Below are 72,089 nucleotides of genomic sequence, written 5' to 3'. Positions count from 1 at the left end.
TTGGGGTAGATTAAAACATTATAGTTAATTTCGTAACATTTAAAAGTGTGAAATTATGCTTAGTCCAATGGTATGGACTGCTGACTCGAAATATGAAGGTTGCAGGTTCAAATCCAGGGTGGGAATTTTAGATTTTAAAATTGTATTAATTTTTGGGTAAATTGAAGCATTATGGTTATTTCGTAACCTTTAAAAAGTGTGAAATTATGCTTAGTCCAATGGTATGAACTGCTGACTCGAAATCTGAAGGTTGCGGGTTCAAATCCAGGGTGAAAATTTTAGATTTTAAAATGTTATGTCTTTTGGGGTAAATTTAAACTTGATAGTTAATTTCGTAACCACTAAAAAGTGTGAAATTATTCTTAATCCAATGGTATGTACTGCTGACTCTAAATCTGAAGGTTGTGGGGTCAAATCCAGGGTGGGAGTTTTAGATTTTAAAATTTTATTAATTTTTGGGTAAATTAAAACATTATAGTTAATTTCGTAACCACTAAATAGTGTGAAATTATGCTTAGTCCAATAGTACGGACGGCCGACTCGAAATCTGAAGGTTGCGGGTTCAAATCCAGGGTGAGAATTTTAGATTTTAAAATTTTATTTCTTTTTGGGTAAATTAAAACATTATAGTTAATTTCGTAACATTTAATATGTGAAATTATGCTTAGTCCAATGGTATGGACTGCTGACTCGAAATATGAAGGTTGGGGGTTCAAATTCAGGGTGGGAATTTTAGATTTTAAAATTTTATTAATTTTTGGGTAAATTGAAGCATTATAGTTTATTTCGTAACCTTTAAAAAGTGTGAAATTATGCTTAGTCCAATTGTACGGACAGCTGACTTGAAATCTGAAGGTTGTGGGTTTAAATCCAGGCTGGGAATTTTAGATTTTTAAATTTTATTTCTTTTGGGGTAAATTTAAACTTGATAGTTAATTTCGTAACGTTTAAAAAGTGTGAAATTATGCTTAGTCCAATGGTATGGACTGCTCACTTGAAATCTGAAGGTTGTGGGTTCAAATCCAGTATGGAAATTTTTAATTTTAAAATTTTATTTCTTTTTGGGTAATTAAAACATTATAGTTAATTTCGTAACATTTAAAAGTGTGAAATTATGCTTAGTCCAATGGTATGGACTGCTGATTCGAAATATGAAGGTTGGGGGTTCAAATTCAGGGTGGGAATTTTAGATTTTAAAATTTTATTAATTTTTGGTTCAAATCCAGTATAGAAATTTTTAATTTTAAAATTTTATTTCTTTTGGGTAAATTGAAACATTATAGTTAATTTCGTAACCTTTAAAAAGTGTGAAATTATGCTTAGTCCAATGGTATGGACTGCTGACTGGAAATCTGAAGGTTGTGGGTTCAAATCCAGTATGGAAATTTTTAATTTTAAAATTTTATTTCTTTTGGGTAAATTAAAACATTATAGTTAATTTCGTAACCACTAAAAAGTGTGAAATTATGCTTAGTCCAATGGTACGGACGGCTGACTCGAAATCTGAAGGTTTTGGGTTCAAATCCAGGGTGGGAATTTTACATTTTAAAATGTTATTTCTTTTTGGGTAATTAAAACATTATAGTTAATTTCGTAACCACTAAAAAGTGTGAAATTATGCTTAATCCAATGGTATGGACAGCTGACTCTAAATCTGAAGGTTGTGGGTTCAAATCCAGGGTGGGAATTTGAGTTTTTCAAATTTTATTCATTTTTGGGTAAATTGAAGCATTATACTTTATTTCGTAACATTTAATAAGTGTGAAATTATGCTTAGTCCAATGGTATGGACTGCTGACTTGAAATCTGAAGGTTGTGGGTTCAAGTCTAGGGTGGGAATTTTAGATTTTAAAATTCTATTTCTTTTTGGGTAAATTAAAACATTATAGTTAATTTCGTAACCACTAAATAGTGTAAAATTATGCTTAGTCCAATGGTACGGACGGCCGACTCGAAATCTGAAGGTTGCGGGTTCAAATCCAGGGTGGGAATTTTTGATTTTAAAATTTTATTAATTTTTGGGTAAATTGAAGCATAATAGTTTATTTCGTAACCTTTAAAAGGTGTGAAATGATGCTAAGTCCAATGGTATGGACTGCTCACTTGAAATCTGAAGGTTGTGGGTTCAAGTCCAGGCTGGGAATTTTAGATTTTAAAGTTTTATGTCTTTTGGGGTAAATTTAAACTTGATAGTTAATTTTGTAACGTTTAAAAAGTGTGAAATTATGCTTAGTCCAATGGTACGGACTGCTGACTCGAAATCTGAAGGTTGTGGGTTCAAGTCTAGGGTGGGAATTTTAGATTTTAAAATTCTATTTCTTTTTGGGTAAATTAAAACTTGATAGTTAATTTCGTAACCACTAAAAAAGTGTGAAATTATGCTTAGTCCAATGGTATGGACTGCTGACTTGAAATCTGAAGGTTGTGGGTTCAAATCCAGGGTGGGAATTTCAGATTTTAAAATTTTGTTAATTTTTGGGTAAATTGAAGCTGATAGTTTATTTCGTAACCTTAAAAAGTGTGAAATTATGCTTAGTTCAATGGTATGTACTGCTGACTCTAAATCTGAAGGTTGTGGGTTCAAATCCAGGGTGGGAATTTTAGATTTTAAAATTTTATTAATTTTTGGGTAAATTAAAACATTATAGTTAATTTCGTTACCACTTAATAGTGTGAAATTATGCTTAGTCCAATGGTACGGACGGCCGACTCAAAATCTGAAGGTTGTGGGTTCAAATCCAGGGTGGGAATTTTAGATTGTAAAATTTTATTAAATTTTGGGTAAATTGAAGCATTAAAGTTTATTTCGTAACCTTTAAAAAGTGTGAAATTATGCTTAGTCCAATGGTATGGACTGCTGACTCGAAATCTGAAGGTTGCGGGCTCAAATCCAGGGTGAAAATTTTAGATTTTAAAATGTTATGTCTTTTGGGGTAAATTTAAACTTGATAGTTAATTTCGTAACCACTAAAAAGTGTGAAATTATGCTTAGTCCAATGGTATGTACTGCTGACTCTAAATCTGAAGGTTGTGGGTTCAAATCCAGGGTGGGAATTTTAGATTTTAAAGTTTTATGTCTTTTGGGGTAAATTTAAACTTGATAGTTAATTTCGTAACGTTTAAAAAGTGTGAAATTATGCTAAGTCCAATGGTATGGACTACTGACTCGAAATCTGAAGGTTGTGGGTTCAAGTCCAGGGTGGGAATTTTAGATTTTAAAATTCTATTTCTTTTTTTGTAAATTAAAACATTATAGTTAATTTCGTTACCACTAAAAAGTGTGAAATTATGCTTAATCCAATGGTATGGACTGCTTACTCTAAATCTGAAGGTTGTGGGTTCAAATCCTGGGTGGGAATTTTAGATTTTCAAATTTTATTCATTTTTGGGTAAATTGACGCTTTACAGTTAATTTCGTAACCATTAAGTGTGAAATTATGCTTAGTCCAATGGTATGGACTGCTGACTCGAAATCTGAAGGTTGCGGGTTCAAATCCAGGGTGGAAATTTTTGATTTTAAAATTTTATTAATTTTTGGGTAAATTGAAGCATAAGAGTTTATTTCGTAACCTTTAAAAGGTGTGAAATTATGCTTAGTCCAATGGTATGGACTGCTCACTTGAAATCTGAAGGTTGTGGGTTCAAGTCCAGGCTGGGAATTTTAGATTTTAAAGTTTTATGTCTTTTGGGGTAAATTTAAACTTGATAGTTAATTTCGTAACGTTTAAAAAGTGTGAAATTATGCTTAGTCCAATGGTATGTACTGCTGACTCTAAATCTGAAGGTTGTGGGTTCAAATTCAGGGTGGGAATTTTAGATTTTAAAATTTTATTAATTTTTGGGAAAATGAAGCATTATAGTTTATTTCGTCACCTTTAAAAAGTGAGAAATTATGCTTAGTCCAATGGTATGGACTGCTGACTCGAAATCTGAAGGTTGTGGGTTCAAGTCCAGGGTGAAAATTTTAGATTTTAAAATGTTATGTCTTTTTGGGTAAATTTAAACTTGATAGTTAATTTCGTAACCACTAAAAAGTGTGAAATTTTTCTTAGTCCAATGGTATGTACTGCTGACTCTAAATCTGAAGGTTGTGGGTTCAAATTCAGGGTGGGAATTTTAGATTTTAAAATTTTATTAATTTTTGGGTAAATTAAAACTTGATAGTTAATTTCGTAACCACTAAATAGTGTGAAATTATGCTTAGTCCAATGGTATGGACGGCCGACTCGAAATCTGAAGGTTGCGGGTTCAAATCCAGGGTGGGAATTTTAAATTTTAAAATTTTATTTCTTTTTGGGTAGATTAAAACATTATAGTTAATTTCGTAACATTTAAAAGTGTGAAATTATGCTTAGTCCAATGGTATGTACTGCTGACTCTAAATCTGAAGGTTGTGGGTTCAAATTCAGGGTGGGAATTTTAGATTTTAAAATTTTATTAATTTTTGGGTAAATTGAAACATTATAGTTAATTTCGTCACCTTTAAAAAGTGAGAAATTATGCTTAGTCCAATGGTATGGACTGCTGACTCGAAATCTGAAGGTTGTGGGTTCAAGTCCAGGGTGAAAATTTTAGATTTTAAAATGTTATTTCTTTTGGGGTAAATTTAAACTTGATAGTTAATTTCGTAACCACTAAATAGTGTAAAATTATGCTTAGTCCAATGGTACGGACGGCCGACTCGAAATCTGAAGGTTGTGGGTTCAAGTCCAGGCTGGGAATTTTAGATTTTAAAGTTTTATGTCTTTTGGGGTAAATTTAAACATTTTAGTTAATTTCGTAACCACTAAAAAGTGTGAAATTATGCTTAGTCCAATGTTATGGACGGCCGACTCGAAATCTGAAGGTTGTGGGTTCAAATCCAGGGTGAAAATTTTAGATTTTCAAATTGTATGTCTTTTTGGGTAAATTTAAACTTGATAGTTAATTTCGTAACCACTAAAAAGTGTGAAATTATGCTTAGTCCAATGGTATGTACTGCTGACTCTAAATCTGAAGGTTGTGGGTTCAAATCCAGGGTGGGAATTTTAGATTTTAAAATTTTATGAATTTTTGGGTAAATTGAAGCATTATAGTTTATTTCGTAACCTTTAAAAAGTGTGAAATTATGATTAGTCCAATGGTACGGACTGCTGACTCTAAATCTGAAGGTTGTGGGTTCAAATCCAGGCTGGGAATTTTAGATTTTAAAATTTTATTTCTTTTTGGGTAAATTTAAACATTTTAGTTAATTTCGTAACCACTAAAAAGTGTGAAATTATGCTTAGTCCAATGTTATGGACGGCCGACTCGAAATTTGAAGGTTGCGGGTTCAAATCCAGAGAAAATTTTAGATTTTAAAATTTTATTAATTTTTGGGTAAATTAAAACATTATAGTTAATTTCGTAACCACTAAATAGTGTGAAATTATGTTTAATCCAATGGTACGGACAGCCGACTCTAGATCTGAAGGTTGTGGGTTCAAATCCAGGGTGAAAATTTTAGATTTTAAAATTTATTTCTTTTTGGGTAAATTTAAACCTGATAGTTAATTTCGTAACGTTTAAAAAGTGTGAAATTATGCTTAGTCCAATGGTACGGACTGCTGACTCGAAATCTGAAGGTTGTGGGTTCAGATCCAGGGTGGGAATTTGAGATTTTAAAATGTTATGTCTTTTGGGGTAAATTTAAACTTGATAGTTAATTTCGTTACCACTATAAAGTGTGAAATTATGCCTAGTCCAATGGTATGTAGTGCTGACTCTAAATCTGAAGGTTGTGGGTTCAAATACAGGGTGGGAATTTTAGATTTTAAAATTTTATTTCTTTTTGGGTAAATTAAAACATTATAGTTAATTTCGTAACCACTAAATAGTGTGAAATTATGCTTAGTCTAATGGTACGGACGGCCAAATCCAAATCTGAAGGTTGCGGGTTCAAATCCAGGGTGGGAATTTTAGATTTTAAAATTTTATTAATTTTTGGGTAAATTGAAGCATTAAAGTTTATTTCGTAACCTTTAAAAAGTGTGAAATTATGCTTAGTCCAATGGTATGGACTGCTGACTCGAAATCTGAAGGTTGCGGGTTCAAATCCAGGGTGAAAATTTTAGATTTTAAAATGTTATGTCTTTTGGGGTAAATTTAAACTTGATAGTTAATTTCGTAACCACTAAAAAGTGTGAAATTATGCTTAGTCCAATGGTATGTACTGCTGACTCTAAATCTGAAGGTTGTGGGTTCAAATCCAGGGTGGGAATTTGAGATTTTAAAATGTTATGTCTTTTGGGGTAAATTTAAACTTGATAGTTAATTTCGTTACCACTATAAAGTGTGAAATTATGCCTAGTCCAATGGTATGTAGTGCTGACTCTAAATCTGAAGGTTGTGGGTTCAAATACAGGGTGGGAATTTTAGATTTTAAAATTTTATTTCTTTTTGGGTAAATTAAAACATTATAGTTAATTTCGTAACCACTAAATAGTGTGAAATTATGCTTAGTCCAATGGTACGGACGGCCAAATCGAAATCTGAAGGTTGCGGGATCAAATCCAGGGTGGGAATTTTAGATTTTAAAATTTTATTAATTTTTGGGTAAATTGAAGCATTATGGTTATTTCGTAACCTTTAAAAAGTGTGAAATTATGCTTAGTCCAATGGTATGGACTGCTGACTCGAAATCTGAAGGTTGCGGGTTCAAATCCAGGGTGAAAATTTTAGATTTTAAAATGTTATGTCTTTTGGGGTAAATTTAAACTTGATAGTTAATTTCGGAACCACTAAAAAGTGTGAAATTATGCTTAGTCCAATGGTATGTACTGCTGACTCTAAATCTGAAGGTTGCGGGTTCAAATTCAGGGTGGGAATTTTAGATTTTAAAATTTTATTAATTTTTGGGTAAATTAAAACATTATAGTTAATTTCGTAACCACTAAATAGTGTGAAATTATGCTTAGTCCAATGGTACGGACGGCCGACTCAAAATCTGAAGGTTGCGGGTTCAAATCCAGGGTAGGAATTTTAGATTTTAAAATTTTATGTCTTTTGGGGTAGATTAAAACATTATAGTTAATTTCGTAACATTTAAAAGTGTGAAATTATGCTTAGTCCAATGGTATGGACTGCTGACTCGAAATATGAAGGTTGCAGGTTCAAATCCAGGGTGGGAATTTTAGATTTTAAAATTGTATTAATTTTTGGGTAAATTGAAGCATTATGGTTATTTCGTAACCTTTAAAAAGTGTGAAATTATGCTTAGTCCAATGGTATGAACTGCTGACTCGAAATCTGAAGGTTGCGGGTTCAAATCCAGGGTGAAAATTTTAGATTTTAAAATGTTATGTCTTTTGGGGTAAATTTAAACTTGATAGTTAATTTCGTAACCACTAAAAAGTGTGAAATTATTCTTAATCCAATGGTATGTACTGCTGACTCTAAATCTGAAGGTTGTGGGGTCAAATCCAGGGTGGGAGTTTTAGATTTTAAAATTTTATTAATTTTTGGGTAAATTAAAACATTATAGTTAATTTCGTAACCACTAAATAGTGTGAAATTATGCTTAGTCCAATAGTACGGACGGCCGACTCGAAATCTGAAGGTTGCGGGTTCAAATCCAGGGTGAGAATTTTAGATTTTAAAATTTTATTTCTTTTTGGGTAAATTAAAACATTATAGTTAATTTCGTAACATTTAATATGTGAAATTATGCTTAGTCCAATGGTATGGACTGCTGACTCGAAATATGAAGGTTGGGGTTCAAATTCAGGGTGGGAATTTTAGATTTTAAAATTTTATTAATTTTTGGGTAAATTGAAGCATTATAGTTTATTTCGTAACCTTTAAAAAGTGTGAAATTATGCTTAGTCCAATTGTACGGACAGCTGACTTGAAATCTGAAGGTTGTGGGTTTAAATCCAGGCTGGGAATTTTAGATTTTTAAATTTTATTTCTTTTGGGGTAAATTTAAACTTGATAGTTAATTTCGTAACGTTTAAAAAGTGTGAAATTATGCTTAGTCCAATGGTATGGACTGCTCACTTGAAATCTGAAGGTTGTGGGTTCAAATCCAGTATGGAAATTTTTAATTTTAAAATTTTATTTCTTTTTGGGTAATTAAAACATTATAGTTAATTTCGTAACATTTAAAAGTGTGAAATTATGCTTAGTCCAATGGTATGGACTGCTGATTCGAAATATGAAGGTTGGGGGTTCAAATTCAGGGTGGGAATTTTAGATTTTAAAATTTTATTAATTTTTGGTTCAAATCCAGTATAGAAATTTTTAATTTTAAAATTTTATTTCTTTTGGGTAAATTGAAACATTATAGTTAATTTCGTAACCTTTAAAAAGTGTGAAATTATGCTTAGTCCAATGGTATGGACTGCTGACTGGAAATCTGAAGGTTGTGGGTTCAAATCCAGTATGGAAATTTTTAATTTTAAAATTTTATTTCTTTTGGGTAAATTAAAACATTATAGTTAATTTCGTAACCACTAAAAAGTGTGAAATTATGCTTAGTCCAATGGTACGGACGGCTGACTCGAAATCTGAAGGTTTTGGGTTCAAATCCAGGGTGGGAATTTTACATTTTAAAATGTTATTTCTTTTTGGGTAATTAAAACATTATAGTTAATTTCGTAACCACTAAAAAGTGTGAAATTATGCTTAATCCAATGGTATGGACAGCTGACTCTAAATCTGAAGGTTGTGGGTTCAAATCCAGGGTGGGAATTTGAGTTTTTCAAATTTTATTCATTTTTGGGTAAATTGAAGCATTATACTTTATTTCGTAACATTTAATAAGTGTGAAATTATGCTTAGTCCAATGGTATGGACTGCTGACTTGAAATCTGAAGGTTGTGGGTTCAAGTCTAGGGTGGGAATTTTAGATTTTAAAATTCTATTTCTTTTTGGGTAAATTAAAACATTATAGTTAATTTCGTAACCACTAAATAGTGTAAAATTATGCTTAGTCCAATGGTACGGACGGCCGACTCGAAATCTGAAGGTTGCGGGTTCAAATCCAGGGTGGGAATTTTTGATTTTAAAATTTTATTAATTTTTGGGTAAATTGAAGCATAATAGTTTATTTCGTAACCTTTAAAAGGTGTGAAATGATGCTAAGTCCAATGGTATGGACTGCTCACTTGAAATCTGAAGGTTGTGGGTTCAAGTCCAGGCTGGGAATTTTAGATTTTAAAGTTTTATGTCTTTTGGGGTAAATTTAAACTTGATAGTTAATTTTGTAACGTTTAAAAAGTGTGAAATTATGCTTAGTCCAATGGTACGGACTGCTGACTCGAAATCTGAAGGTTGTGGGTTCAAGTCTAGGGTGGGAATTTTAGATTTTAAAATTCTATTTCTTTTTGGGTAAATTAAAACTTGATAGTTAATTTCGTAACCACTAAAAAAGTGTGAAATTATGCTTAGTCCAATGGTATGGACTGCTGACTTGAAATCTGAAGGTTGTGGGTTCAAATCCAGGGTGGGAATTTCAGATTTTAAAATTTTGTTAATTTTTGGGTAAATTGAAGCTGATAGTTTATTTCGTAACCTTAAAAAGTGTGAAATTATGCTTAGTTCAATGGTATGTACTGCTGACTCTAAATCTGAAGGTTGTGGGTTCAAATCCAGGGTGGGAATTTTAGATTTTAAAATTTTATTAATTTTTGGGTAAATTAAAACATTATAGTTAATTTCGTTACCACTTAATAGTGTGAAATTATGCTTAGTCCAATGGTACGGACGGCCGACTCAAAATCTGAAGGTTGTGGGTTCAAATCCAGGGTGGGAATTTTAGATTGTAAAATTTTATTAAATTTTGGGTAAATTGAAGCATTAAAGTTTATTTCGTAACCTTTAAAAAGTGTGAAATTATGCTTAGTCCAATGGTATGGACTGCTGACTCGAAATCTGAAGGTTGCGGGCTCAAATCCAGGGTGAAAATTTTAGATTTTAAAATGTTATGTCTTTTGGGGTAAATTTAAACTTGATAGTTAATTTCGTAACCACTAAAAAGTGTGAAATTATGCTTAGTCCAATGGTATGTACTGCTGACTCTAAATCTGAAGGTTGTGGGTTCAAATCCAGGGTGGGAATTTTAGATTTTAAAGTTTTATGTCTTTTGGGGTAAATTTAAACTTGATAGTTAATTTCGTAACGTTTAAAAAGTGTGAAATTATGCTAAGTCCAATGGTATGGACTACTGACTCGAAATCTGAAGGTTGTGGGTTCAAGTCCAGGGTGGGAATTTTAGATTTTAAAATTCTATTTCTTTTTTTGTAAATTAAAACATTATAGTTAATTTCGTTACCACTAAAAAGTGTGAAATTATGCTTAATCCAATGGTATGGACTGCTTACTCTAAATCTGAAGGTTGTGGGTTCAAATCCTGGGTGGGAATTTTAGATTTTCAAATTTTATTCATTTTTGGGTAAATTGACGCTTTACAGTTAATTTCGTAACCATTAAGTGTGAAATTATGCTTAGTCCAATGGTATGGACTGCTGACTCGAAATCTGAAGGTTGCGGGTTCAAATCCAGGGTGGAAATTTTTGATTTTAAAATTTTATTAATTTTTGGGTAAATTGAAGCATAAGAGTTTATTTCGTAACCTTTAAAAGGTGTGAAATTATGCTTAGTCCAATGGTATGGACTGCTCACTTGAAATCTGAAGGTTGTGGGTTCAAGTCCAGGCTGGGAATTTTAGATTTTAAAGTTTTATGTCTTTTGGGGTAAATTTAAACTTGATAGTTAATTTCGTAACGTTTAAAAAGTGTGAAATTATGCTTAGTCCAATGGTATGGACTGCTGACTCGAAATCTGAAGGTTGTGGGTTCAAGTCCAGGCTGGGAATTTTAGATTTTCAATTTATTTCTTTTTGGGTAAATTGAAGCTTTATAGTTCATTTTGTAACCTTTAAAAGGTGTGAAATTATGCTTAGTCTTATGGTATGGACTGCTCACTTGAAATCTGAAGGTTGCGGGTTCAAATTCAGGGTGGAAATTTTAAATTTTCAAATTGTATGTCTTTTTGGGTAAATTTAAACTTGATAGTTAATTTCGTAACCACTAAAAAGTGTGAAATTATGCTTAGTCCAATGGTACAGACTGCTGACTCTAAATCTGAAGGTTCTGGGTTCAAATCCAGGGTGGAAATTTAAGATTTTAAAATTTATTTCTTTTTGGGTAAATTTAAACTTGATAGTTAATTTCGTAACCACTACAAAGTGTGAAATTATGCTTAGTCTAATGGTACGGACGGCTGACTTGAAATCTGAAGGTTGTGGGTTCAAATCCAGGGTGGGAATTTTAGATTTTCAAATTTTATTTCTTTTTGGGTAAATTTAAACTTCATAGTTAATTCCGTAACTACTAAAAAGCATGAAATTATGCTTAGTTCAGTGGTTCAGACTGCTGACTCTAAATGTAAAGGTTGCAGATTCATTCCCACGCTGGGAATTTTAGATTTCAAATTGTATTACTTTTTAGGTCAATTGAAACTTGACAGTTAATTTTGTAACCACAAAATAGTGTGAAGTTGTGCTTAATCAAGTTATACGGACTGATGACCCTAAATCTGAACTGCTGAAGGTTGCTGGTTCAAGTCCCACAGTTCGAGTTTTAGATTTTAAAATTGTATTAATTTGAGGTCAATTGAAACTTTACATTTTTTTCAAGTTTGAAACCAGTCCAACTTCTAGTCTAGCAAAAGCCAAAAAGTAAAAAAGCAAATACTTTTAGCTTGAAGCAAATAGTGAAAGCATTTGCTCTCATTTTTATTCATGCAAATAAAAGTTATGCTTAAAAATACGCAGTAAAAAAAAAAAGCAAATGCTAGTTTTTATACATACGACCAAATGTTCCAATGTTAATCATAATTGCATCGTTTATGTTTCAGTAATAGATATAAAGTGTTTGAGGACCTACGTGGATCTGTTTGGGCCTTCAAGGACGCCCATTCACTGAGCGGATTCGGGATTGCCCATCGAGAACTCGAAAAGATAGGAGAGACCAAGGCCAGTTGCTTTGGTAAAATTATTCATTCAGGTAAGACCAACTTCCATGAAGACTCAACTCATTAGTTCAAGTCCCCCCCCCCAACTAAGCCCTAAGACAACACTGAGTGTACACTGTTTACAAAATATGTCCGGTTTTATTTAGTTAAGTGGCTTTCAGGCTGTTAGTTCTCCCACGTTTTAATAGTGGCCCCTCATTTGACATTTGTCTTCATACGTTCTTTTGTCAAAGCCATCGGGGCAGAATATTTTTGGCATGCTGTTGGAAAGAATCAATTTTCAACTTTTGTTGTGAAAATCCTGTTGCGTGACATCACAGCCTGTGTTGTGATGTGAATGAGTTCTACCTTATTGATAAACGTGACCCGACTCGGAGGTGTCATGTCTTGGTGACAGTCCCTCGCTTGTCAGTAGGTACAGAATGTCATTTGGTGACAAGTGAACGTCCTTTATATCCAAAGTCAAGGAGTCATGTCCCACAGTATCTCCGGGGTTATCAACGGTGTTGCCGAGCGGCTCCGAATCCTCCTCAGACGTTATCGTCATGACAACTGTCTGCTCCATGTTCCCAAGGGTGCCCTCCGAGGACGACATCATGGACATGTGTGAGATGTCCTGTGATTGGTCAGCCAGGTCTGGTACCAAGACTGTAAATTCAGCTGCAGATTCCTCGGGGGCTGATTTGGATAATGCGCAGGCCTGAGTGTACAGCCGTAGCTGTGCTAGATGGTGGTGCAGCAGCTGGGTGTGCTGCTCAGACATGTGTTGCAGTAACTCTTGCAAAATGGACTGGTTCTCGCTGTAGTTGGTTAGACGTTTCAAACTGGACGTGTGAATCATGGACAGCTGCTGCTTGAGTGACGTGTTTGTGTTGGACAAATACTCAACCTGGAGAGCAAGAAGGATGGGCAGAGAAATTATTTGTTTACAGATGGAATTTTAATAGACCAATTCATTAGGCTCTGCCCCATGATGTGTAACCAATCACAACCATGACAATGCACCCCAAAGTCTGACATTTATGCACTTTATGATGTGTGCAGTTGGAGCATGAATGCTTAAGAAGGCACATGTGTTGTTGCCCAGTTATTTAGTGCAACTAGAGTATGAGTGAAACCACGAATCCTCTACACAAGGATAAACTACACATCTGAGCTTGTGTACAAAATGTGTGCAACGGTTTGTCTGCATTTATCATAAGCAGCGTCAGCGCATAGAACAACGTAGAACGTGTAGAAAATGTAGAGCAATGACAACAGTGCACACCATGATAGCCCATAGCCATGACAGCTGGCATCCTAACAGAAATCTGACCACTGAAAGAACGCAGTCGCATTAGTGTGCCTGCATTAGTTCTGATCAAGGTATGTCCCCCCTCCCACTTTTGAGAAGCGATTGACGTCCTTGGTACCTGTTGCATGCAGGGAACAAGATCCAAACTCATTCTTAGACCAAGACCAGATGGAATGCCCACTCACCTTTGTACGAAGCCTTTCTATAGTGCCTTTCATCCTGTGCTCTGTCTGGGCCAACGTGGTCTGCTCCTCCTCAAGAGTCTTCTCCAGACTTTCCTTCTCCTGCAGCAGCAGCGACAAGTTGTGCTCTGTGTAGCAAGTCTCGTCCTCCAAATCCTCTTGGCTTCCTACGTCTGGTATCTCAATAAGGACAGCTGTTTACGAGAGGGAAAGGTTAAGCAATTATCCTGGATAATGATTCCTGTAATAATGAAAGTCGGTCATCAAAAGGTCACTCCAGGTGTGGGCTACACAAAGAGGGGAAATGATGGGAGGAGTTTATTGAGTAGAAAGGTCGACATATATGTTGCGCTTGAATGGAACAGATAATATGTAGCGGTAAAAACAGGATACAGGCAAGAAAGTCCCCAATGATGCAGTGTGTCAAGAACATGTAATTCCTTGTAACTGGGTGCAAGCAATCACTCACTTTTTCAAACCTTATTCCTAACAAATTCCAATATTTAATTAACTGTTGAAGTCAGCTTTCAAAATGTATTGCCACCCTGACTTATTATATTTTTTTTTTGCTTAAAACCTTCGAGTCTTCCAAAATTCAATCAACTTAAAATAACACCAGTGGCACACTCTTTGCACCTTTAAATTCCAATTTGTAAAATCCACTGGCAATATTGGCCCTCACCCACCACAACCCCTTAAAAAAATGCTGAATTTTTGGTGGTTGTTTTATTTATTTTTTAAACAAGTGCAGGAGTGAAGACAACTATATTAAACATGCTGTTGTCTACCCATTCCCTTCTTTCATATGAATTCACGATATATCAGTTGAAAACAAAGTGGGGGGGGGGATGGGTTGGGGGGGGGAAGAGTGCTTCCTTGTATCAAATGCCTCCCCCTTGGCTTTTTGGTCAGCTTCTTCTAATTATCCTTCACTGCTGGTGGCATTATCCACCTTAACCTCTGGGTAGATGCTGAAGGATTCTTGGAGGGTCAGGGTTAATATTCTTACCATCTTACCTTCCCCATTGGCAGTGCTCTGGCTCGGATCATTGATGCAGGCATACTGGTACTCGATTTGCGGCTGCTGCCCATCAGTCTGCTCATAGCCCCGGGGATGATGTGTCCGTCTCCGATGGCTGCTGTGACTGGGGGACTATGAGGTGTGTTACCAGGCTGGCACTGTTGGGTGCTGGGTCAGTGTATGTAGTGAAGATCTAGTTGACATACTGGGTAAAATGGTGGAGTGAAGTGGTTGAGGATGATTCAATGAGACAAAACCTGCAGGGTTGCAAAAGATTCAATTTACACCGCAAATGTACAAGGAAAAATTAAAGTTCAAACTTAATTATTTTGAAAGACCCTAAGTGTTGGCATTTGATAAAATCCACCAAAATCCTTGTAAACCACCATACCTGCTCACAAGGTACATCAATTTCAACTGATTAAATTTATTTCATTGTTTTGGGTTTTTTTTCATGCAGATTAAAGGGGACCATTACATTACAGCAACGGCACACTCAGTTGTCTTGAAACAGCACTGAAACTGCGAAGGTTAAAAAAATAAGTGCATTTTCAAACAGTTTGAGCCAAAAAGGTGTCTCTAATCATTCTCAAAAGAATAAATACTTGAGTCAAATGTTTGATTAGGAAATTTATTTCAGAGAGTCTTTAAAGCTATAAATAAGTCCAATGAGCTCCGGAATACAAGCATCAGGAATTTACAACATTTTCTGAGTGAACCATGGTAGTTTACCCACCTGTGCCAATGTTTAATAGCTTATCACTGTTGATGCAGTTTAAAGGGAATAAAAGTATGCTTGGAAGGTCTTAATCACTCTGTTTAAAACCGCTTGGAGTCGAAGGCGATGGTATTTATCAGGACCCAGACTCCAAGCGGTCTTAAACTTAAATACCGACCAAGCACATATTTATTCCCATTCATAAATACCTATTCAGTCAAAAAAATCCAAACCTTTTGGTAAAAAAACCTGATTTTGCTCAACAAGTTCACTTCATGTTTTTTTAACACCCCTCTTTAGCTAAATAATGGAGTGTCCAGCTCGCGAGTAAGATGTTAACATCTCCTTTTTTGGAGATAGGCACACGCGTCGCACATACTGCGCGATGTCATGCAAAACGCACCTGGGGCGTTGCGTTGTGAATTTAGGACTATAAAATACTGACTCACTGGTAGCATTGCGCATGCCTACGTGAGGACCAATAAAATGGAAAGAGGCACTGGATTTCATAGGAGCCAAAATTTCAAGTGAGACTGGAAAAGAGTTGAAGACCAGCCAGCCATGTCTTTATCATCCGTTTAAGACCAGCCACATAGCAGCTTCTCGACCAACAGGAATGGATAAACTGCCATAGGTATTTATGAATTGTGGTTTACATGTATTGTACGTGCAGTCTGATGTGCCCACTGGGATAAAATGAATTACATGATTGTAAAATTGACCATGACATACTGTACCCGAGTAATAACTATCTGTATTGTGGTCTCTGGATTACGGAAGTGTTGCTGGTAGTGTTTCATAGCCTTGTCCCTCCTGCTGAACCCGTTGTGACAGTGGTAGCAGTGCGAGTGGGCACCCTTGAAGTATTTCTGCTCGTGAATGATGCCGTGGACGATGCAGGATCTACATCACTGCAATATTTTAAGACCTGGGGAGGGATACAGTAGAGGATTGGTTTGGCAAATTTGACAAAAGCTGACAGCTATATGCACTTTGACAAAACATGAACTGTGGATCTTTTTATATGGTTCTCTTGCTGTAACAGGCACAAGTAAGCTATTGACCTGAGTTAGGACTCTTGTTCAGGCAGGCATTTGGGCATGGCCTGTGACAATTGAGTTCATCGAACACTGATATCTGCTAAGAATAACCAGCCCAGGTATCTGTCAATTTCATAAAACTCCCACAAATGCCACTACCTTGTCCTGCTGTCCACTACCTTCAACTTATCTTAATTCAACTCACAAACCTTTTCACAAACACGGACCACAAGTCATCTTGTAGCATGACTCATGAACAGAAAGTGAAAACATTGTCCTTAACCTAAAACTTATTTCTTGGGATCCAGTTACAAGTATGCAAGCACTTGGTCTTGTTCCCAAATGCAAACTCACCCCCAAAGTTGATGCCTTTATCCACGTGCTTGACCCTGTAGTGCGCCTTGAGGAGAATCTCATCAGTGAATAGACTGTCCTGGGAGCAGAATGGACAGTGCAGATGCGGAGCCTTCATCAAGGAGTGGCTACACTCCCTGTCTGTGCATTGTATGGGTGTCCAGTCTGCCTCAGCGCCTTTCATTTGCACTGATGGATGCGCCTACAGTTGCAAAAAAAAATGAGACAACCGTCAAGTTTACATGTATGATGTAAAAAAAAAAATGTAAATGTATGAAACGGTAACACCAATTAAATCTTCACAGAAGTTTTCAAAGTGGAGAGGGGGAAACAAATTAGGCCAAATAAAAAAAAAAACATGTCTAGCGTCCCCGCCTGCTTCCTTTATGGAGGCTGCCTTCTTAGGTTTTTTTTTTTTAAACCATTTTTTTAAAAAAGTTTTCAATAGTGACATTAGTTTGGCCTCTTACATTGTATCTGTTGCATCATGGAGCTTTAAACACATTTCAATAAAAAGCTGGTATGTAATTTGCTGAGTCCAATGGCGGCCATTTAAAAAAAAAAATGGCAGCCATCTTGATGAAAAATAGCCCGGTCGGGCGACCATTGGGGAGGAAAAAAAAAAGAAGGGTCTCCCGCTTCCTTTTTTTTCAAAAAGCAGGACCCTAAGCATATTCTTTTTGGAAAGATTCCCACATCTGGCCATCACTTGTCATCCTGTGCACAATGAGACTGGTCTGAAAATTTCTAAGTGTTTTCTCAGTAAATACCCCAATAAATTCCCTGCTAAATTTGACATACTTTCTGATGGCTGATAGGTCGCTGAAGGAAAACATTATTGATGGCCAGATATGGGAATCTTTCCAAAAAAGTCCTACTACTAGCAGTGGCACTAGCCATAGGGGTAATCCTTACTTTTAGAACACCTCTATTTTTTACGAGTTCTGTTCAAAACTGACTTTTGCAGATGTCTGTCCAGTACCAAAGTGACTTTTGCAGGCTAAAGCAGTCTTTAGAAGTCAAGAAGGTGTCATTGCCCATTGTTCAGATGTGCCAAGAAGTATCAGAATGTCAATTTTGAGTGTCATTTAGTCAACTGTTTTGGTGAGTCTTTCCCTTCCTATATAGGAACGGGGTCCTAAAAGTAAGGATTACCGCCATGGGGATAGCGAGCAGCAGCCATTCAATATTGTGAAGTGTCCGGAAACTGGGCGATTTTAGCTGGAGTTACCCAGCCCTGAGTTTTATCATTGGGCCTAGATGACAACCCAATGATAAAACTCAGGGCTGGGTAACTCCAGCTAGGGCGATTTCACATTTTGCTTTTTGTTTAAAAAAAGTCATACGGAGAGCAAGAGGTGTCCAACTTAAAAATATAAATAATTTTCCAGAATATCTTGGGTACCTACCACATGAATAGCCATATTCAACAACTCCTTTGCCTTGAATAATCACATAAATAAATTCTAGGGGGAAATGTCAAGGGGAAAAACTAACGTTCAGTGTAAACAGCGCCCTCCAGGAAAAAAAGAAAAATGTGGGTTTTAAAAGGGTTTTCCAAAATTCGATTTATTCCCATGCGGCTTGTTCTATTAAACCAATTTGAAGAAGAATAATTATGTAATTTCCACACAGCTACTCAGAAAGCGTGGGGTGTCAAATAAGAAGAGACAAATAGGTATTATTGGGCTTCCGTTACGGGAGACGCAGGCATCTCGTTAAAAAAAGAAGGATGCCAGTTCAATGATGAAGCTGCGAAGCTGCGAAGCTGCGACGAAGGCCGAGGTTTCGAAACAGCTTGCATGTGAGGGACACATGAGGGCAGCATTCAACAACATAAACACGCGACTCTTGACACATGCTTGAAAATCTGGCGCTACCCGTATTCTTCCGAGTGGCTGAAAACTTTCTTATTAATATTACGTCAGTATCAGTACTACAAGTTTGTTTTAATTAAAGGTAACATTAATTTGGTTGTTTTAATAGCTATTGGTGAAATCTTCATTATTTTATTTAGTGAAACGTCGCGCAGAAGTAGCCGTCATGGCCGCACTCCCGTAGTCCGTAGACACACTGGCACTGCGTTTACAACGCTATTATTGATAATAGCGTTGTATCATTGTATCTAATTCGTCATGTGTGTTCGTGAAGAGTTTGAGATGCTGGAAAAAAGTCCATACTGGGGTACCACTCATATTCCTTAATATGACCTGAACAGTACCAAACATTGCCAAAAGTTGTAAATCTGATGAAGAAACACTGTTTTAAGGAGAGCAAACATTCTTTGATAATACGTGTTCTGTCATGGCCCATAGACTTTTAGCCCCACTAGTGTGGCCGTCGGTATGCTGCGCTGAACCTAAGGCCACACACCGTGGTCCGCGCACTACTGAGGACGTTTTCATAAAATTTGCAGGGAATTTCTTACATGTGGTTGTATTCTACGATGTCCCATCTATCACTTCTGGGATGCTTAGGTGTAATGTAGCTGGAGTTACCCAGCCCTGAGTTTTATCATTGGGTTGTCTATAAGGGCTGGAGCTAGTTTTTCTCGTAAACGATAGTATAGGCAAAACATTTTGGAAAATGTTCAATTTTGTCCCCGTTACACACTAATTGCAACTGCAACTCACCCTAAACTTGCCTGGAATAACCATTAAACAGGTCCTTGAAGTAAAAAACGATCCACGATGAAGATTCAGCCTACAATTGCAGTGAAAACAGGAGGAATAACCGCTAACCTGACAAGCTTACGGGCATGGCCAGGACCGTAATTGGTTTGTGCACAAAAAAAATTTGTGTACAATGAATGGCGGTCGGTTACCGGTACCAGGCTGTCAACTAGTCGTTTTTGCCGGCTGGCGGTTGGCTGTTGGCGCATGACGTCGCGCGGAAGCGTAACACCCGATGACTGTTTCATGCACTCATATGAAGTTTACCACTCGCATCACAGCTGCGGTACTGGAACCGCAACCGTCATCGGGTGTTACGCTTCCGCGCGACGTCATGCGCCAACAGACTTTCCTACCGTTTTTTGCAGTCAGACGTGAGTACTCCTAGGCACTAATTAAGTACAAAAACGTCCATCAAAATGCAGACATTTCCCACAGAACCGCTGCACAGTTTGCCCCTTAACTCCGCACTATACCTCATGACATACTCACGTAATATGCGCAGAACAAACATCGCTGGATTTTGTTGTTTTTTGGGCTTAAATGATGCAAAATATGCCCTTTCTGCACTAAGCCAACCTGACACTTGAAACGTGCACGCATATGATCCAGCGATGATTTTCAGTTGCAAAAGAAATGATAGTATGCGCATGCGTACAAATGCAAGTACTGTACCCCCCGCGGCGCACTCTGAGAGAACCAAAAAATCATTGCTGGATCATTCATATGCGTGCACGTTTCAAGTGTCAGGTTGGCTCAATGCGGAGAGGGCATATTTTTCATCATTTTAGCCAAAAAACCGACAAAATCCAGCGATGTTTGTTCTGTGCATATTACGTGAGTATGTCATGAGGTGTAGTACGGAGTTTAGGGGCAAACTGTGCAGTGGTTCTGTGGGAAATGTCTGCATTTTGATGGACGTTTTTGTACTTAATTAGTGTTTTGTGCTGCAAACAATTTTGCGGGGTTCTTCATCTACGTGGAGCCTCGTGGAGCCTCATAGTTCTAGGAGTAAAACGTGAGATGTGCCCATTGTATTTCTCACAACACGAGTGATAGCCCAACACAATGAAAGCCCAATGCTGATTGGCTGCTAAAAAAAATAAGTAAAATATTTTTTTTTATCAGCCAATCAGCAGTGAGCTTTTACATTGCATCTAGCTTTCACATTTGCCATCTTGGTTTTTGAGTCTGTTTTCTGGTTGTCGTCATCTTTTAGTTCTACCCCTTAATTTCCCTCGTAAATCAAAGCCCTGCCCTCTTTCCACAAAATTAAAGTTTTGATAATAAAGAAGGTGTCATTACCACCTGTTCAGATGTGTCAAGAAATATCAGAATGTCACTTTTTAGTGTCATTTAGTCGGCTGTTTTGATGAGTCTTTCAAATATAGGAATGGTTCCTAAATGTAAGGGTTCCTAAATGTAAGGATTCCCCATATAGGTGTGTCATAGATATAGGGCAGTGTTTTTAATATATGAAGAAAATTTGGGGGTAAAATGACGACGACAACGACAAAACGCAACACGAAAATAAAGATGGCGATCACTGCGCGATGGACCATGTGTACCATGAGCACACAAGTCGCGCTGCACGACACCAACTGGCCTGTAAACCACGTAGGACAATCGTAATTTCTACCCCAAGTAACTTTTCAAAAATTGCCAAAAATGTGTCAAAACATTGAGAGAAGTCTGTTTTAAAAGTTGACAATATCATTTTTTAGAAATAAAAAACATTCTTGATTCTAATTTGATAAAAACAAAACAGGGGCCCTACACTACACCATTGCCCTAATTTTTCCCTTCAGTTACCTATCAGCCATCAGAAAGTGATAATAGGCCTGTGTCCTAAAAAGTCAGATTTAGCAGGGAAATGTTGAAGTAGGCCTGTTTTTGAAATTGAGAAAACACAGAAATTTTCAGACCAGTCTCATACGGTTTGTGCTCAGGGTGAAAAGTGATGGCCAGATACGGGAATCTTTCCAACCCCAGCTCCAATGCTCATCGGGAATTCAACATTATATGAGCTGGTGGTAGTCCAAGTAACTTATCGCTTTTTCAACATTCAGACATGGTCTGGCAAGTAGGTCACCAGACCATGTCTGAATGTTAAAAGGGCGATAAGTTGGGTTCAAGTTAATCGGACTACAGCTGGAGGCACACATCTGGCTTTTGTCCAGCAACCAAAATATGGCAGAGGCTGTAAAAAATGGCCTCGGAAAAGCCATTGAATCATGTTTTTTTTTCATATTTTAGTTTAATAAAGCTAGTTTGAGTAACTCCAGCTCCAATGCTCATCAGGAATTCAACATATAGCGCTAAAACTGTGTTGTGCACAGGCACAGGAATATACGGGAACATGGAAATCTTATGCTTTCAAGGTTTTGCCACCTCAAGAGACCTTTATATTTTAATACTATAAATATTATTTTTCATTTCTGTCATGAAGAGGAAATTTATGTGTTTGAAATTGATACTAGATTCTTAGAGGCCCTAAAAACGGGACTCTCTGTATAGGTCTGTATCACAATATGGTCCTTTTCCCCTCTATTAATCCCAACCCAGATTGTGATACAGATACAGAGAGCCCTGTTTTTCAGGGCATCTTAGAATCTACAACATACTTTTAGCTCCATGCAGCTCTATGTCGAATTCCTGATGAGCATTGGAGCTGGAGTTACTCAAGCTAGTACTAAGCATTGTTCTGTTTCAAGTCCACCATTTGTTTCGTAAATGATTGCTGCATGGCGTGAAGTAAGTTTAATCTCATCTGGGTTTGGATAATAGGGGAAAAAGTTTAGTGTAGGCCAAATTTCACAGCCTCCGCCATTTTCCAACTGCTGGACAAAAACTAGATGTGCCTCCAGCTCTACATGTCTAATTCGTGATGAGCATTGGAGTTTCTCATCTCCATCTTGTATGGCAAGTTTTCAAAACCTTAATTTTTGGGACTGTCATAGACAGTATTGAGAGTTCCAAATTTTTGGACTAGCGTTTCTCAAGCTCTGGGGGACCAACTATTGGAAAGAGTTCCATACCTGGACATCACTTGACACCCGGTGCACAAACCCTATGAGACTAGTCTGATAAATTTGAAGTGTATTCTCAGTAAAAACTTCAATATTTTTCCTGCAAAATTTGACTTTTAAACTTGTTATCCCTTTCTGATGGCTGATAGGTCACTGTGGGGAAATATTAGTCATGTCGATGCAATATGTATGGAATTCTTCCCCAACTATTTTTTCCCCAGCAGTCAGAAAATGACGGAGGCCATGAAAAATTGCCTCAACTGAAATTGTCCTTTAACCTGATTATCCAAACCTAGTTGAGATTAAACTCACCTAAATACCATGCAGCAGTCATCACAAAGCAAAGGATCGACTTGAAACAGAACTACACTGGCTAAAATATGGGGAAACAATGATGATTTTGGTGGCTTTTCAGATAGAACCGTCGCGTCGCAGCCGTGTTGTGGCGACATTTACAGCTCGCATCTGAAACTGGTATGGTATCCACATATACATCGCACTGGATAGAGACATGTACACGGTATGGTTACCATACTATTTTCAGGTGCACGTTGTGATTTCAAATTTCGACCCCTCCCCCTAGATATCCCACTGGTCATGGCTTTCAATAGTATACAACTGCTTAATGTGCAGTTGCTTTATATTTCCAGTGTGTTTTTGGTCCAACGTAATAACACCAAAATGGATGAGAAGCAGGGACCAACTTCTGATGATGTCCCAACTGGGGAGGTAACGTCAACCACAGTTACAGAGGGTGATGTTGTCAAGATGCCAACAGATGTGGCCATCACTTTGGATGCTATTCCCAATGAAGATGAGGAGGACAAATCCAAAGGTGACTTGTTATTCTTTTACTTGGTGAAGACGTTTGCTCCTTTGCCAGGTCATCTAAGTGTAATCCCATTCATGTGATTTTGTCCATTCTTGCTTATTGGAAACTTAACACTTTAACCCAGTGAAATTAATTTTGCTGCAAAATAGTTTAGTTGCTTTCCAGGTAAGTTTTTTAAATTGGGGGGAATGAGGGTTCAATTTCATAAAAAAAAATTGCACCTTTACTTGGTACTTGGTACTTGGTGGTTATCCTGAATACTCCACGTGGAAGTCTAGCAAGGAGGCCTTGGGGAAGTGGAGCTAAATTAAATCCTTAAAGGTGTTGTGGTTTGGGGCGTCTGTGGTGTCTTGAGGGAGCTTGTTCCATTTCCGGATAGTTCGGGGTAGGAATGACTGCATATAGATGTCTGTCCTTGCAGCAATTTCTGTGAACTGGTGGTTGTGAAGTCTACGAGCCGGTGCTGGTTTGGGGACTATGGATGATGGGTTAATGTGAACTATGTTGTGTATTATTTTAGTAGGTAAGTAGGTAAGTTGGTTAACTTTCCTTCTCTCTTCCAGTGAAGACCAGCCTAGGGTTGTCAACATGTCGGTCACACTGCTCAGTCTGGAATAATCTCGCATTACGAAACGAGCAGCCCTCAGTTGCACTTTTTCCAGGGCTGTTATGTTCTTAGCTATGTGAGGGTTCCAAGCAATGCTGCCATATTCTAGGTGTGGTCTGACTAGTGCTAAGTACAGCTTTTCTTTGACTGATCTGGATGCAGAATGAAAATTTATTTTGATGAAGTTCAATATACGACTTGCTTTGGAAGTGGCATGTGCTGTTTGGTGATTCCAACTTAGGTTATTCTGAATGATTATTCCAAAATATGTCATGTTGGTTTTCTCTACGAGGTTGGATCCTAACATGGTGTCGTTAGTTTTGCCGGGGGCCCGCTTCCCGGAGATTCGCATGATGTTACATTTGCTGGAGTTAAATTTCATTCCCCAGGTTTGCGCCCAGTGAGCCAAGTTGTCCAGGTCTTTTTGGAACATCAATTCATCAGTTGATGAGCAGATCTTCCGATATAACAGGCAGTCGTCAGCGAAAATGCGAGTTGTGCCAGTCACCGATTTGCTTATGTTGTTGATGAAAAGTAAAAACAGGTGGGGGCCAAGCACGGTGCCTTGTGGTATGCCACTGTCGACACTTTGCCATTTCAAAGACTTTCCATTTACCACAACTCTTTGTGACCTGTTGGTGGAATTCCCTGATCCATCTCTGTGTTTTTCCCCTTATCCCGTAGTAGTCTAATGTTTGGACCAGTTTTTGATGAGAAACTATTTTGAATGCTTTGGAGAAGTCAAGTACTGCCATGTCTGTGGTGATTTGTTACGAGTTGGGATTTGCAGGACAGGCCTTTACGAAAAGCATGTCGGTTTTCGTTCAGGATGTCGTGTTCCTGGAAGTGTTTCATTTATTGGCTATCAATGATGTGCTCTAATAACTTAAAACAAACAGAGGTCAACAACACAGGTCTGTAGTTTGCCGGGTCTTCACGGGAGCCTTTCTTAAAAATGGGTGTTACGTTGGCTTTCTTCCAGTCAGATGGAAGAGAACCCAGGTCAAGTGATTGTTGGAATATGAATGCGAGTACTGGGGCAACTTCCTTGGCAGCTAGTTTCAAGTTGACTTGAGGACTCCACTAACAGACACGGTGATGTTTGTCAAGTCTGGGTAGGGACTCGGTGGTAGAACTGGCTGCACATCGGTGTCATCCCTGCTGAAAACACTACAGAATTGGTCTTGTAGGGTTTCAGCTTTTTCTTGGTCAGATGTGATATTTTTCCCGTTGAGTTTTAGAACCTGAACCCCTGTGTTGTCTTTACGAGTGCTATTTACGTAGTGCCAACATTTCTGGGGATTACCTGTACCTGTAGATGTAGTTTCTTGTAAATGTGTGCGTGAAGCCCTTCTGATTTCGCTGTTCACTTGCTTTTGCAAAAGTTTGAATGTAGACTGCTTGTTACTGCCTTCACATAGCTGCGCTCTTTCTTCCTGCAGCAAAGGATTAGGAGGGTAGTGAGCCATGAGGGTCTAGAATGTCCCTGGACTGGTTTTTGTGGTACTAATTCGTTAGTTTTCAGCCTGTCCTTAAAAATACTCTGATTTGCCTCAACTGTTCTGGTTTCTGGAGATGACGGCATGAATTGGGTCTTAAGCTCGAGGACAGATTTTTTCAGCTTGGATTCATCCACGTCATTCCACTTGAAGATGGTCCTAGGGGGCTTGACAGAGCAAGGTGCGGTGATGGTTTTTTATTATTTTTTATATTTTTTATTATTCCGCTTTACATTACAACAAAATACACACCTGTATTATTCTAAATTAAATATGATCTAATAGCTTTAAGAAAGGGGCACTTACATTTTTGTACATTCCATCAAAAAAATGTAAAAAGTGCTATTCCACGTATTGTTCTGGTATGCTTTCAGTCTAACCTTTAATATAGAATACATTGCTATTGTAGTAATCAAATTTGTTTCAAGGTCAAAGTCCGGGTTTAGTACTAAATCTGACATTGATGGAAAGTTATAACAATGCTTTGTTACTGATTGATAATACTTAATAAATTGATTCCAAAATTTAACTGTGTATGCATAAGAAATAAATACGTGTTCATAATCATCTACGGTATTACACAGGCTGCATAGTGGGCTATCTTTGATTTTCCATTTATACAGTAAGTATTTGGTTGGCACAAGGCAGTGTATTAACTTGAAGTTAAAATTCCTTAATTTGGCTTCTTTTACATTCATAACTTTTTGTTTCCACACTGAATTCCAATTGAGTCCTTCAGTCTGCAATATTTCGTTCCAACGCTCTTGTGCGACAGGTGTTTTACTTTTATACTCAAGTAAAATCTTCTACTTTTTTTTGTGTTTATATTTTCCAACTTACCAAGTTTTTCACTGATATGAACATGCCTTTCAGTTAGAATGTTATCGTTATTTAAGAGTTTTGTTAACCATTCTTTGGGTAGGGCCTTCTTTAGTATATACATTTCAACTAGCCAGTTCTGTTTGCTAATTAGGTTACGACTCACATACCTGATGGAGAGTTTGCCCTTTTCATTCAAAATGTCATTACATAAATGATATTGGATTTGATCCAATTTCTGAAGAACAGAGGTTTGTCGTTATACTTTATGTGTTGAATACCCCAAAGTATTTGTGTCTTTATCTCAGTTCGGGATAAATCTGCTTGCATTTTCTTTTGTTTGTTCAGTTTCTGCCAGCAGAGTATTATCTCTTTGTAAAATTGTGGTAATTTACCTGGAAGATTTGAAAAACGTTTTGCATTTTTAAGGTTCATATTTAGGACAGCTAAATCAGGGCAACATAGATTAAGGAAGTAGTCACATAAGCTTGTCCATTTACCAGCTTTCTTGTTAATCAGTTTAATAATGATCCAGTTGCATTTTAGCGCTGCATGGTGTGATTCAAAGTCAATTAGATTTAGACCTCCTTCATCTAAACCACGAATCAAAGTTTTTCTTGAAATCTTATCTATTTTCCTTTGCCAGATGAAAGGAAAAATCAGATTTTCTATTTTTGTAATTTGTTTTTGTGGGGTTGGAATAACTGATGCTAGAAAGGTAAATATTGGTATTGCCAAGTTGTTTACAATGGTTACTTTACCTGGTAGTGTCGGGTTGCGTCTTTTCCACTGGTTGATTAAATTTGCACAATTAGTTATTTTTTCTTCCCAGATTAATTCATAGCATTCATACATGTTCTTTCCAAAGTAAACGCTTAGTGTTTTGATTGGTCTTTGCTGCCAATTGATTGTTTCTTGGAGATTCTGGTCCAGATTATTATCGCAAATAACAAGTCCTGTTGTTTTTTGATGGTTCAGTTTTGGACCTGCTATTCTTCCAAATTCTTTAACAACGTCAAGAGCATTGTTGATTGATTTAGCGTCTGACATAAAAAGAGTGGTATCATCTGCGTAGATAGAGATAGGAAGGTTTGTTTTGTTTGGTAATTGTACCCCGTGTATTTCATGGTTTGTTCTTATTCTGTTTGCGAGAACTTCTGCTACGATTAGGAACAACGAGGCTGAGAGAGAGCAACCTTGTCTAAGCCCACGTTTCAATGTGAAAAATTCAGACATAATTGTACTTTGAATGTTTTTATACATTGTTCTTATAAATCCAACTGATAAAGCTATCTCCAAAATTAAACTTTTTTAGTGTTTTTATCAGGAAGCTCCATTCTACAGTGTCAAGAGCCTTTTCGTAATCTAAAAAGAGAATTGCAGTATTTTTATTACATGTACATGTACCCTCTTGGCTAAAATGAATAACATTATCGATTATTAAACCTTTGGACACAATTTCCGATAAATCATCCTTTGATGTAGCCTGACTGGTCATCTTGAATGATATCTCCAATTACGCCTGACAGTCGATTTGCTAATGCTTTGGCAGCTATTTTGTAGTCAATGTTTAGAAGGCTGATTGGTTTCCAATTTTTTTAATTGTTTCGCTCACCTTTTTTATACAGTAATGATATTATAGCACGGCGTTGGGATATCGGAAGTTCCCCTTCTTGGTAACTTCTATTCATTGAATTCACAAAGAGGTTTTTTAGTTGCTTCCAGAATGCAAGGTAAAATTCTACTGTTAAACCGTCTGTTCCGGGACTTTTGTTCTTTTTCAAACTTTGTAGTGCTTTCTCATATTCTGCTTCGGTAATAACCTCTTCACATTCCTCTTTCTGTTCTTCGTTTAACACAAAATCAAACTGAGTATCATCTAAGTATTGGTTTACTTCATTTATTTCTACACTGTTTGAAGAGTACAGACTTTGGTAGAATTTTTTTTGTTCATTGAGTATGCCAACTTCATCTCTGATTATTTTATTATTTTCATTCTTCAATTCTGTAATAGTTTTTGTCAATGCGTTACGCTTTTTTAAGTCCCAAAAAGTATTTCCTGTTTCGTTCACCCTCTTCGTACCACTGTTCTCGAGACCGAACCATTTGTCCTGCTATTTCTTTCTCGTACATTATCTCTAAAGTTGTTTGAAGTTTGTTTTGCTCTTCTGATTCTTCTTCACGGTCATTCATGTTTTTCAGCTTTGTTATTAATAATTCTTTCACTGTATCTTCCACCCTTTTCTTCTTTTTTGAATAATAGGCTATATGGCATACTCTTTAAGTTTTAATTTACAATATTTCCCAGCAGAATCTTTGATCTTCAAATTCCGTTACTAAGTTATTCATGAACTCATGCAAATATGACTTCATTTTATCTACAAAGGTTTATTGTTAAGAAGGGAACTGTTGAATTTCCAATAGCCTGGCCCTTGTCGAGCTTTGCTGCTAGCTAATTTGACTGAAATCGCTTGGTGATCGGTTTTAATACTTGGTCTTATGTATGTATGTCGCTCGAAGTAACTGCATCAACAGAGATAGGTTGAAATAAGAAAGTAATCAATCCGTGTTTTTATACTGGGATTCTTTATTCTAAAAGTTCTGGTAAGTATCTGGATGTTGATTTCTCCATATACCTGTTAAAGGTTTCTTTTTACACACATCTATCAGTGAAATTGTATTCTGTTTTCGTAATTTAATCCCTCCCTCTTTATCACATCTGTGGTTAAGTATGCAATTAAAATCACCTCCTAAAATTAACTCATTGGTATTGGGGATGTATTTAAAAATCCACTTCTCCAATTTTTTTAAGAACTGAACTCTTTCCTTGCAAGTGTTGGGGGCATAAATATTCATAAATGAGATGCATTTTCATGGATTGCATTAATTAAACATATTCTTCCAAACGAATCACAATGTGAATCTTTTACCTCAATGTTAGCTGAATCTCTAATTAAAATACTGGTACCTCGACTATAAGAGTCGCCATATGAGTGATAGCTTTTCCCATTTTGCCAGTCGTATATATCATGAGTATTTGCTGTATCTTCTGTGAAGTGTGTTTCTTGTATAAATAGGATGTCGGCTTTTTGATCCTGGAACCATTTATATGTTGCCAGGCGTTTGCCTCTATCCCTCAAACCTCGAACATTCAAACTAATGATGTGGAGAGAAGCTGTGCCAAACAATTAGGAGCTTTGATTAGATTTTCATTATTTCATCGATTTAATCATAATTGGTTTATTTATTTACTTCATTACTTGTTTATTTTATATTTTTGGTTGTTGAGAAGATTCAGCTCGTTTTGTACCTGATGAACTCCTCTTCGTCGGTGTCATATGTTGCTGTAGCTTGTTTCTTTTGGATGTCTTGGTGTGTCGCTGTTTGCTGCTTGCTGTGACGCTTCCTGCGTTTCCTGCGTCTCGTTTGTCTTGTTCCGTCGTCTGTTTTCTCGATCGGGGTTGTGGGGCTTGGTCGAGGTCGTTTGGGAGTGTTGGTGGTCTCGGCTGGATGAGCTGTAAGTGGTTGTCGCTCTATGTGACTTTGAAATGCCGATTCAATGACCCGGATTGCATCAGCTGTGTTCGGTGATATGTCAACCACAGGCGCGGTTCTAGAACCAATATTTGGGGGGGGGGGGGGGGGGGGGGGTAGCACGGTAGATCCAGAATTTTTTCAGGGAGGCGTGCTGAAATGTAGACCATTTATTTTTCTGACACTTAGACCTCCGTAAATCAATAGGTAGGGGGCGGGGGGGGGGGGGGGGCTCATGCAATATTTTCAATTGGGAGCGCCAATAAAATCCTAAAATCATTCACACTATATTAACTAATGCACCCTTTTCACGACTATTTCTTTAGGGGTAGACTGTTCGCATGTACATCACAATCTTTGTTTTTTCTAATGCAATGTTTTTTTGAACGGAATTGATTTTTGGCCCCCCCCCCCCCTCCGGCGGGGCACAGAAGCTTGGCTCCATTTTGTTCCAATTCGGGTGCAATATCTTCATTGGAGACTGATAGGGGTAGATCGGATACGATGACCTTGGTAGACTGATCATCTTCTGACAGGTAGGGGTTGTTGTATTGGAGTCGTATATGTTGCTGTCGAAGGGAGATACTGGTTGTTAGTAGGGTAATTCTGGCCTCCTTATTGGTGGGGTAGATGCGCCATAATCCCCTAATGAGCTGTGCTCCTTTCAGGGTGTTGTAGCCTGATACTTTTTCTGTGGCCATACAGATTTTGTAGGTGTCTAATTTACTGGACCCTTCCGCCTGCGTCAATGATTTCTGTTGGAAGAACACTGGTCGAGTGGTGTTAGGGGTGCCACCCCCCGTGCTCGTAACTGTAGCGTATGTCGCCATTGAAGTACGCTGATTTTGCTGTTGGGTTTTTGTCTTGTTTCTAACGAAACACAGGGTTTTTTTGGGTAATTTTTTCTGATCCGGATGACTTACTGTGATGACTTTTAGTATTGCAACTGTTTTCACGATGGTAACTTGCTTTTATCTCAATTTACTTGTAGATTTTGGAGAGCAAAATAGAACACGTCTGGTCGCGTACGAGCCTGACATATCAATTTGAATTTGGTGCGGTGATGTTTATGTCAGCTAACACTGTTGCGTGATCGCTAATTCCGGAGTTGCTGTATACATTACAAACCAGAGTTGGACGTGTGGTAAAGACCAAAACTAAGATGTTATCTGTTCCTGTAACTGGGTCTCTCCTTGTAGTAAAATTTGCCTTTTGTTCGAGATTGTAGTCATCTGCGATGTTGATAATTTTGGATCGAATACCGTTTGCCGATAAAGTAAATGTACCAGTCCTTGAGTTCCAAGCATGCCCGGGATGTTGAAGTCTCCTCCAAGAATGATGAATGGGGAGTTTACCTGAGCCTGCAATTTACTCAGACTTCTGTCTAGGTTTTCTAGAGATTCTGGCCTGTAGGAGTCGGGGGCTCTATAATACATGTATGCAGAGATGAAGATGTCCTCTCCTTTCGGCTTGAGCAGTAGTTGGCACCAGAGTAATTCACAACCATCTTCAGAAAGTTCAATTGCTGAGAAACCATCCTTAACCAAGATAAAGACACCTCCGCCACGTCTGTCGTTTCCTCTGTCCTTGAACCTTTGTTCAACTGTCAAACTTGTGAATTTCTGATGAATGAATGCAAAGTTTACAAAGCCATTCATATCTTAAAACATTCATTCTTTTATAAAGCCCTGTCCGCACTGGACTTTTTTGGTCAAACTTACCGAGATTATGGGTACGTTTCCCATTTTAAGTCCAGTGCGGACAGCCTGGGACATTTTCCTCTCAGTTACTTTTGCTGAGTCCAGCGGTTACTTTTACTGGCCAACTGCTGCCCAAGAAAACTGACCACGTGCCCAGGAAAATTAACCAGGTCACTTTTCCCGAGACGATAAGTCCAGTGCGGACAGTGCGAGTCGGTAAAAGCAGCTGAGGAAAGTGACATCCGGCCCGAGTGCGAGTATCATGCATACAGAGACCATCATGCACGATCCCACACGTGATGTGGCCGAACATTTTGTGGAAACACGTACGCTGCGGGTGTCAAGTCCGAGCTGTAAAATCTCGTTATAAATATATTTTAACGGAGAATACATTCACAGAAAATATTAAGATCACGTTCTGGGAAATAGGGTACTTTGCAGTTATTCGTTTTCTCCACCAATGTTTGTTTTGTATTTTCTACGATCCAAATACGTCCTGTTACGCCGTGTAGTCTGCATGGCACCGTACGTAGGCCGCAGTCCCTGGTTCCGGTCCTACATCATAGCTTTGATTCTGTTAGCATGCGGTGGGAACCAGTGATTACCGATGGAACTGCTGCTGCATGGCTTCGATGTCGTCCATCACAAATGCGTCAGAATAGTAGGCATTTTCATCAAGATTTATCGTGTCAAGATGAAATAACATCGTATGTTACGATTATATTGTGCATTTTAATGGTGTGTGTAATATTATACTGTGCGTATCGGGGGCTGAAAAAAAATGTGATCAGTATTTTATTTCCTGTGCACGGGACTGTGACAGCTCAGTCACTTCTCCCACACGGTCTGGGTAAAATTTCCTGTGTCGAAAGTCCAAGTGCGGACAGTGGTCACATTTGACCATTTCTCATTTTACCATCGTCTCGGTAAAACCTTCCAAAAAAAAAGTCCAGTGCGGACACGGCTTAAGATGGAATTTTGCGTCGTGAGTGATTTTTTTTCCAAATTTCACTCGGGAGCTACCACACTGAGTATACAGTGTTTATACGTCGATGCAGAGCGAAACCTAATTTGATTCATTCTTTTGTTGATTAATACAAAGCCCATTAAAAAAGGCAAATAAATATATCAAAATATTATGAGGCATCAATGAAGTATCAAGTATCAGAAAAGCATACTAGTTCAAATACCAGAATGGTGATAGTACATAGCATTATTTGTGCTTGGCAGTTTTGAATTACGCACACAAAAACAGCAGCTTGTAGAAATTGGTCATTTTTGGGAACCGTCCAATTAAGATATTTATATATAGGTTTATCTCTAACTTTACAATGAGGTTCATATTTTAAAGCATTATTTTTTTTTCAGGTACTGTGTACAATTGTTGTACATCTATATTAACAGTATTCAACTTTGGGATGTTTCTTATTCAAAATTTGCAATTCATTGATCTGTTTGTCAGTGTGAACTGATTTTGTTGTGCAGTGTCTCACTTGAAAACTCATAATTAAACTTACAAATATCTCATGCTTAAAAAAAAATCAAAGTAAACTTATTTTCTCTGATTGGAGTTGGTCTTTTAATTTGTTTGTTTTTGTGCATCAGGTCTTGACCCACAAGATAACCATTGCGCCAGCTCCTCCGACGTTCCGGTGACTGGGGCTGCCATAACGGATCCTTATCACTATCTGACGCAACAGCACTTCACCTCAGAGATCTTCAAGATTGAGATCCAAAACCTCCCAAGACAATTTGGATTTGCGGTGAGTTTGCTCTCTATGCATTCAAGTCTCGATAATGATAATACAGTTTGTGCTCTATTAAGAATTCACGATGTTCTCCATGGTGAACTTTTACTGAAGATTTCTCAGGGTCTTTTTGTAATTTTGTATAACAGAATTTAAAGGCAATGGGATGAATTTCACTAAAACCTGGAAATATCCTAGCCTCATGTCAATATGAAAGTAATGGTAAACTGCATGTAGAAAGTTGTAATCTTTTTTCCAGCGCACTTTTTACAATGCCTGTACACTTTAATAGTTGTTTCTTCTGTTGCTGTGATATCGCTTTAGGTATTTCACAATGACAGCTTTGTGATTTTCTGTGTTACTTGTGAAACTAAAATTCATTGCATTGAAAATGTACATGTACACGTAGCAGTTTGTTGTTCAAGTATCTGACTGACTGCCTGTGCCTCGTGCACAATGAACAAACAGTCACATCAACCTCAACCAAAACACTTTGTAACTTTTCGTCCTCAAACAGCAGTGACACTGATGTTCCAGCTCATGACATCACTGTATTGCTCATGAATATGGAACTTGGCACTTTTCTTAAAAATATTTTAAAGCCTGGAGCATCATGACCCTTCATCAACTGAAAAAACCTCAAGATCTGTTTCAAACGCTCTTAAGTATCTGCAGTGGAAAATGTAGATGTACAAATGTAGACGTTTGTGCCAATTCATGTAGATTTTCACACAGACAAAGTTTAAAAACAAACTTGCTCATTTAAACGCTCACAAAAACCTCATTCAAGTAACAGTTAACATGTACATACATGTAAGTATGCAATTTTGTAATCCATTTGCCTAGACAATCATTTTCAAGTATTTTTGAACCACTTGCATGTAAGTTTTTCATGTGCATGTACATGTAGCTGATACTGATAGTTGGTGGCAATCTGTGCTGAGCCTGCACATTACTAATAACACAGGATGTATTGACAATTCCCTACTTAATAAAACATGTTACAATTCTTGATAATATGCTGTTAACGTTTCTCGTCCCCAATAAGGTGTTTCACAGTAATATGCACCAATCATAAGATGGAATTTTTGCGTCGGGGTGATGAAATCAAATTAGGTTTTGCCCTTCACCGACGTATATACACTGTATACTCAGTGTGTTACCTCCTGAGTGAAAGTTGGAAAAACATCACTCGGGGATGGGACTCGCCATCTTGTTCACAGGACAAAAAGAACATCCATTGCTAGACGCGGGCACATTTTAGAATGAACGCACGATAACTTGGAAGTGCCAAAGCTTTCCAATGACGATGCATACACAGCAACGCATGTAAAATTGCCCCACGGGCAAGATAGCGTATATTACTGTGAAACACCTTATGTACCAACTACATGTAGAGTTTGAAAATTATATACGTACAAGCTGGTTTACCCGATCATAGATCGGGTAGGGCGTAGTGTTGGGGATGAAAATGTGGGGAGTTAAATGTAAATGGGGGATGTAGTTGGGGAGACATGCAGTTAAAGAATAGCAATTTCTGTCGTGTGATCTGAGGCAATTTCTGATCACTAAAACCAATTTGAGGAAAAGATCATCTGTGAAAGTTTTGAGTTTTGAGTAATTGAATCAGCTACATGTATTCTGAGCAATAGAATCATTATTGTAGGGAAGAAAAAGTGTGTGTGTGGGGGGGGGGGGGGGAGACCAAACAATGTCCCCCCTCAAAATGTGTGTGTGTGTGTGGGGGGGGGGGGGTCCCCCTGTCCCCCGTCGATTTACGCACATGATAATTAAAATGTGCCATGGCAACTGTCTGTAAATGTTGCCGTTGGTCTGTTAAATTGGCTTTTTGTGAGGCAGTCGCATTTGGAAAACGTAGTGAAAAGGTTACAGTAGTACACAGGCGAAGGCTGGTTGTACAGTTTGACAATAAATCATAATGCAATAAAACGTGAAGGTGTCATTTAAAATGAAAATGTTGAGTGTTACCAAAAAATTACAAACGGTCCGAATCATGGAGGAAGGTCATAAATAAGTTTCAGTATTGGACTCTTCAACAAACGTATAAACTTGAACTTCTTACAATTTGCGAGACCGTCTGCGATTCAACTTTTATTCAAGTTGGTTCAACCATCTATATATAAGAGCAAGTTTTACTCGGCCTCCGAGAAATGTTTGCTTCTGAAAGGATCCGAGACCGCGACTTCACGTCCGTGGAAAAATGTGGGTGTCTTCCGCCGGGTCGGACACTTTTTCATTGATTTTTTTGTGACTTCGTTTAAGATCGCAATATTTGAAGCAATGCATCGACCCTTCGTTGACCCCAAACTAACAGGCCCCCGAAATTATAACGCGACACTGAATTATACGTGGCGGGCAGCGAACTCACAACGCTCAGCCTTGGAGGTGGAAGCATGGAGCTGTAAACACATTATGGAAGCAACAGCACTCTATCACGCGACGTCACATGCTTGCGCTTCAAATAGCGAGCACCGTAGACCCAACCTCGTTTGCAGGGTGTGGAGCAGGCTGCAGTACGCGTTGCCATCGACAGTTTTGCATAGCCCGGATATACTATGCAGTGTAGACTTTCGATTGGTCAGACCGCGCAAGGCATACTAATGTGTAGTCCTTCTGAGTATTTGTTGCACTCGGCGCAGGGGCGGCAAGCAAAGCACAGGAAACAATAGGGACACTTGGTGGCCACGCACCATGGGGAAAAAATATTTTGCCAAGGTCACCCCAAACTAACATTTGGTGAACACTTTTGCAGAACGGCTGAGTAGAACACGTAAACAAAACCCCTACGTTGACCTTGCTGACCTCGCACAGTCTAGACTCGCAGAAAAGCCAACACAGGGGGCGGCCAGGCAGTCAACGTGAAAGCGCACACGACGGCAAATTCCTGCGCAAAACGCAGTCATGAAAAATCGACGAAACGGATCGCCGGTCCGTACGGGAAAATTAGGACGACCCGAAGTGTCCGACCCGGCGGAAGACACCCTCCGCATTTTTCCACGGACGTGGAGTGATTTTGGCGCCGCGTGAGCCAGCGGTCTCGGATCCTTTCATGAGCAAACATCGTCTCGGGGGCGAGTAAACTTCTCTCTTATATATATAGACAACACTTTATAGCTGTACACTAACTTGGCAAACACTGCTGACTATCTGCTGACTGTACACACTGCTGCCCTTACATGGATTGCTTGCACTCATCAGTTACCAGAGAACATTGTTCTTGACAACTTTCCAAAGATTGACTCCCTTCTGGTTCTAGATGTGCATACTGCTGCCCTTGTGCTGATGGCTCGGTGCCAGTCAGCCCAGGACATTGTTCCTGAGTACTTGCAAGTGACTGTTGGCTCACTGCTGGTTCTGGATGCACCCACTGTTCCCCTTGCATGGATGGCTTGCAGTCAGTCAGACTAGAGCATTGTCCCACATGAGAACTTGCAAGCGCTGGGGTTCCTGCTGGTTCTACATGTACATGAACCTCAACATGCACTTGAACATGCTGCTGACTGTGCATGGATGCCTTGCTGCTGCTTGGCTTGGAACATTGTTCTTGATGGCTGTCCAGTGACTGCTGACTCTTTTTGTGTTGTGCATGCCCTTGGCTTGGCTTGCTGCTGCTTGGCCTGGCAGCACGGTGCTCTTGGTCATTTTCTGCCTGCATGTGGAATCACATGAAGCTCAATCTGCTTCCCTGGCTGCGATGGTCGGCTGGGATTCCGTCTTGGGCAGCAACGACAGCACAGTTTAAGGACTGAGAAAGCCTTGACTACAGCTTCACGATAGTCAGCATTTGTGGCACTGTAGACTAGGGAATTGATTGAGCTATTGATAAGTTGCAAGATGTCTGTACAACGAGCTAGAATAACAAGTTTTTCTCCAAGTTTTAGATTTTCAACATTCTGGGAAAGCGTAAGTGTTGAAAGATTGCTTGCCACAATGGTACATGTAGCAATTACAGCTGCAATATCCAGTAAGTGCAAAATGAAGAAAACAGCAGTATTGATGATAACCATACGGAGGACCTTGCCAGTTAGCTTGGGACGGTTTGGCAACAGGGCTGATTGATTGCGTACTTTCACTACTAAATAGATGTACAAAGCAAGAGTTGCTATAAAACAGACAGTGTTGATGATGGAAGGAATCCAAAAGAAGATGTCAGCGAAGACAGTGTCTGTTGTTGGAACAAATATCAGAATCACACCAACAATAATTGTTGGCACCCAGAGTCCTGCTGATATCTTTGCTGCTCGAGATTTAGAGGCTTTTTCCTTGAATGGCAGAGGATTGCGCACTGCAGAGAATCTCTCAGCTGCTATGGTGACCACAAAGAAATTAGAAACTGCTAAAAACATATAACGAACACCTGTGGCTGCCCTGTGCAAGGAGTCTATATGTTGAATAAACAGTGCATATAGTAAGTCATTTGTTAGGAAGAGTGAGTCAGCGTACAGCCAGATTGGATAAGTAGATGTTGATGATTGTACGCATGGACTTCACTCGAATGACTGTGAAGAGAAAGACCATGTTGAGTAGGATGCCGATTGGTGCAATGATGTCAGTACATAATGATGTTATGTGTAGACTTCTGTCTTTAGTCTTGTATAAGTTCTCAAGATACTTTTCTACTTCATTTGATGGAGTGGAGCTGTTTTGGTAGCCATCACCCATAGTTCGTGTATAGTGTAGCATTGATCTCCATGTCCAACATTTTATTCAGATGCAGCAAAGAGTGTTCTGCCCTATTTCAAGATCACTCCAGTTTTATACTAACAGGGAAGATCTTGAGAAATGTGTACTTGAAGCTAAACGCTTCTTCATATTTTCTCTCCAGTTTCACTCTTTTTTGTGTACATGTACATGTATCTATTAGATGTTTTAGGTTACATTTTTTCTTCCTTGTTTTGACAGCATACAAAACCAAAGCAGACAATAGAGTTTCACAGTTGTGTTGTTTCAGGTTCTAACTTTTTATTTTCTCCAGGACAGGCTTAACTTATAAATGCATTGTGTAATCCTTTTGTTTTGGTTTTGTTCATTTATCACAAGTTAAGAAAGTGAAATTGCAGTCTACACTTCTGAATATCAAAATTTGTTAAAGCTGAAACAATGGTGTGTATATGGTAACCCGACCTATGTACAGTCACGCCTCACAAAATGTTTTAAAATGTAGTTGCCCTTCAGGCAGGGGCGCTTGAAATCTGGTTGCCCAAATTTCATTTTCAGTTGCTCAATAAAGAACTTTTAATATTGCAAACTTTGCTGTCCGACATCCCGGGACAACCAGAATAGTTTGTACTCAGCTGCTGCACTATCACCATTTTGCAAGCCTCCGTGGCCGGCAGTGGCCGGCAGTGGCCGGCAGTGGCTGACCGTGGCTGTGTGCGTATGTACGGTGCCCACGCTCTGCGCCACGCTGGTACATTAAGTGCAGTGGTCCAGTCATAATATTATTGGAAACACACATACACACAGGATTACATTCGCTGCCTACACAAATTACATAACAGAAATGTCATTGCATGATGTAGCCGGACCGTACGAACAGATTGAGATTGACCGCTGTTCTGTTTTGGCTGGTACATGTTATTGGTTTATGCGTAGATTTAACCAACATCAAATGGCTATAGCACAGCACCAGGAGTCAAAATGTTGCACCAGGAGTCAAAATGTTGATACATATTTTCATGATCATTGTTCGACGCTGTGCACTTGTATGGGATTCTGAAATTTTTTGAAAATCCCATGGACTTAAAGTGTAAAAATGTGTGAGTATTGGTAAAAAAAAAAGTGGTTGGAACCTGGAACTTTTGGTTGTCCGACAAAATATTTTGGTTGTCCCGAGATGTTGGGCAGCCATTTTCGTGAGCCCTGGTGCATGTACCTCCTGTTTTGTGGCCAAATCGCTGACCTCAAAACTTTGTATTGCCACTTTTTGCCAACAAGATAAATTAATATAAAGAATGTTTTGAAAATAAGCAAGTCTTTCCTATAGTATGGGCAATTCAATTGTCACAAACACTATAAATCAGACAATTTCTGATAATGCACTAGGAGTTTTGGACCATTTTTCTGAATCATTAATTAATTGGCTGTGTCACAAACATTGCATTTTTCCCCAAACAATGTTAGTGGAAAAAATGTAAATGAGGGAATGCAATAGACTCGTTGCACAGAGCGTCCTCCCTGATAACATGTTATTATAAACCCAGTGACAATGACAGTACAAAGTTTCTACTCATGTGTTACACAGGAACAAAGACTTGTCCTCAGTGAGGGCGCTCTATGCATGGGGTCTACTACATTCCAGGGCCTCCTACACTCAAACAAAAAAGAAAGTTCTTTTTTGTCTACATGTAACTCAAAAACTACTGAGCACCTCTCGCTCAAATAACGACTAATCAGTACAGAAATTCCTTTGCAATCCAGCCATACTCTTTGTTTGGCCCAAAACAGTGATTGTGTGTATGAAATTATGCAATTTATAACAAATGATACTGAAAACAGATGCACTTTTGTATACGACCAAGTTGTTGTTCACACTCACCTTGCACGTATCATACAAAAGTACAACTTTTTTTCGGTACCATTTGTCATAAAATTGCGTAATTTTGTATACATTATCACTGTTTTGGGCCAAACAAATAGTATGGTTGGATTGCTAAGGAATTTCTGTACTGATCAGTCTTAATTTGTGCCAGTTTGTGCAAGATGTGACAAGTAGTTTTTGAGTTACGCAAACAAGTATTAAGGGGGGACTTTCTTTTTTGGTTGAGTGTATCTTGCAATAGACCCTTTGCACAGTGACAATGAAAGTACAAGTACAAAGTTTCTGCTCATGTGTTACACAGGAACAAGGACCTGTCCTTAGTGAGGGCGCTCTATGCATCGGGTCTACTACAATCCATGGCCTACTATCAAACAACTTTTGCAATGTAGTAACTTTTTTTGTAAATTTTTTGATTACTTTTTATTTCCCTTTATCTTAAAACCCTCTCAAATCTTCCGAAATCCAACATTCCAATTTTGACTGAATTTGATGGATAAAGGATGGCCAGCCTTTATTGTGTTTCATGTAAATTTGTAGAATTTAGTATGCATTGTGAAATGTTTTGCCACTGTTTGCTTGGATTTTGATGGGCCAAAGAAGGTTTCTGTAATATAATGGTCCTTGATTATCATCTGAATATGATATAGTTTATTAGAATATTTTTATATGCACTGTCATTAGTTCTTGAAACCCACCAGTGGCTGTAGATTTCTCCAAGCAAGGATTTATTTTTCCAAATTTAAACTCAAATATTTTTAATCTGTAATTTCAGTACATTTTTAAAGAATCCTTTGAAAGTTTTTGTTATTACAAAATATATTGCTGGTACACAAACACTTTAATACAAGTATATTTTGAAATCATTTTCGATAGTTTTCTTTGGACGCATAAATGGGAACTTACTAAATTACATTCAATTATGTCAATCTGAAGTTGAGTGAAGTGGAAATGATCTTGTTGGTTACTGGATCAGTATGCTTTCTGTAGTTTTCCTTGCAGGGCTGTTTGTAATTGAAATTCTAACTCGGCCTTTTTGTGGACATTTCAAATTGTAGATCTTGCCACTGGTCGTGGGGAATCATGATTCAAATCTAGCCAAGTTAAATTCAGAGTTTTTAGCATATGCTTTCATGAAATGTATATTTTGTAAATTATGTCATTTTCTTTTAAGACACCCAGTAGGCCTAATCCCATTCAAGTAACAATTCCCTTATGGGCATTTTAACTCAAAACAACAATTCACACAACAAAAATCCTGCACCTTGACATCGTTAAAACTACTTTGGCCCAAATTCATTTATTTGTTTGTTTATTTATTTTTTACAGTTATTTGTACATACATTATGTTCCAACTTTGACGCTCACTTGAGTAACTTTAAAATCTCATTTCTTTTAGTTTACCATGGCTGTGAGAAAAATGAGGTGCGAATCAAGTCAAGGCTCAAAATAACTGAAGTGATTTTTTTTTGTAGATGTTTATTCGTATTTCCAAAATTCATCATGTTTATTTACATGAACTAAAACTTGTCAGTCCAAGTTGGCCATTATGTGCTCTAGAAAGGGCACATTGTCCCAAATGACACACTGTGGATTCTGATGCAGGATGTCATTTAAACTTGAGCATTGTTCTAGACAACTTTGTGGAGGTTGCCTCCTACTATTTTCCATGGCTGGGGAACATTGTGTTCATACCTTCATTGGTGAAGCTGATACCCAGCAAGTTGTGAATGCGTACATGTACACTGCTTCCTTGCATTGGAATCGCAGCATCAGTCCATCCTGGATCATTGTTACTGACAACTTGCAAGTGTTGCTGGCACTCTTGAGACTGCTGTTCCCCTTGAGTGATTGACTCTGCTGGTTCTTGATGCACATACTGCTGCTATGGCACACTGCTTCATCAGAGTTACTTTCAAGTGATTGTTGACTACATGTACATGTATATATGCCGACTCTGCAAACTGTGCCCTTATATGGATGGCTTGCACTCATCAATCACCAGAGAACATTATTCATGACAACTTTCAAATGATTGACTCCTGTCTGGTTCTGATACATGCATACATTGTGTACTGCTACCCTTGGCTTGGTGCCAGTCAGCCCAGGACATTGTTCCTGAGTACTTGCAAGTGACTTCTGGCTCTCTGCTGATTCTGGATGTACCCACTGTTCCCCTTGCATGGATGGCTTGCAGTCAGTCAGACTAGAGCATTGTTCCCAATGAGAACTTACAGGCGCTGGGGTCCACGTTGGTTCTGATGTACCTCAACATGCACTTGAACATGCTGCTGAATGTACATGGATGCCTTGCTGCTGGTTTGCCTGGAACATTGTTCTTGACAGCTGTCCAGTGACTGCTGGCTCTCTGTGTGTTTTGCATGCCCTTGGCTTGGCGGCTTGCTGCTGCTTGGCCTGGCAGCACGGTGCTCTTCGTCATTTTCGGCCTGTGGAATCACACAAAGCTTCCGTCTTGGGCAGCAACGACAGCACAGTTTCAGGAATGAGAAAGCCTCGACTACAGCATCACGATAGTCAGCATTTGTGGCATTGTAGACCAGGGAATTGATTGAGCTATTGATAAGTTGCAGAATGTCTTGACATATAGTCAGAGCATATAGTTTGTCTGCAAGTTCTAGATATTCAACCTCTTGGGCCGGCCTAGTATAACTGCCACAAACGATGCTCATAGTTGCAGCTGCAATGAGTTCAAAATGAAGAATACAGCAGTATTTATGATTATCAAATGAAGGACCTTGCTTGCTTGCTTGGGACGGTTTGGCAACAGGGATGATTGTCTGCGCAATTTCACTACTACATAGATGTACAAAGCAAGAGTTGCTATTAAACAGACAACGTTCATAATGTGAGGAATCCAAAACAATATTTCATAGAAGACAGTGTCTGTTATTGGTAAGAATATGAGAATCACAGCAACGATAACTGTTGGCACCCAGAGTCCTGCTGATATCTTTGCTGCTCGAGATATAGAGGCTTTTTCTTTGTGTGTCAGAGGATTTCGCACAGCAGAGAATCTCTCAGCTGCTATGGTAACCACAAATAAATTACAAACCATGAGAAACATATAACAAACGCCCCGGGCTGCAACTTGCAAGGAGTCTATTGGTTGAATAAACAGTACATATAGAAGGTTATATGTAAGGAAGAGCAAGTCAGCCACGGCCAGATTGGACAAGTAGATGTTGATGATTGTACGCATGAACTTCACTCAAATGACTGTGAAGAGAAAGACTATGTTGAGGAGGATGCCGATCGGTGCAATGATTTCAATACTTAACCATTTTATTTGAAGAAGTCCGTGTTTAATCTCGTGAAAGTTGTCACGAAGCTTGTCAATGTCACTTTCCCTACCAGTTGATGGAGTGGAGCTGTTTTGATAGTCATCACCCATAGTTCATTTACAGTGTTGTATTGATCGTCATGCCGAACATTTAATGCATTCTATTGGAAGATCACTCCTGTTTTGCCTTTAACAGAGAATGTACACTGTGCGTTTATGAGAAATGAAGTTGAAAACTAAAGCTCGTTCGTATTTGTCCGGATTTTTAATCTTTTTATTTTGGTTTTGTTTTAACAGCCGTGTTACAAAAATAATCAACACAGTTTCATAATTGACATTGGCATGATAGTTGCCATTTTTGTTTAAGTTTGTGTATACAAATGTACATCCTTTTAGTTCAGTGTCTTTCCCTCCCATACATTGCATACACATGTGCGCCTTGTTCTCCAACCCAAACTATCCCGAAACCACAAAATCCCAGCCCCTGAATAAAATTGTACTTTGATGGATTCAGAATTTCAGAACACATGTTTTTCCGTAGCTTTAGATGAACAGATAATGTGATATTAGTTTAGTCTTGTTGGGATTTTGGAGAATTGATAAAGCTTCCTTGGAGTTAAAGAGTTAAATCTTTGATTAACCCTAACCTTTCCCAAATACTTCAAAATTTTGTTTGCAAAATGGAGGATTTGCAGGATTGAGGCTTTATGGCAAGAAAAAGTGCACTTGGTTGGTATTTTTAAGGATGCACTGTATCAAGGTCTTGGGCCAGACCTTGTGTTATTTATGCTCGGCCGTACATAAATTTAGGCCTAGATTATACTTGAAATCCTCTGCACTGCTTCAGGATGTCACTGGCTCTGTCTCAACATAATGACAGTAACTGCTATAGGATTTTGCAGGATTGAGGCAGTGGTTACCCCTCCAAGGACCACATTATAGAAATAATTGATAATTTTGCAGGATTGAGGCTGCTAAGCAAGTTTTACATTGAGGCAATTGGAGTATGTTGCAGGATTGAGGTTGCATTCTTGCAAAATGCCTAGGGAATTTAATAGGTTAAATAGGTGAAGCTCTGCATCTGAGCCCTAAATATCATGCAACACCAACTGTTGGATTGTGACGGATTTCGGAGGGTAAAGTCTCAAGAAAGCATAAAATTAAAAGAGTAATGTTAAAAAACACTGGCAGTATTTTACAGCTCTACATGTCGGTGGTATAACCTGTGCAATGTATTTTTTAGGGGTGTGCACATACGATTAATACAGGAACCAGGTACCCGATTGAAAAAAAACACGGGTTCCTGGGTACCCATTAAGGAAACCCAATGCCAAACATGCCAAAATTCAAATCTCGGAAGTTGCTGTTGAGATTGTTAACTACAACCGCATCGGCACATCAGTACAGCAAGATACAAGTACAGTGAACTTTATAGTTTTACGGTTTTGTAAATTGCAGCTTAGTAATTACTGTAATTAAGTAATTTGAAAGTTGGTTATGGGTACCCGATACCATAAGGCCAAAAAAAATACTTCTGCTCCCGGTTACCCGATCCACCCTATTTTTAGTCTGCGACCCTAAACATTTTATCGGCAGTTCCAAAAAAAAAGAATTATTGAATAAATAAAAATAAAATCTTGTTGTTTTTTCTGTCTTCTCAAAATACCTCTCAACAACCCTTTTGCGTCAAAAAATGCTTGTATTTAGTTTTCTTAATTATGTTCGCTATTTTTTTTAAAAGGAACCGTTATTTTAAAAAATTTGCTTCGCAATTCGATGTCACGGTGACTATAATCACGTGCGTAAACCTAGCTCAATGCAGCAACAACTGGTTCCCCGCCACGCCACGCAGGGACCAATTTACAAGACATGATGAAAATGCTGTAACAAGTCTGTGCATGGCTATGCAATCGATAGCGCTAGCATGGCTATGCATTGCAGGCCTGTGCACTGTCAACTGGTTGGATTCGACATCGTAAAAATGCCAAGAAAACACCGATGGAAAAAGCACAAATTTTTGCAAGTTAATTCACAGAATTGATCTAGCTTATTTTCTGTGTTCAAGAGTTCATTTGGAGATCGCACTACTTTTACCCGTATTTGGAGTGATACAATGCAGCGTGTTTCCCTAAATTTTCGAACGTAAAAACGAGGTCTATTGGCCGCGGGCCACACATGCACAGTGCATCACACTTTGGAGTTTTGGCCAGCTTCCCGTCTTGACTAGCCTCTTGCATATGATGCGAACGACCTGAATTTTCCATTATTTTTTTGAGAATTATTGAAGGTAAATATATTGACAATAATTAATGTAGGTTTTTTCACTTTTTGTGGCCATTTTGTGTATAGCTTTTTAATTCATAGTTCAATGGAAATAGTTCAGGCTAAAACTAAGCATATAATTGAACACCTCATTCAATCTGCATTAAAAAAAAATTGGCCAAAAAAAAAAATATTCCAACCAACCGACCCTTTTTTTGAAAGGCATGTTATCGGAAGCAGAAGTATTTTTTCAGCCTAATCAAGAACCGGTTCCTGACATCGACGGTCGGGTACTCGGGTACCCGGTTCCAATGCACAGCCCTAGTAGTCCTATATTTTGCATTTTTTTTGTTTCCTGATTCAGCTTATCCTGTCAAGAGTAGTAAATGGGTTCTGTAATAAGAAAAAAATACAAATTTGGAAATTTTGAAATACATGAATATACATGTACAGGGTGAGGCAAAAAGAAAGTGACCAAATTTTAAAAATATTCGCTATCAATAGTTCAGCTTATCCTGTCAAGAGTAGTAAATGGGTTCTGTAATAAGAAAAAAATACAAATTTGGAAATTTTGAAATACATGAATATACATGTACAGGGTGAGGCAAAAAGAAAGTGACCAAATTTTAAAAATATTAGCTATCAATAGTTCTGGAAAAAAAAGAGTGGACTTGTTCTTCTTTTTCACAACACAAAATCTAATCGTATCAATAATGCTTCAGTCTTTATTTCAATTATTAAAATCTCATTTGTTTTTGAATGCTTGTGTGTCATCTGTAATTCTCACTAAAGCTCAATAGCTACATGTACCGATACCAGTGGTCCTGATTCCATGGACAGCTAAAAATAGGTTCTTTTGAGTAAAACATGCATTTAACTTCAGATGGCATGGATCAATTTCAGTAACTTTTTTTACGTTGAGTTAATGAACATGCTCGTGTAAGACATACATTTGTGTATCAAATTTGATTGCTTTCTAAGGAAACAAATTTGAATCTAGGTCACTTTCTTATTTTACTCGCCCTGTACAACACTATTGAATTCATATCACCCAACCCAAAATGTCATCTTATAAATAGTTGGGTTGCAGTACCTGCTGCTAGGTCAGATTCAAACCAGCCAGCAAAACCCCGGCAGGCTGTGTGGTCGAGTGGTAAGCTGTGTGCACTACATGTAGTAAGCAGGTGGTCCTGGGTTCGAGTCTCAACCGAGTATAGAATGTGCATTTTTCTTTCACAAGCACTGGGACAATACTCGGGAGTACACAGTGTCTATAGTACGTCCGTGACGGGCAAAAACCCAACACTGAAACTATTGCAAATTGGTGACTAAATAATAGTAAACATTTCATTCTCAACTTTAATGCAGTCGAGCTTGACATTGAACATTTGGAAGATAAAAGCAATGGTAGTGATAAATCACGGTTAACTGGCTCTGTCTAGGACGTTACACTTCCTTTCATAATGCTAGAATTGCCCATGTGTGTATTTCTTTTTGTTCTGACGAGTTCTGACAAAATGTTCTTCTGTTCTTGATAAAAAGGTTTTGTTTTTGAACTCCCCAGCAGAAAGGGAATCTCTTACTTTTTCTTTCATTTAATGATGATTATTGCAAAGACTGTGCCGTGGGTTTACTACCCAGAGTTCGAATTTGGAGTGTTTGGGAAACTTGCTAGCACAAATAACCAACAAGATATGGATGAATGTTTGAGACATGAAAGAAAAACTGGCGCCAGAAAATCCTAGTCAGGAGTGAGTGACATGGGAGCTTCTTAAAGAGTGAAAGTTGAGTGGGCTGATGCAATGAAACACAAATAAGAGCACAGGGAAACTTGACGCAAGTTTTAGTTTTGATGTTTGGATAATCAAGAAAGAAAATTAAAGTACAGGTATAAATAGTCACTGCATCAACATAGCATTGAAACCACACTCTCCTCCTTGAAATGGAAAGTGCACTTGGACTTTTGTTTTCAATTGATATACTTAGAAAGCATCCGTGAACTTCTTCTTGGTTTGGGGACAAATTGATCCACTTTGCAAGCAGACTGGTTCCAGGCCCATGCATTATCCGATACTGATTGTGGAGGTAACACCTTGAGTATACAGTGTTTATATGTCAGTGAAGGGCAAAACCAAATATTAATTTAGAAAAGAAATGTAATTTTGGGATGAAACTTGAAACTAGCGAAGGGAACAGAACTTTAAATCCCCCCCCCAACACAAACATTCCATCTTACAAATATTCATCTCCTTTCCTGTTACATTTGATTGCTGGCAATGGATTAACTGATGGAAATCCAATTGTTTGTTTCATCCCTCAGCTGCCAAGAAGATAAGGAGGAGGCATTGAAAGTACTCAACGGACACAAATGGAAAGGACAAGTGCTCAAAGCCAAGGTATTCACAAAGTCACTCGTGGTTTTTACTATTGGCACTTGCTTCTGTTGGCACTTTCAATGAATTTACATAACTAATCAACAGTCTTAGTATTGGCTACCAGTGCAAAGGGTCTAGTGGCTGCTATTGCTGTGGTTACAGGTTCACATTCCCGCAGTGACTCTCCGTAGCTTGCCAAGCCAGTTGAGGACCCGGACACTAAGAGCCTCGCTCTGAAGAGAAGCCAAGAGGAATCTGATGGAAATACCCAAGAAACTAAGAGGAGGAAGGAGGAGGACAGCTGACCAGTAGAAGAGAGGTGAAGACATTGAGATAGAATGCAGGGTTGGGCTGGATTTGAACCACCATCCATTAGAAAAGTACTCCGGTTCTCAACCAACCAAAATCATCACAACACTCATTTCTTCTTTCATGCAAGGGTACAAACAAATGGCTCATTTTATGGAAATTCATGAATTTTTTGGGGGATGATTTTGTCGGATATAGGAAGGTAGACCCCAGCCAATAATACCATTTATAAGGTTTGATACCCCTTGAAAGTTGAAGTGCAAAGAATGTGATTGCCTTCACTGTGGTAGATTTTTTTTGAGGAAGGGAAAGGAAATGTGTTACCTCAAGTACAGGGCGAGTCAAAAAAGTGGAACCCAAACCCCCAAAATGTATTTCATATTTAAAATATATGTAGCACCAAACATAATAATGACTGGAAAGCCAATTTCATAGGCTACTTTTAGATGAAATTTGCTCAATTCGCTTAAAGAATATCACCATTTAAACATAATGACCCTAAAACCTGTTTCGTCAAAACAAAAAAACAGTTAATATTGTATTCTGATTGCTAAGATCTACTGTTTTTTTAAAAGACGGGCCTCAAAAGGACTTTGTTAAATATTTTTAACTTTTAAGCTGAGGTTTTATTGCTGGTAATGTTGGAAGACAATTGTGATGATTCCTGAAATTGCATTTTTGGACAAAAGAGGTTTTGTGGTCATTGTCTTTAAATGGTGATAGTCTTTGAATGGATTGAGCAATTTCAGTAATTTTTTTTTCATCTAAAAGTAGCTTTTGAAATAGGCTTTCCAGTCATTATTATGTTTGGTGCTACATATTTTTTTATGCCCCGCGGCGAAGCCGAAGGGGCATACTGTTTCCGCCTTGTCCTTCCGTGGGTGGGTGGGTGGGTGGGTGTGTGGGTGTGTGTGTGGGTGGGTGGGTGTGTGGGTGTGTGTGTCCGGACAAATCTTGTCAGCGCGATAACTTGAGAAATACTTAACATATGAACTTCAAATTTGGTTAGTGGATTGACCTTGGTAATCCTAAGAAGCCTTTTGCATTTGGGGCCGAAAGGTCAAGGGTCAAGGTCACAGTGGCTGAAACAATAGAAATTTTGTCAGCGCGATAACTTGAGAAATACTTAACATATGAACTTCAAATTTGGTTTGTGGATTGTCCTTGGTAATCCTTAGAAGCCTTTTGCAATTGGGGCGGAAAGGTCAAGGGTCAAGGTCACAGTGGCTGAAACAATAGAAATTTTGTCAGCGCGATAACTTGAGAAATACTTTACATATGAACTTCAAATTTGGTTTGTGGATTGTCCTTGGCAATTCTAAGAAGCCTTTTACATTACGGGCCAAAAGGTCAAGGGTCAAGGTCACAGTGACTAAAACAAAAGAAATTTTGTCAGCGCGATAACTTGAGAAATACTTTACATATGAACTTCAAATTTGGTTTGTGTATTGTTCTTGGTAATCCTAAGAAGCCTATTGCATTTGGGGCCGAAAGGTCAAGGGTCAAGGTCACAGTAGCTGAAACAATAGAAATTTTGTCAGCGCGATAACTTGAGATATACTTTACATATGAACTTCAAATTTGGTTTGTGGATTGTCCTTGGCAATCCTAAGAAGCCTTTTGCATTTGGGGCCAAAAGGTCAAGGGTCAAGGTCACAGTGGCAAAAACAAAAGAAATTTTGTCAGCGCGATAACTTGAGATATACTTTACATATGAACTTCAAATTTGGTTTGTGGATTGTCCTTGGCAATCCTAAGGAGCCTATCGCATTGGGGGTCGAAAGGTCAAGGGTCAAGGTCACAGTGGCTAAAACAATAGAAATCTTGTATTTATTCTGAGATCATAGGGATTAGGGATTAATTCATATAAAACCTACAGAAGACACTAATGCTGTCAATGAACGTTCCATTTGACCAAGGTACATGTAATTTGATGTTAGAGTGGTGTTATGTCATGGAAACAGTCACGGTTGCGGGGCATTTGTGTTTGTAAACACACCTGACTTGTTTTAATTTGAAAACTAATTTTGGGGGTTTGGGTTCTGCTTTTTTGACTCACCCTGTAGTTCATGATCAGCACAAGAAAACCATTCTTACATCGAAGATTACTATTTTATGAACCAAACTTGTCAGTTTCAAAGGCCAGTTGACATTGTGAACATGAAATTTGTTGAGTGAAACTGTTACGTGGTCAGTTTACTCTTCCTTGCTATTTGTTTTCCTTGAAGGGACAGCATCAAAGCTTGCATGTCTGTGAAGAGTAAGTTGACCACATTTCTCTTGGTGTTTCAAGTCTTAAATTTACATTGCGCATGCACCACTTAAACTACAAACTGAAGTTATGAGAATGGTTTAATGTATGAAGACAGATCATAAGTTACTCACACAATCCATTATCCTTTATGAGATATGGTGGGCATGATACAAGGCGCTATTTGGTTTAGGTCAAGATATTTGGATTTACCCCAAATTTACCCCAATCAAATGTCGCCTTCTGATTGTGTCCGCCATATCTCAAAAAGGGTAATAGCAGTTGAAGCGTTCATAATATGAAAATTCTTAAGACTCTGAAATACTGAGTGTGCTTTTCGCTCTTCTCCCAATCTGCAGGTTAAACAACACGGTGACTCCACTGTGGAACCAGCCATATGAGGACCAGCTATCCACCAAACAGACCAACACCAGAGAGTTTCTGAGGGATTTATCCAAGATGCTGCAACAGAACATTGGGGAGATGTCTCCGTGGCTGAAGCAACAAAGGTGAGCTACCCGCCAAAGACATGGGATGGTTGTGGGCCAGAACGGAAATGTAATCTCCCTTGACAAAATGTTTCCAGACATAGTTCTCTGGCCAGTGGACTTACATACTGTACAGCTGTCCTGAATATTGGTAAAGCCCCAGAAGATGTTTTACCCAATTTTCTGAAATGAGCTGTCTTCCCTACACACAAAAGTCACCAAAAAAAAACCCCAGGAAAACCCAACCCAAAGCCAATCAATTCACAGCTGCTTGAGTGGGACTCGCACCGGCAACCAATGAGAGTTGAGGTGAACCTCAAGCCCCTGCTTAGAGAGACTCTCTCATTCAGGGGCAGATTGAGACCAACTGTCCCTGGACTTACTGGCAAACTGGAAAAAAACTGCTCATTGAATCCTGTCAACATGACTTTGCAAAGAAAATAGAGTAGTTCTGAGAGAAGCAAAGAGCAACCCTAGGCACTCTAAATTGAAAGTCAAATTTCAAATCATAGCATTTCTTTTTTTGTTTTCTTTTTTGGAGATAGAGCACACCTATCCACTAATATTGGTGCTCAAGACACTACTTCATTAAGTTAAAAGTGCAAATTGCCTGGAATGGACATAAAGTGTGCACACATGTAGATGTGAATGTGATGTGCCTGTCATGAACACTGCAACAGAAAGTTACAGAAAAAAATTCTCAGTAATTCCCCTAATTTCTTGTCAGGTCTTCATGAAACTTGGCCCTGGATAAATTGTGCAATAGTTTCAGTATCATGTCTTATTATTTTCATTGACAGATAACACTGTTGGTTTCCAGCTTGGCGCTTACAAAGGTAAGTATTTCCTCTGAAGTTTCCTTTTTGCAAAAGACGTAGATCAGCGTTTATGTTTGATTGGATCGGCTGTCAAGGGGCGTGGCCTATTAGTAGCTACTGCTGATCAATTCCAACCAATCAGAATGCAACACACAAAAAGATTGACAGGTGTACATATTGTGCATTGTCTAATATGTTTGTCAGGAATTAATTATTGAAAAGAAAGAAACAAGCCACAAAGACATAAACCCTTGTCATCCCCTTTGCTGACCAATATGTTGGCTTACTTTTGTGGCATGAATATTGAGGGTATATGTTTGTACTTTCAACATTGACTAGCAAGCTCTTTTACTCAATAGGGATTTTTCAAATATTACATTTGTACAAGCAAGAATTAGATATTAAATAAAAAATAATTCAGGAAAATCGCTGTTTGTTTAAATGTTGCTAGTGTACACTTTTATTTATTTCATCACTGATCTTGCTTTTACACGCAGATTTGTTTGTCCTGTAAAAAGTATGTGACTTTTAGAAACATGGTTTGACCTGCAATTTTTTTTCTCAAATATTACTAGGTGTCAGAAAGATGCAAGAGCTCAAACACCAATTTGGTGATAGTACATTTCTGTATTATTTGTGTTAAGAGTTTTAAACGCAATGAAATTGCAGCTTTAATGAACATATAAAAAGCTGCAATTCCTCGGATACTGTGCAAATTAAGATACATCTCGTAGGATGCCAACTTTACAACGACATTCATATTTTACAGCATTGATTTTTCAATCATCCAAATTCAAAGTACCCTTGAGTCCATCTATAAGAGATATTAGAATTTTACTTTGCATTTAAACATCATACAGACATGGAGCTTATAATGTAATACAACAGACTAGTGGTGCTACACAGATTATGTACAATTATAGAGCATGTTAGTCTCACCAGTTCACATTCACTTTTCATGTGAACATCTTGGTACCAAACACTGACTAGTCTAGCCACAGACTCCCGTCTTTGAACTCACCCAATACACCCAATGAACGAGATTTGGCCAGGATTGTCTGGATTTGTTCATTTTTTAAAATATGCATGACTTGCCGTTTGGGGAGCTGTTTTCTTGAGTTTTGTTTCCAAAATATGAAATGGCGGCCGAAGGTTGAATGAAAGAAATCATATATTTTGGCCAGATAATAATGATTGATAGTAATACAAAAATGGAAATTAAAAATACAAATGTTCCAATTCTTTAAAATCATAACTTTATTCTTGCGTTTATCGTAACGGTCGCCATGACGGTTCACCATGCCATTTTGGCCAACAACTGTACAAAATACAGTTTGTGTTTAACTTGAAAGGCTCATTATGATACACAAACAATATACAATCCTTGTCAATTTGTTTGTATTCACTCATTCCGTTAATTTGCCGAAAAATCCATTTGTGATCCATCCAAACCAAAATATAAAGGAATTGAGTGACTCTGCTTGTTATATAATTTACAGTAGTGAACCGTGGTTACACTATGGTATGGTTGGATTTTTCGTCCAAATGAGGGATTAAAAACAAATTGAAGAAGGTGATACGTTGTTTGTGTATCCTAATACGGCTTTCACGTCGAACACAATCTGTATTTTGTAAAAATATCGGTCAAAATGACATGGTGCACCGTCATGGTGAATCGTGTGCATTGACCATGTTACCAGCGCGTGCATGTGTGTATTATTATTTGAGCGCATACTACGCGCAATATCCGAATCCAATATCAAGGCTATTGTACATTCAGACAATCCCGGCCAAAATGGTTGGGACACTTGGAAACAACCTTAGCCTCCAACGGTCACCAACTCCCCGGCTCCCCCGGTCAATGTTGTTCTCTCCAGCGGATGGAGCACACACCGCGCAATGAGAGACAACATTGAGCGGGGGCTGGGAGGTTGGGGGCCCAGCGAGTTTTGGCCAGGAATGTATGTTTTTGAGGTCAACTTGCACGCTCTATGACAGTAGCCATAGACATCTCACTTGCTCCAATTAGACTTTAAAATGCCTTTAAAAAATAGCAAATTCAATGTATTTTCTTCTTTAATTAAAGTTGGTCTTTTAATCTTTTCGTTTGTCTATCAGGTCTTGACCCACAAGATAACCATTCCACCAGCACCTCTGACGTACCGGTGACTGGCGCTGCCATAACAGATCCTTATCACTATCTGACGCAACAGCACTTCACCTCAGAGATTTTCAAGATTGAGATCCAAAACCTCCCAGACATTTTGGATTTGCGGTGAGTTTGCTCCCTAAACCTTCAACCCTTGATATTGATAATTAACCATATTTTTTCCCAGCTAGTAGCTGTGTAGACACCTTTGATCCACCAGACTTAAATCCCATACTGTACATCTAAAGCCCACAATATGTCTGTGCTCTGCAGACAAAAATCTATCCAATGTGTAGTTGAAACAAAAAGCTTCTGCATTTTTTCCCCTTAGTGTTTTTTATGCCCCGCGGCGAAGCCGAAGGGGCATACTGTTTCCGCCTTGTCCTTCCGTGGGTGGGTGGGTGGGTGGGTGGGTGGGTGGGTGGGTGGGTGTGTGGGTGTGTGTGTCCGGACAAATCTTGTCAGCGCGATAACTTGAGAAATACTTAACATATGAACTTCAAATTTGGTTTGTGGATTGTCCTTGGTAATCCTAAGAAGCCTTTTGCATTTGGGGCCGAAAGGTCAAGGGTCAAGGTCACAGTGGCTGAAACAATAGAAATTTTGTCAGCGCGATAACTTGAGAAATACTTAACATATGAACTTCAAATTTGGTTTGTGGATTGTCCTTGGCAATTCTAAGAAGCCTTTTACATTACGGGCCAAAAGGTCAAGGGTCAAGGTCACAGTGACTAAAACAAAAGAAATTTTGTCAGCGCGATAACTTGAGAAATACTTTACATATGAACTTCAAATTTGGTTTGTGTATTGTTCTTGGTAATCCTAAGAAGCCTATTGCATTTGGGGCCGAAAGGTCAAGGGTCAAGGTCACAGTGGCTGAAACAATAGAAATTTTGTCAGCGCGATAACTTGAGATATACTTTACATATGAACTTCAAATTTGGTTTGTGGATTGTCCTTGGCAATCCTAAGAAGCCTTTTGCATTTGGGGCCAAAAGGTCAAGGGTCAAGGTCACAGTGGCAAAAACAAAAGAAATTTTGTCAGCGCGATAACTTGAGATATACTTTACATATGAACTTCAAATTTGGTTTGTGGATTGTCCTTGGCAATCCTAAGGAGCCTATCGCATTGGGGGTCGAAAGGTCAAGGGTCAAGGTCACAGTGGCTAAAACAATAGAAATCTTGTATTTATTCTGAGATCATAGGGATTAGGGATTAATTCATATAAAACCTACAGAAGACACTAATGCTGTCAATGAACGTTCCATTTGACCAAGGTACATGTAATTTGATGTTAGAGTGGTGTTATGTCATGGAAACAGTCACGGTTGCGGGGCATTTGTGTTTGTAAACACACCTGACTTGTTTATCTCTAAGATTTGTAAGGATAAGTTCTTTGTTCCTTGTTTTGAAAGAAACTAAACCAAAGTAGACAATAGAGTTTCACAGTTGACTTTGGCATAGATGTGCTTCAGAATAAATTTTTATTTTCTCTTCAAGACTTTTTTTACGTGTAAATTGTTTAGTCTGTCATTAAGGTTTTGCTCAGATCTAGGTTACTTAAAAAAAAGTGAAATGGCACTCTGCACTTTTTACATGTAGAGTTTTACAGCTCATAAAAGATCACAGACATAACGTAGCGCTTGAATTATCTATAACTGAATAAAATTAGATGCAGATCAAAAAATGACATTTTGCAAAAGACGTAGATCAGCTTTCATGTTTGATTGGATCGGCTGTCGAGGGGCGTGGCCTATTAGTAGCTAATGCTGATCAATTCCAACCAATCAGAATGCAACACACAGAAAGATTGACAGGTGTACATATTGTGCATTGTCTATTATGTCTGTCAGGAATTAATTATTGGAAAGAAAGAAACAAGCCACAAAAGACTTAAACCCTTGTCATCCCCTTTGCTGACCAATATGTTGGCTTACTTATGTGGCATGAATATTGAGGGTATATGTTTGTATTTCCAACATTGTCCAGCAAGCTCTTTTACTCAGTAGGGATTTTTCAACAATTACATTTGTACAAGCAAGAATTAGGTTTTAAATAAAAAAAATCAGGAAAATCACTGTCTGTTTAAATGTTGCTTGTGTACACTTTTATTTATCTTATCACTGATCTTGCTTTTACACGCAAATTTGTTTGCCCTATAAAAAGTATGTGACTTTTAGAAACATGGTTTGCCCTTCAATTTTTTTGCCAAGTATTACTAGGTATTTGAAAGACGTAAGAGCTCAAACACTGATTTGGTGATAGTACATTTCTGTATTATTTGTGTTTAGAGTTTTAAATTACACAAGGAAATTGCAGCTTTAATGAACATATAAAAAGCAGCAATTCCTTGGATACTGTGCAAATTAAGATACATCTTGTACGATGCTAACTTTACAACGACATTCATATTTCACGGCATTGATTTTTCAATTTCCCAAATTTGAAGTACCCTTGAGTCCATCTAAGAGAAATATCAGAATATTGCTTTGCATTTAAACATCATACAGACATGGAGCTCATAATGTAATACAACAGACTAGTGGTGCTACACAGATTATATGTACAATTATAGAGCATGCAAGTCTCGCCAGTTCACATTCACGTTTCATGTGAACATCTTGGTACTAAACACTGACTAGTCTAGCCACAGACTCCTGTCTTTGAATTCAACCAATGCAGGGATGTGGAGGTCAACATTTTTTCAGTTTACTAAAGTAATCAACTTGCAATATTGTTTTAATGTGTTGTAAATTGGAATGATGATTTCTTGTTCAGAACCCATTCTTTGCCCTTGACTGGATAAACCTAGTAAAATCACCTAGGTTTTTGAGGTCAACTTGCACGCTCTATTGACAGAAGTGGAGTACAAATTGCTGACTTCAACTGTCAACTACATTTTTTTTCCAGATAGTAGCCGTGAAGACACCTTTAATACACCAGACTTAAATCCCATACTGTACATATAAAGCCTACAATGGTCTCGTATATCATATATCTGTGCTCTGCAGCAAAACATCTATTCAATTGGATTTCTCCTTGCTAAAGATAGAATTCAAGAAAGTTTGAACAAAAATTCTGCACTTTATTTGGTCTGCAAAAAGTATTTTCCACGTTGTGCTACATGTACATGTATGCACAAAGATTGGTGTAATGTATTTGGAATCAGATGCTCCTAATGCATAACTTGCAACTTTGTTGATCTGTTACTTAGGCTGTGTCTGAAACGGGCTTCTGGCGCTATGGCTACGGCTATTGTCAGATTGTTCCCATGTAATTGTTATGGGTGAAGACCTAGACAATATAGCTCTAGCCATATCAATTTTTTAATCTGTTCATTTGTGCATCAGGTCTTGACCCACCATTCCAGCAGCACCTCTGACGTACCAGTGACTGGTGCTGCCATAACGGACCCTTATCACTATCGGACACAACAGCATTTCACCTCAGAGATCTTCAAGATTGAGATCCAAATCCTCCCAAGACACTTTGGATTTGCGGTGAGTTTGCTCCCTAAATATTGAACCCTCAATAACAATAACCATACAGTTTGTGCCTTTTTAGGAGTATGTATGTATTGTGCTCCATGCTTGGGATTTGTCAAGGTCTGTTAATAACAGAATCAAAAGGCTGTAAAATGAATTTCACTAAAACATGAAATATCCAAGCCCTGTGTTTGTTTGACCACATTTAACGTACACTTTTTTGCAATGCACCTAAATGAACCTAAAATTAGTTGCATTGTTCATGTCTAAAAGTTTGTACATTTAAATATCTCATTGGCTGCATGGTATGTGCTAATGAACGTAACAGTCACATCAAACTTGATCAAAACACTTTTGTTAACATTATTTTCCCCTCAAACAGCAGTGACACTGAAGTTCCAGCTCATGACATCACTGTATTTCTCATGAACATACATCTTGGCACCATCATGAAAATATGTAAAAGCCTGAAACATCCAAAGACTTGGAATACAGAGGTGCATTTCCTAAAATAAAAACCTCCAAATCTGTTTCAAAAGCACTTAAAAAAAAAATCTTTATTTACAGTGAACTTTCAGGGTTATCCATATGTTAGTACCAATACATGTACATTTTCATACTGAAAAAAGTAACAAACTTGCTCATTTAAAGGAAAGGTAGATCATTTGTCATTTGTGCATTTTTTTTTTCATTTGAAGCTACAAAAGTGTTCAAAATCTAAAAACGGGTGCTTAACAACTAACATGATGAAGCTCTGTGAATGCAGTATATTCCAAACATATACTCTAAGATCTCAGGTTCAATTCAAAAGTTGCTGAGTCATGTTTTATATTGCGTCTGAATTCAGCCCCAGGGACACATTCTCATTCAGTCAATTACAGCTACGCGATGTCATGCACTGAACTGACATATAATACCAACCTAGTGTGCGTGTACGTCGTGTCGACGCTTGCGCACATATTCATGGATTCACCAAATTTACAAACCAACTACATGAACTAACATGATGCATCGTTGAAAATTGCTGTCTCTCATTGTTTCCTTCAAAATGACAGCATGCCAGAAAGAAAGATTTCACAGGGAGTTTAGTGCCATTAAAACCAAAAGCCTTTTAACAGTAATTTTGTCAGTTACTTTTTGGGTAGCTGCAAATGATCTACTCTACCTTTAAACACGAACAAATGTTTGATTCAAATAATTAAACTATTTGGGATTTGTTCATTTCTGAACCTTTTACATACATACATTGCATGAATACCAGCTGTTCCCTTTACTGATAGTTGGTTGCAATCTGCTCTGGGCAGGCCTGCACATTACTGATGTCATGGTGCGTACATGTATTGGCAATTCGCTGAAGTAAAACACATTTCAACTCCAGCATATTGTGTTGTTAATGTTTCTCGATGTCAAATCTACTTCATTGGCATTCCAATGAAGAAGATGTATGAAACGGCCTTAAATCTGCTCTACACTTTGAACACAGCAAGTTCAAAAGCAGCACTCACTCTACACACTGCTGCCCTTAAAGACAGCTTGCACTTATCAGGTACCAGTGAACATTGTTCTTGACAACTTTCCAAAGATTAAATCCCTTCTGGTTCTGGATGTGCATACTGCTGCCCTTGTGCTGAAGGCTCAGTGCCAGTCAGCCCAGGACATTGTTCCTGAGAACTTGCAAGTGACTGCTGGCTTTCTGCTGGTTCTAGATGTTCACACTGTTCCCCTTGCATGGATAGCTTGCAGTCAGTCAGACTAGAGCATTGTTCCTGATGAGAACTTGCAAGGGCTGGGGTCCGCGCTGGTTCTGCATGTACCTCAACATGCACTTGAACATGCTGCTGACTGTGCATGGATGCCTTGCTGCCGCATTGCATGCAACATTGTTCTTGACAGCTGTCCAGTGACTGCTGACTCTCTGTGTGTTGTGCATGCCCTTGGCCTGGTGGCTTGCTGCTGCTTGGCCTGGCAGCATGGTGCTCTTGGTCATTTTCTTCCTGTGGAATCACACGAAGCTCAATCTGCTTCCCTGGCTGCGATGGTCGGCTGGGATTCCGTCTCGGGCAGCAACGACAGCACAGTTTGAGGAATGAGAAAGCCTTGACTACAGCTTCACGAAAGTCAGTGTTTGTGGCACTGTAGACCATGGAATTAATGGAGCTATTGATCAGTTGCAAAATTGTAATGCATGTAGTCAGAATATGTATTGTCTCTGCAAGTTCCACATTGGCAACAATCTTAGCAGTTAAAGTATACTTTGATGCCACTACAAGTCCATGAATGGTCATAATTGCAGCTGCAGTGTACAGTGAGTTCAGAATGAAGAAAACAGCAGTGTTGATGATAACCATGCAGAGGACCTTGCCTGCTCGCTTGGGACGGTTCGGCAACAGGGCTGATTGCTTGCACACTTTCAATACTACATAGATGTACAAAGCAAGAGTTGCTATCAAAGAGGCAATGTTGATAATGGAAAGAATCCCAAAGTAGACTTTAGTGGAGACAGCATCTGTTAATGGTAAGAAAATCAGAATCACACCAACAATAATTGTTGGCACCCAGAGTCCTGCTGATATCTTTGCTGCCCGAGATTTAGAGGCTTTTTCCTTGAATGTCAAAGGATTGCGTACTGCAGAGAATCTCTCAGCCGCTATTGTAATCACAAAGAAATTAGAAGTAGCAAAGAACGTGTATTGGACACTTGTTATTGCCTTGTTGACCAATAAGTTGGACTCTATAGGTGGAAACACTGCAAATATGAAGCGAGTCATAAGTAGGAGGGAGTCAGCCACAGCCAGATTGGATAAGTAGATGTTGATGATTGTACGCATGGACTTCACTCGAATGACTGTGAAGAGAAAGACAAAGTTTAAGCAGAGGCCAATTGGTGCAATGATTTCAGCACTTAACCATTTCATTTGATTAGCTCTTTCTTCACTCATGTAAAAGTTCTGGAGGTGCTTTGCAACTTCAGTTTTCCACCCAGTTGATGGAGTGGAGGTGTTTTGGTAGCCATCACCCATAGTTCATGCACAATGTAGCATTGAGCTCCGTGAGTTACATTTTATTCAGATGCAGCAAAGAATGTTCTTCTCTATTTCAAGATCACTCCAGATTTATACTTACAGGGATTGCAAGACTTTAAACAAAGTGTAATTGAAACAGAAAGTTTCTTTTTCGTTTCTCTCCTTCCCCCCCCCCCACATTTCTGTCCGATTTTAATGCATGTGACTATCTTGTGGTATCAGTTCCTGTAACCAAAGCAGATGCATGTACATGTAAGTCAGTTTCACTACTTGCACTGACATGAAATCTGAGCATTGAATTTGTTTCACTTTTAATTATTTGCTCCAGATTAAACATGCATATTGTGTACATGTAATTGTTGTTTGTATGCAAGTCGGCCCTTCATAAGGCATACATGTAAATGCCACTCAATGTGAGTGCTACCGTACAAGCTGAAAAGACAGAAAAAAAGAAGATGATAGAAAAGGAAGACAATTAAGTTTAGCATGTGAGAGATGCATGTTCACATTGTGTTTAAAGTGGGCGAGTCAAAAAGAAAGTGACCCGCACCCAAGATTTTTTTTCTTTAAAAGCAATCAAATTAGATACACCGAAGAAGTATGTCTTAAAAGAGCATGTTCTTCCATTCATCTGAAAAAACACAATTACTAACATTGATCCATGCCATCCAAAGTTATGCATACATAAAAAGAACCCATTTGTGTAGCTGTCCAAGGAATGTGATAATATTAAAAGCTAAATGAGCTAAGTGAGAATTACAGATTACACACAAGTATTCAAATACAAGTGAGAGTTTAATGATTGAAATATTCACTATCAGGTTGTGTGTTTTGAATATGAGAAACAAGTCAACTCTCTGTTTCTTTGAAATATGGTTGGTAATTTTTGTATCTTTTCCTTTGCAAGTTCTGGTTCATTCACGGAGGTGGGAAAACGATGGATGTTTCATTGTCCTCAATGGGTACATGTATTATCAGTTCGCAGCACGGTAATTGATAAGTGGTGGACAGCCAAGTTTTGTGATCATTTTATAGAAATAGACATAAATTGGGAATAGAGTATGCAATTTAAGTGAAATTTTCACAGTTAATAGTCAATAAGATGTACTATCCATGTTTTTTTTTAACATAGAACGAGCCAAATATTTTAAACATTTTTCAAATTCTGTCACTTTCTTTTTGACTCATCCTGTAGTTGGTTCAACCGGTTACGTGGGAATATACTTGATGAATACCTCCTGAAATGGTTTTGGGGAAAATGACAGTATATGGATGTGATTGGACAGAGGAGCAGGTAGTTGGTAGCTGGTTTCAATTTGGTAATGTTACTGACGACGGAAAGTAACATTCACTCAAAACATCTTTAAGCACTAATTTTACTTTGTGCAAAGGTGTATAGATGTAGACAACAGCAAAAAAGAGGAGATTTTCTTTTCTCTCAATCCATGCTGTCTTTTTTCCCCAAAATGAATTGTGTTCTTCCCTTGGATGTTGATTTATTTACCCATACAACAATTCTGTACTTCCCTTCTGTTTGATATTCAATTTTGATCTGATAAGGAATGAAGTCAAATGGAAGTTTTTATTCACAAATCACAAGTTGATCTCTTTTATCTGTTGCCTTTTTTTTCTTTCCTGGGCGAATGTTGATTGTCATATGATAAGAGGGTTATGTTTTTTTCACTTTCTGGGGTTGTTGTCATTTGAAATCAGTCTCTGCCTTGCCTGACAATCAAGTTGATGTCGTCATATTCTCAGTTTTGTTGATGGAACATCTTTGCAAGGCAATTTGCAAGGGCTAACTACTTGGTCCTAAATACGTGGTGACATGAACTAGTTAAGGTTTGCGGTACCACCATGTAGAAGTCTCTTTTGGGAAGATGTGTGGCTCTGAAAAGAACCGGATGGTTCTTTTCAGAACCACACCTTTTCCGAAAAGAGACTCTACATGCCTACATGTACATGGTATTACTGCAAACTGCAAACCTTCACTAGAACACTGTCTTCCACAAATGTGACAATTGGGAAGGGAAAAGTGTGCTTGTCTATTTTTAATTGGGAGGGGGAATGTAATCCCCAACCCCTTTTCTTCGCCTGACATCCCCCTCCCCCCCCCCCCCCCTCACCTGATACTATGTAAATGTTCAATAATTGCGTTGTTTATGTTTCAGTGATAGATATAAAGTGTTTGAGGACCTACATGGATCTGTTCGGGCCTACAACGACTCCCATTCACTGAGCGGATTCGGGATTACCCATCGAGAACTCAAAAAGATAGGAGAGACCAAGGCCAGTTTCTTTGGTAAAATTATCCAGTCAGGTAAGACAAACATCTGTGAAGACTCATTTGCATTGGTCCACATCTCAATTCTATGTGAATGATTGTGAAATTTGAAAATGTGAATCAGAAAGAAGGAATCAACTTCAGTACAATTGGTTTTCATCCATTTAATTATTGCTATTCTTTTTCATATATGTACTTTTTGTTGCCCTGGCCGAAGTATTTTACAAACACTGTACACTCGAGTGTAGTCCTAGGGCTTGCACGGAGCAAAGACACAAGCTTTCTTCGGGTTGGACACAAACCCACAATCTTCTGCTTCCTAGTGCAAATGCATTAACCACTTGACCACTGAGCTTGCTGTGGCCAGCTGGCCGTTTGGAGTCTGATGTAGCAGCGCTTAACCCAACTTTGTTTGTGTAGGAGGTCATTAGTTTGAGTCCCACCTAAGCCTTCGGACAACACTAAGTGTACAGTGTTTACAAAATATGTCTGTGAAGGGCAAACAAAAATCCAATATAAAAAAGATAATTTACATCTCGTAATTTTGTTTTCCTGCCCAGGTTCCCATCCAGATGATCCTTAATAAGACAGCAGACGGTACAGGCATCAACTCCAACACCCTGGCCTTACAGATGAAGGGACATCCTGAGCAGAGGGACTAGCTCCATGTCGTCACCTCATGGGGGCCTTTGCCTGTCTACCCTGGGGTGGTCAACTCAGAATTACCTGGTAGGTACAGTGGACTCTGTGACCAAGTACCAGTGTTGTAGTCAGGTCACCAACGTCAAGTCCAAGTCCGAGTCTCCAATCATAGTTCATACCATATACTGTTTAAGAGAAAACCCACGGAGAAGTATTGCCCCCCCCCCAAAAAAAAAGAAGATTATTCGCAACAAATCCAAAGAGTGGTCGGGTTGTGCCCAACCACTCAAAAATCTGATTTAAATCAAATAAATCTGATTTTTGTTTAATTTTTTTTTTTTTTTAAATCACAAAAATCACCAACCAGTTGGTTTAAATTTGTTCATGTTACTGATTATGGAAAGTAGAATTCACATTGTTCATGTATGCAGATCTTTGTATGGTAGATAAAAACAAAAAGACAATTTTCATTTTTAAAAGTCAGTGCTGCCTATCCTCAACAATGTTTTCTTCTGCTGATGAATTGTTCAACTGCTAGGTTTTATTTTAAGGGAAAAGTACTTGTACTTGTTTTGCCATTTTAGTCATCTGTATGCAACCCTCTGAAAAAAGTTCTTTTTGGTTGTATTTGCACACTATGAGACCCGCCTGCTGAGTAGACTGGTTCCTGGTCATTGTATATTCTGATAGGGGTGGGAAACAGTCAACCACATGAGAACTGAATAAAAGTCAGGCTGCATTTGTTCCTTCATTTTCATTTTTGTGTCCCCACTCACAGCCAGTATTATACGCAACAAGTGTGAGTTTACCATGGGCAAGAGTGTAGATGGCATCGGTGAGTTAAACTGACATTCATTTTTATTTATATCCAATCTTTTCATGTTTGTTCTGCATCCTTTGGATTTGATGATTTCTGGGCAACTCTGAAGTGTCATTGGTGGGATGTGAACCCCATGCCCCTGCTTATAGAAACTCTCTCATCCAGAAGTAGATTGAGACCAACTGTCCGTGGACCCACTGGCAAACTGGGTCTCATCACGGCATAAACACCAGGGGGTGGGGGATTTATTCCTACCCATGTTTTGACCAGGGCAGTGGGGAAATGGGCAATGGCATTATCATGGGGAAAATGCTGCTCATTGAATCCTGTCAGCATGGCTTTACAAAGAAGTTGAAGTAGTTCTGAAATAAGCAAAGAGTAATTCTAGGCAATCTAAAATGAAAGTAAAATTTGACATAAAAGCATTTATTTTCTTGTTTTTTTTTTAAGGATAGAGCACACCTATCCACCAGTATTGGTGTTCAAGGCACTGCATCATTAAGTTAAAAGTGCACATTACCTGGAATGGACATAACATTTTCATACAATGTGCCTGTTATGAACACCTCAACAGAAAGTTTCTGGATTTTTTTCTCAGTTTTTTCCCTAATTTCTTGTTGGTCTTCATGAAACTTGGGCCTGAATAAATTGTGCAAACGTTTCAGTTTCATGTCTTATTATTTTCATTGACAGATAACACTGTTGGTTTCCGGCTTGGCGCTTACAAAGGTAAGTATTTCCTCTGAAGTTTCCTTTTTGCAAAAGACGTAGATCAGCTTTCATGTTTGATTGGATTGGCTGTCGAGGGGCGTGGCCTATTGGTAGCTAATGCTGATCAATTCCAACCAATCAGAATGCAACACACAGAAAGATTGACAGGTGTACATATTGCGTATTGTCTAATATGTCTGTCAGGAATTAATTATTGAAAAGAAAGAAACAAGCCACAAAAGACTTAAACCCTTGTCATCCCCTTTGCTGACCAATATGTTGGCTTACTTTTGTGGCATGAATATTGAGGGTATCTGTTTGTACTTTCAACATTGACCAGCAAGCTCTTTAACTCAGTAGGGATTTTTCAACAATTACATTTGGCCCTAGAGAGGACGAGAGAGAGCACACGGACATGGATATAAGTGGTCAGCTTCGGCTAACCTTTGCCGAGCGTTTATTGCTCTTGATGATACAGTCCCATGTATCTTACATGTATTAACCAATACAATATTACCGTGTTTGCATTGTCTGCTATTACACTGTATGCTGAGGCCCCGCAATGCAAGAATTTGGTTATCAAATAACGATGACAATGAGTGTTGTAAACCACCAAACCATGCAATTAAGCATAAAGTTACAGGTATACTAAGCGCAGCAAGTTACACCAAATAAATTACACTGAGTCTTAATACAATGGTTATCAAGCTACAATAAACCACAGATATGAACAACACTTACAGTTATATAAAATATATAGCAAAAGTGAACGGTGGCAATGAAAACTTTAGGATCAGGGGTTATAATCAAGGTATAGAGTAATCAGAATATTAGGTGATTAGCTAGAATTAAGATTCTGGTGATTGGTTTTATACAAAATTAGTCGTTCTGATTTCCTAACCCCCCTAGTTCCACCTTGGGCATGTCCCCGCCCCCCTCATTTCTGCCAAACAAGTTACGAATACAGGAACTTGCCAACCCCCCCCCCCCCCCCCAAGCAGTGAACCAATGAGCCAAGCGCGTTGACTGGGAACCGATAACCCTACTGTAAAATGACCCGAGCAATTTTAGCACAGAAGACACCTAATGTTTACTTGAATGGCTAGTTTTAAGACCACACCGAGGTGCTAACTGACCGGTGAGCTATGGACAGCAACTTACGACGAGGGAGGATGGAGGAGGGAGGATGGAGAAGGGCTGATGGGTGTGTTGTAAAAAAGGCCAGGGCTGCCGAAATATTTTTGCAGAATTGTTGGCTGCCCAGGGAGGACAGATGGAGGCCGTCCCGCCAGTAGAGAGACTGCTGGCTAGAGTTGATAGTGCAGGAGTGCACAATCCCGTGGGCATTTCCCAGGTTTTTACACACCCTTTGAGCATACTTATTCAGAGCGTTGACATTTCTCTTGCCAACCCCCGGGCGCTCTTCTCCATAGTAGAACAGACGCTTGAGAATGTCCGACCAAACTATGCGTGTGTGAGGCAGCATGTGTCTTAACCCCTGTAAGCCCTCCTCCAACCTGCCTCGGATCTCTTTAACGGGAATTGAAAATAAATCGTTGGTCCCCAGGTGGATCACAATGGTGGTAGGAACCGGGGAGTGTTGGAGTTGTGCTCGGATAGAGGGGACCATCGATGATATTTTGGCACCCCGCACGCCCCGCCAAGTGAGCAGCCCCAATGATGGCTCATTTAGGGCATGTTCGCCGCCGCGGAAGACAATGCTGTCACCAACCACCCAGGTGCGTGTTGTACCTGTGGAGTTAAGCAAAACAAAAGCAGAACCCGGGATGCAAATGACATGTTACAGCTGGGGCAGCCCTGTGTGGGAGGGAGGGAGGACTTTGTCAGGCCGGATGTACAGATTAACGGCTTGGGATTTCCAGCGGCCTAATAATTGGATCTGCGGGACCGGGGTTCCATTCAGAGCAGCGGAAGTGGCCGCCCCAATGCGGAAACTATGGGGGCTAAAGCCCTGAGGGGGAAGACCTAGGGCCACTAAGGATTTACGCAGCATTTGGCTGAACTGGTAGGTTGTTAGGGGTGTACCGTCTACATGAACAAAAATGGGCCTGAAAGGTGTGGGCGCAAGAGGAGGTAACTTGAAACCATGTTCACGGGGCTAGTGGGGGAGTGGTGATCCCTATGAAAACGCAGTTCAACCGAATCGCCCCGTTGATCAGTTTTGGAAATTCTGAGCCTGACCACCAGTACAGAGTGATCATTGCTTTCAAACCAGACGTCATGAAAGTTGAGGGTTCGGTCATGCCCGGCGGATTTGCTAGCAGTTGTTAGTTCCCCAACTTGGAAAAAAACGAAAAAAGCCAGTGAAAATGCGGCACAGAAAAGTGCAGCCTCAAGATCCGATGAGGTGATTGCACGCAGAATGTTGCATATTTTTTCGAGGAGTTCTGCCGTGATGGGGCGCCTAGCGTCGCAGCGGCGGCCCTGGCGGCGGCAACCCTCCCTCATTTTTCGAACGATGAAGCTGTCGGTGGGGTCGGGCCATCCGTTAATTTTATGTACATAAGCAGCCGCGGCTGTATACGTACTGATTGTGGAAGGGGCGAGGCCTTCTAGTGAGAGATGGGCAATAAAAGCTGCAATGTGGCCACATGGAGCTGGCCAGAGGGGTGGGAGGCAAGCATGATGCCAGAATTGGATGAACTGTTCCACGCCCTTGCTATATGTTCCCCAAGTACTACTCGCGAAGGATGCCCCCAGGAGTCGGAGGGCTTCCGTGTTTATAGCCTCCATAGAAATGGTGGGACCTCCAGCCCGTCTTTGGCTGCTGAGGGAGCGACCTCTCGAAATCGATTCATCTGTGAACGGGAGAGCGCGTCAGCGATGTTATTATGTATTCCCGAAATGTGTCTGGCCTTGAAGCTAACGTTGTCATGGAGGCACTGGAGGACAAAGAATCGGACCAGTTTCATGATCTTCCCACATTTTGATGACTGTTTGTTAATTATTGATACCACTGCCTCATTGTCTGACCTGATAATTATTTTCTTCCCGGCAAGGGATTTCCCCCATAGTGTGAGAGCCACAACTAGTGGGAAGAATTCTAGCCAAGCGATGGACGGGTTGTCATCCTTGACAGATTGAGGCCAGATCCCGGTAAACCATTGGCCCAGAAAGAACCCCCCAAATCCTATGCCCCCACTAGCGTCTGTGAATAGTTGAAGATCTTCGTCTAGTGCCCAGTACTGGTCAGGAATTATTGTCCTCCCGTTAAAGCTACGCAGGAACACATGCCACATGTTCAGGTCTTCCTTCGCACCCTTTGAAAGCCTAATTAGGTGCCAAGGTTGCTTTACGTTTTTTGTGTCGTCGATCAGTCTCCTGAGGAAGGCTCGTCCAGGAGAGACGGCACGGCACACAAAGGATAGGGATCCAATGAGTGATTGGAGATTTCTGAGGGTTATTTTGGAGGGGCGGATTGCCTCCTGAATCTTTTTAGTGATGTTGATGAGTTTCTCTGTGGGGATTGATACAGTTTGCGATATGGAATTAATTTCCAACCCCAGGAATGTCAGTTGTGTGGTGGGAAGGACTGTTTTTTCGTTTGCTAGTGGCACCCCTAGTTCCCCACAAACTTGAATGAAGCAATCCAACGTGCTCCGGCATGAGAGGGGGCCACCTAAAGTTGCCCTCCCCCCCCCCCCCCCCGACCATCAGGAAGTCGTCCACATAATGGCATATGTGTCCAGAACCTGAGCGTCTATTCACGGCCCACTCAATGAAAGTGGAAAACTTCTCAAAATATGCTGGAGCGCATGCACTCCCATCGGGAGTGTTTTGTCAACATAAATTCTGTCCCGCATTTTAATGCCCAATAATCAAAAATCATCAGGATGGATTGGCAGAAGACGGAAGGCAGATTTAATATCAGCTTTGGCCATCAGGGCCCCCCCCCCCCTACCTGAGCTTACCACTAAGCTAACTGCGTCATCAAAGGTGGTGTATTGTACTGAACATAATTGTTTGTCATTGACAGAGTCGGATTCGGGATAGGAGAGGTGGTGTATCAGCCTAAAGCTGCCAGGGTCTGTTTTGGGAACAAGACCTATGGGGGAAATTCTAAGGTTTTGAATTGGACTCGTTTCGAATGGGCCCGCCATGCGCCCCAGCTGGACCTCTTTATGTAATTTATCGAGTGCTATTTCAGGGTTTTTTCCAACCGAGGATAAATTCCTAGAATCCCTAGCTATGCGGAGGCCGTTGTAACCCAGTTTGAACCCAGTTGTGAACCCAGAGCGTAGCGTATTTGCTACCTTTGTGTTGGGGTAATTATCTAGCAATGGTAAGAGACATTCTATAATCACTGGTGAATGCGCGAGGCAACATACGCAGTTGGGAGAGCTAGTACAAGGCTGATGAGGGTGAAGATGTGGGCTAAGCCCCCTAGGGACGAGTGCTATTTTTCTTGTTGGCAGGGGTTTTGCAAGCAGACGCCCCATGTCCGGTTGAGAAGCAAGCGGAGCATTTGTGGGGGAATGGGCACTGTACCCTTGAGCAGCCCGGGGTCCAATTGAATGCAAAGCAGATGTTACTGGTGCGGGGGGGTTGACGGGATGGCCAGCAAAAAGAATTGTAAGCTCGTTTTGGTGCAACGATTGGGGGCCCCCCTTGCCCACCTGCGCCTACGTACGAAGGCCCTGGGGCAGCAATGTAGAGCGCCCACAGCTCCCCATCAATGATGGACCATGCCCTAGATGGGTGAAATTGCTGGCGCATGCGAAACTGCCGGTCGTATTCCAACCAACCACGGCCGGTGAAGCGTGCAGCCGCCATGCGAACCACGTGCATATATTTAAGTAATTCCTGCAACCGCGCGGGGTGCGCACTGAAGAACACAGATGCAAAAACAAAAAAACTAGGAATGCGTCGGTCCATGCCAAAATGGAATTTATCTGCGGTTTTTTCTTTGCATCAGTCACACGTAATTGGCCTGACTTATCCAATGTGAATGTGAGGTTGGGAGGTTGTGGGTTAGGTCCGTGGCGGTCCAGGAGAGTGTCGAGTTCTAGGAACTCGCTTTTTTACAATTTTTTTCTTAACACCAGGTGATACCGTGTTTCCTAGGGGTTCACATATGGATAGTAGGGGCCCCCCTCCCCACTCAGGGTTAATGGCAGTGGTGGTTGGGTTGGTCTGGTTGGACAGAGAAGGAGCAGGTTGAGAACTCATTATGCTCAAAAGGGGTTGTGAGCTTGGGGTAACACAACCAGTAGCCATGTTGGCCATATCGGCACTGTACTCACCCGAGGTGGATGGGTTTTGGTACCCCCTGGCTGGCTGTCCAAGTTGGCCGGATGAGGTGGAAGACCCGGATATGGGTGTAGTCGAAGGATGTGCCACTGGAACTCCCTGAAAACCAGTGAAGTATGATGGGGCCATGCCACTGATGTAGGCCTGCTGGTAGAGGGGATGCATGGCACTGGATTGGGCAGCACTCGGTGTGGGGATGACCACTGGTGATGATGTAAACACGCCGGCAGGTGGGCTGGTGTATATGGGCGGAGGCCGTGCGGAGGCCGGCGGGGTGCCAACAACGAACGCCGGCGTCGCGGCCGTGGTGTAGTTCGCGGCCCCCGGCTGCAAATTGCCGGCGTGTACGGCCGTTTCTTGGGCGGCTGGCCGTCGAAAGGAGTTGGAAGCCCCGCTCGAGTTCCCTGACAGTGGTGTGGGTTGCTGGCTGGCCGGAATCTGGGGGTAGACCGGGCGACCGGCGGCGTTTTCGGCCGTCGCGGTCACGCTGTTGGCTGCAGCGTGAGTACGTGTGACCTCAGGCGGTATGACCTCCGCTCCCGACGACTGAGGGCGCTGTTCCTCGGGACCGTAGCCTGCCGCATCGCTGTTGGCGACCGATGGCGGGTTAAGTAAGGTCTGCATTGCTCTGGCTTGTGCTCGAGTTTGGCGAGGATGATGGCCTAGAGGACGTTTTTCCCGCTGTCCGCCGTCCCTTGGATTCTTGCGCTTGCGGCCTCTGTGACCCGGCATAATGCGGGGTTCTTGAGCGATTCGAAGAAGTCGAAAAATTGTCGAAAGGTACGGTGGTTTTTATTTTGTCGTGTGTGAAGCTCGGCGAAAGAAAGCAGAAAAGGGAGAAAAACGCGCGAAACATTGCCAGCCTGCCTAGTTCCCCCGCAGGGATTGGTTGAAAGTGTGCTGGCTGCAGCAAGCGGACCAATCGGAGATCCCATACGATTTCTTGCCTACAAGAAGGCTGTTAGAATGTCCACTCACGCCCCCCTGTGCCAAAGGGGTTCTCCGGAGACGAGCACCGGAAAACCGTATTGTACAAGCAAGAATTAGGTTTTAAATACAAAATTCAGGAAAATCACTGTTTGTTTAAATGTTGCTAGTGTACACTTTTGTGTATTTTATCACTGATCTTGCTTTTACACGCAAATTTGTTTGTCATGTAAAAAGTATGTGACTTTTAGAAACATGGTTTGACCTGCACATTTTTTTTTTCTCAAATTATACTAGGTGTCAGAAAGATGTAAGAGTTTAAACACCAATTTGGTGATAGTACATTTCTGTATTATTTGTGTTTAGAGTTTTAAACGCAAGGAAATAGCAGCTTTAATGAACATATAAAAAGCAGCAATTCCTCAGATACTGTGCAAATTAAGATACATCTTGTATGATGCTATATTTACAATGACATTCATATTTTACAGCATTGATTTTTCAATTACCCACATTTGAAGTACCCTTGAGTCCATCTAAAAGAAATATTAGAATATTGCTTTGCATTTAAACATCATACAGACATGGAGCTCATAATGTAATACAACAGACTAGTGGTGCTACACAGAATATGTACAATTATAAAAAACAGCACTTTATTTGGTCTTCAAAAAATGGTTTCTACATTATGCAACATGTATCAGGCCTGCAACTTTTCCTCGGATCCGCTGATTTCCTCGTTTTTTACTTTTTACTCATGACAAATTGAAAAACACTTTACAAAGTCTCGTGTGGTTGGAATTTCCTTGTTTTTTAATCTAAATTTCCAGTTGCATGCCTGATTTATGCACAAAGATTGGTATACATTTGGAATCAGATGCTCCTAATGCATAACTTGCAGCTTTGTTGATCTGTTACTTAGGCTGTGTCTGAAACGGGCTTCTAGAGCTATGGCTACGGCTATTGTCAGATTGTTCCCATGTAATTGTTATGGGTGAAGACCTAGACAATAGCCCTAGTCATCTTATTGGCTCTAGCCATATCAATTTTTTTAATCTGTTCATTTGTGCATCAGGTCTTGACCCACAAGATAACCATTCCACCAGCACCTCTGATGTACCGGTGACTGGTGCTGCCATAACGGATCCTTATCACTATCTGACGCAACAGCACTTCACCTCGGAGATCTTCAAGATTGAGATCCAAAACCTCCCAAGACACTTTGGATGTGCGGTGAGTTTGCTCTCTAAGCATTCAACTCTCGATAATGATAATCGGGCGTGGATCCAGGATTATTTTAAACGGGGGGCACATCGTTGGAACATTTGCTCAGAGAACTATGCGAGCGCGGGAAATTTTGGATTATAGAT

General features: G+C 39.4%; 1 protein-coding gene, 1 long non-coding RNA gene and 2 pseudogenes across 7 annotated transcripts in view; 2 read left to right on the top strand and 2 right to left on the bottom strand.

The window, feature by feature from the left end:
• Positions 1 to 12,105: 12,105 nt before the first annotated feature.
• LOC119745315 lies at positions 12,106 to 18,127 on the bottom strand (annotated as a pseudogene).
• On the top strand, positions 14,543 to 64,541 carry LOC119745316. 6 transcript variants are annotated; one of them, XR_005273611.1, is made up of 9 exons: positions 14,543 to 14,630; positions 14,952 to 15,021; positions 22,955 to 23,139; positions 32,901 to 33,058; positions 47,486 to 47,561; positions 47,732 to 47,859; positions 50,460 to 50,609; positions 51,389 to 51,424; positions 53,525 to 53,576. XR_005273611.1 is itself a non-coding variant. In XM_038221602.1 (7 exons), exons 1-4 carry the CDS (start codon positions 14,626 to 14,628, stop codon positions 47,498 to 47,500), a joined length of 363 nt encoding a protein of 120 aa, XP_038077530.1. In that variant the 5' UTR covers positions 14,574 to 14,625; the 3' UTR covers positions 47,501 to 47,561; positions 47,732 to 47,859; positions 50,460 to 50,609; positions 64,504 to 64,541. The 6 variants fall into 6 exon arrangements, 3 of the variants coding, with proteins under 3 accessions (XP_038077530.1, XP_038077531.1, XP_038077528.1); XR_005273610.1 differs by lacking the exons at positions 14,543 to 14,630; positions 14,952 to 15,021 and adding an exon at positions 18,431 to 18,562 and having other exon boundaries at positions 47,703 to 47,859; XR_005273609.1 differs by lacking the exons at positions 14,543 to 14,630; positions 14,952 to 15,021 and adding an exon at positions 18,433 to 18,562.
• A 1,771-nt stretch (positions 64,542 to 66,312) lies between these two features.
• Positions 66,313 to 67,143, bottom strand: LOC119746529 (annotated as a pseudogene).
• A 4,769-nt stretch (positions 67,144 to 71,912) lies between these two features.
• Positions 71,913 to 72,089, top strand: part of LOC119745317 — a 10,300-nt gene continuing 10,123 nt past the window's right edge. The window contains exon 1 of the long non-coding RNA XR_005273612.1: positions 71,913 to 71,952. This is a non-coding gene — a long non-coding RNA (uncharacterized LOC119745317). The remainder of the gene's footprint in view (positions 71,953 to 72,089) is intronic.

The sequence above is a fragment of the Patiria miniata genome, unplaced genomic scaffold, assembly GCF_015706575.1.
Source record: "Patiria miniata isolate m_02_andy unplaced genomic scaffold, ASM1570657v1 HiC_scaffold_7, whole genome shotgun sequence".
Taxonomy (NCBI): domain Eukaryota; kingdom Metazoa; phylum Echinodermata; class Asteroidea; order Valvatida; family Asterinidae; genus Patiria; species Patiria miniata.
Note: the sequence above shows the minus strand (reverse complement) of the source record. Positions and strands in the feature narration are given on the sequence as shown.

Bases quoted from the DNA above. Each gene is read 5' to 3' on its own strand.
- LOC119745316 (XM_038221602.1), top strand. The intron at 23,140-32,900 runs GTGACTTGTTAT...TTTGTGCATCAG, and splicing joins TGAGGAGGACAAATCCAAAG to GTCTTGACCCACAAGATAAC.